The 63,815-nt window shown below is 42.6% G+C and overlaps 3 protein-coding genes across 5 annotated transcripts; 2 read left to right on the top strand and 1 right to left on the bottom strand.

Moving 5' to 3' along the window:
• The first annotated feature begins 4,021 nt into the window (after window positions 1-4,021).
• LOC103895129 (purpurin) lies at window positions 4,022-12,514 on the top strand. Of its 2 annotated transcripts, XM_009274645.2 has the most exons (6): window positions 4,022-4,542; window positions 5,457-5,574; window positions 7,057-7,193; window positions 8,776-8,888; window positions 9,973-10,185; window positions 12,017-12,514. In XM_009274645.2, the coding sequence occupies exons 2-6, from the start codon at window positions 5,458-5,460 to the stop codon at window positions 12,025-12,027; spliced, it is 591 nt and encodes a 196-aa protein (XP_009272920.1). In that variant the 5' UTR covers window positions 4,022-4,542; window position 5,457; the 3' UTR covers window positions 12,028-12,514. The 2 variants fall into 2 exon arrangements, with proteins under 2 accessions (XP_009272920.1, XP_009272919.1); XM_009274644.1 differs by lacking the exons at window positions 4,022-4,542; window positions 12,017-12,514 and having other exon boundaries at window positions 5,458-5,574; window positions 9,973-10,258.
• A 2,567-nt stretch (window positions 12,515-15,081) lies between these two features.
• On the bottom strand, window positions 15,082-60,567 carry IDUA (iduronidase, alpha-L-). Of its 2 annotated transcripts, XM_009274648.2 has the most exons (14): window positions 60,432-60,559; window positions 30,124-30,206; window positions 29,399-29,506; window positions 28,647-28,742; window positions 27,889-28,091; window positions 27,283-27,462; window positions 25,455-25,671; window positions 24,646-24,861; window positions 23,904-24,025; window positions 22,459-22,584; window positions 21,761-21,837; window positions 20,868-20,968; window positions 19,842-19,932; window positions 18,689-18,735 (listed from the first exon to the last, which is right to left on the bottom strand). In XM_009274648.2, the coding sequence occupies exons 1-13, from the start codon at window positions 60,515-60,517 to the stop codon at window positions 19,883-19,885; spliced, it is 1,665 nt and encodes a 554-aa protein (XP_009272923.1). In that variant the 5' UTR covers window positions 60,518-60,559; the 3' UTR covers window positions 18,689-18,735; window positions 19,842-19,882. The 2 variants fall into 2 exon arrangements, with proteins under 2 accessions (XP_009272922.1, XP_009272923.1); XM_009274647.1 differs by lacking the exon at window positions 19,842-19,932 and having other exon boundaries at window positions 15,082-18,735; window positions 60,432-60,567.
• SLC26A1 (solute carrier family 26 member 1) lies at window positions 50,306-53,809 on the top strand. The gene is made up of 2 exons (XM_009274646.2): window positions 50,306-50,941; window positions 52,289-53,809. The coding sequence occupies exons 1-2, from the start codon at window positions 50,321-50,323 to the stop codon at window positions 53,807-53,809; spliced, it is 2,142 nt and encodes a 713-aa protein (XP_009272921.1). The 5' UTR covers window positions 50,306-50,320.
• Window positions 60,568-63,815: the final 3,248 nt, after the last annotated feature.

Consider the following 63,815-nt stretch of genomic DNA (forward strand, 5'->3'; position numbering starts at 1 on the left):
CTCCCCTCATGTTTGCAGATGCTACCCTCCTTGCCCACTTTGAAAAGGCAGGCTCTCCAGTCTTCCTGTGCTGAAAGGGCTGATCTCTGCCCTCCAGGAGCTGGCGAGTTGGCATGAAAAGGCAAATATTGTATCTTTAAACAAATGTTGCAATTAAAAATGAATAAACCTGCCAATGTCTGCAAATGGACCAGTTCAGTAGTAGTAAATACTAGATATGTATATAGATATGTCAACAGTATGCCTAGTAGTAAATACTAGAAAACAACCACCAAAATGTCTGCCTCTTTATTTGGTGGTCAAGAAAGGTCTTTTTTTCATCAGGTTGCCTCAGGCCTGGATGGTCTTTTGGTACAGAGTAGCAACAGGCCATTAGGGAAACTGTCATGGCTTGGAGAGTGAAATCCAGCAGCCCACTGATCAAGCTGCAACCATCGTCCATACAGTTGTGCAGAAACCATGAGATGGCACAAAACCTGATCTGCCTCTTTGACCAGTGGATCCCTGTATGTTAAAATCCCACTTCAGGAGAGACTTTAGCCAGCTCTGCATTCACCCTGTGCTGCCAAGGCAGCAAGATGCTGAAGGGTTTGGGAGAGAGGCTGTAACTTAGTTTTGCTGTCAAGCCCTTGACAATGGCCCTGAGAAAACCATTCTCCTCAGGCTGGCTAGCCATCATGGCAGGGGAGCTGAGGCTCCTCGACTCCTCCATGCTTTGAGCAGCCTCCTGTTTTCGCTTGCAATCTGGAGGGACATGTGTGTCTGTCTGTGTCTGAGATGTGTTGTGTGCACGGTAGCCTGTGAGCCCCTGCTCTACCAATTGTCAGTCAGTATGTTTAGCAAGAACAACACTATCATACTTCAGAACGGAAAGGTGCCTTTCAGTTTATGTCATTTAAAGCTGTGAGGTATTTGAATGGCACCTTGAAAGTCATAAGGTGGTGATTTATGATGCTTTTTTATCTAATGATTTAACACACCCAAGAACCTTACCCTTGAACCACAGAGGAACAAACTTCAAATGATTTCCTCTTCATCTGTATTGCATCACTCTCTTCATTGGGAAAGATCAGCATTTCTGAGCAGAAGTCACAGAAACCGAGAACCTTTTAGCCAACGGCCTTCATGTGGTGTGCCACTATGGGAAAGCCTTATTTCTCCTGCCTCCCACCCTGCTGAGGGAGTACAGTGGACTATCGCTGTCCTCTCAGCCCTTGGCAGACCTGGGACTGGGACGTGGGTCCTCCAGCAATGCAGGCACATGTGTGTGACACCCTGGAAGGACACCCTGCATCCTCAGCAGCACAAATTAGACCTAAAGCTAGAGCAGGAGATCCTCCTGACTTACGGTGCAATAACCACTACAATAGCTGTCAAGGGCGACTCAAAATGCATCTACATGTAGCTGCTCTCCAGCACCCTGGTAAACAAGCCCACAACTTGATTGCCTGCTGGACAGCAGGGAACTTAATGCTTGATGCAGGAAGCTACTTAGAGATCTCATACTGTGCCATCGGCTGCTGAGCTAGCACATGTTGCTAAATCTGAGCCGGCGGTGCAATTGCAGTAATTCCCAGAGCAGTTTACCCAATGCTTATTCCAATAATAAGGCAGAAAGAGGGGGGCTGCTAGGGGTAGGAAATCCAAAACTGCTGCTGCTATATTTCATAGGATAGGGCAAAAGATAGGATTAATCATCTTGTCTGCATACCTGTTTTACTGCAGGCCATTAAAACTACCAGTTACTCTCGTGCTGAGTCCAGAACACTGAATATATGTTTTATTTGGTCAGGCCACCTCTTCTATTAAAAAACAGCCAGTTTTGATGAACATATTTGGAACAGGCCCTTGCATATCTTCTTTGACAACTAGACCCTGCAGTGCACCTTTGTTTTTATTTCATGTTACATCAAATTTAACAGGCCCAGGAATGTGCTTCAATGCTTTGATGCCTCCCTTTTTTTTCTATGTCCAGCACAAACTACCATAATACTGTGAAAATGAAGGTTAGTTTGATTTTGTTTTCTTCTTGCTCCAAACAGCAAATAATGCAGTGACAGATGTTATGGTCACCAACCAAAATCTTGTGCTGTGATTAGCTATTATTAGCATGTCTCTAATCCCCAGGGGATTAAGTGGTCACCTAAGTATGGCTTCGAGTGTCACCTATGTCTCACACGGATATAAACTAATCTGTTTTGTTGGAAACAGATAAAGTGGTAAGTGTTTCGAAGCCCTTCTAATTTACAGAAAACACTGCCATTCGTTCTCTCTCAAATCGCTGTGTCAGGGTGGAAAAGCACACTTCTGCACTCGGATTCAGTGTCAGGGGAAAGTCCTCCGAAAATCTAGTGGGCATCTAGCCCTCAAAAGCAGTTTAAGAAGTTACTTTTTATGTCATTCTTTAAGTGGCCAATCATTTTAAAGAAATTAAATGGGCTTTCTGTTGATTTTCCTTTCACTTCTAAATGAAGTAAATGCTGCTGGTGAAGAAGCAGCAAGTACAAGGAGCATGTGCCAGGGGAGCTGAAGGTAGGCAGCACAGTATGTGTGCAAGGCCATAGGTAAGGAGCGGTGCCTGAATCAACAGAGCTGGTTATCTTCACACTCGGTGCTGGAGGCCGCCAGCCCTGTGCAATCCTTTCAGGGTCCCTGCTCATCCCTGGAGCACGGTACATATGGTAAGCAGACAGCTGTAGCTGAAGGATTAGTTCAGCAAACGGCTGTTTGGCATCTTGCTAGAAAATCAGGCCAAGGGTCCAGGCAGGACGAGGTAGATCCACGTTGCCCAGGACACGAAGCAGCCAGTACCTCATCGCAGCAGCTGGGTGTGTGCCATCTTCCCACACCTCCAGGTCTTGGTGTCCCTGGATATACCCGGTCAAAATGCCCAGGAAGAAGAAGGGGCCGTTGTGCATAACACTGGCCAGCCCCAAAGTACTCCACCTGCCCCAAAGAAAGCCACTTATAAAGAGCCAAAAGCACAGGGTGCGATGGCGTGGCCCCACCATGGCTGGGGAGGGCATGGAGGCTGCACCCAGCCACTCCATCAGGCGGAGGGGGACATGCTGTGGCACTTGCTCCTGGTCACTCCTGGCCTGGGACAGGTGCTTTCACCTTCCTGTTCCAGTTACCAGCAGGTCACTCTCCTGTGAACTTGCCCAGGTTGCCTTTGAAGCCACACAGACGGCGTGAACAGGGTACACTCAGTCCCTCTGCCAGATCTGCGCATGCAGAGTGTCATTGCCTCCCTCTAAAGTGTAAATGAAAGCTGCACAGAGGCCAAATCAAAGTTTCCTCTGACAGCAAGCAAGGACTGTCTTTCCCAGATAATGGGCAACCCTAAACAAGCTGCCTGGAAAGCAGCACAGTTCACACCAGCTATGGGGTGAGGTTGCGTGCTTCTGTTCAGGAATTCCTGGGCAAGCGGCTGTAAGTGATCTCTGGAGCAAGTCTAACACATCCAGAAGGCTTTAGCCTTACTCTGAATGTCCAGATTGTTGGATCAGTACCAGGAGGTTCAGGACTCCCCGGGCTTACTCCGTAGGAACTATAGAGTCATCCCTATGTCCAAGGCTCCCCAGCACGCAGCAGCCCAGTGGGAGAAGTAACTGCTAGTGCTGGCAGCTCCTATACAAGTGTCTGAAGTCTTAAATCTCCCAGGTGAGCCTGGGTAGAAAGCGTACATAGGCAGCCTTTGCAGTGGGGGAAATTCTTTGGGCGCTTGGGGAAGTTGTAAGAATGGCAGGCACAGTTTGCTACCAGAAATGTTTTTCTAGCCATTTCTGCCTTCACATCTTTTTGTGCTTTATTGCATCCCCATGGAAGGCTTCCAGGAAGAACATCTTGGGAAGGAGAGAGCTATAGTATTTATGTAAGTGGAAATGTTGACAAGATGAGCTGGGAAGAATGTGTATAAAGATGTTTCAGTGCACAGGAGAACTGGGGAGTCCAAGATTCTCATGTGAACATGAAGGCAAAATCTTTATTTTTGCATGTTTATTTTTCCCCGGTAGATAATGCATAACATCTTTCTACTCTTGCCAGGATCGCCTTAATTTGACGATGCAGATATTGGAAGAGCTAATTATATATCTACCCCATGCAAGTTGTCAAATATGAACACGTGCCTATGCAGATGAGTATGTACAGTCCATGAGTTTCTCTGGTTAATGCTCTGTGCTTGTTCTCCTAACACGTGTTAGAAGCAGAAAGACTTCAATGAGACAAAGGTGTGGTACAATCACATCAGCAGACATTAGCTTTCTGGGCAGCTTTTTCCATTATGTAAAAGCTGTGTTTGTATTAGTATAGCAGTCAGACCCACCAGTGTGAGGATTACAGTTGGTTTTTACATAATGGATTATCCAAGATTAAGTGTTTTATTCAGGCACACGAGCGAAAATAACCAATTAGTGACTTTGCAGATTCATTATTTAAAGGCAGCTGGAGGGAAATTGACACAAAACTCTCCTGCTGACTGCAGCCCAAAGATTGAAGCAGAGTAGTCTCAGGGGACCTCCAACGTCTCTATCCCAACAGGTAGGTCTCTCTTCAGCAGAGGCGGGACAGATTAGCATCTCTTGCAGCAGGGAAGTGCAGCTTACATGGCAACAGCTGGGAACAGAGTAGCTGCTTGGGCGTTTGGAAGTCCTGGGTTGGTTGCTCAGCTTGGATGCTGCAGGCAAGTTTCAGGTAACTGTGTTTTATCTTGGCATCAGAACAGGTATTGAGGATCAAATACTCGGCAAGAATGTATATGCAGGTGCTCTCTTTCCAAAGTGTGAGAAACAAATATGCTGGGATATGGATGAGCTGGGATACCCGAGGAGACAAATAAAGCCATGGCCACCTGGGGGCTGTGCTGCAATGGCAGATCAAGCCTCTAGAAACTGAGTATTATTTGTCACATTTGTAGAGGGAATGGTCTGAGGGCAGACAATGACAAGATGTATTTTGCCATTACAGTAGGCAGCTAGGAAGAGCCTGTTTCGGTGATGAGAACTGGTCATAAAGAATACAGCTTTGCTGGCTTGAAAGCAAAGTGGACACTTACCATGAAATAATTAGAAATAACATCCTTACAACCTACAGTGCTTTACCAGAGCTCATCAGAATATTGTTCTTCTTATGAAAACAAAAATTCAAAAAATTTCAAATTTTTATCAATTCTTACCAGCCTTATCCAGAGTCTGGCTTGATTTAGAATGTAAAAATATCATGAACTTCAATACTACTACTGGCAAGCAAAATACTCTTGCAAAGTAATTGCCATTGATGCTCAGTTTTGGCTGGATTTAGGCACCACAGTGACCCAGTGGTTTCTCAGTGGAGGAGTTGGTAGTCTACTCAGAAGAAACTAGTTTTAAAATGAGGGGAATGTATCTGTAGGCACAGCACTAACTACCCACATCGACTGCATGAAATAAAACTCCACATTTGCTTTTGTCTTGCAGAATGAAATACACACAGTATGTTTTCCTGGCCTCGATCTTCTCCACTGTTGAATATAGCCTAGCTCAGACCTGTGCAGTAGATTCTTTCTCCGTGAAAGACAATTTTGATCCAAAAAGGGTAATTATGGTTACTTCAACAGTATATGTGAAGAAGCTTCATATATAAACTTTTTCCAGGTTATGGGTTGTGTTAACCTAAAGGGGTTCCTCACCAAGAAGTTAATGTCTTCTATATGCTGTCCCTCAGACACTGTTCCTGTAGTTTGCTTTTCTCACTACTGTTTAACCTTCTGAGCGCTATAGTAAAACCGGACGTGAAAGTCAGGGATGTTATTCTGTTAGATATCGTCTTCTGTTAGCTCAAAGCTCGGTACAGATCTCAGCTTTGAGTGGTCTCGTGAATGAAACAATTTAGATCCCTGTCAGAGAGAAAGCCCAAATACATGCCCTGGGGGACTTGCATCCACCACCAGCCGTTCTTGGGAGTCATAGCAAACTGAAAATTTACCTAGTTGGACATCCTGAACACAGACTGACTCTTATTTAAACACAGCATTTAATCTGCCTGCCTCTGAGGAGGAAATCAGGGCTAACTTGATGTTGGAAAGGTCCAGACGGGTGTGCCAGTACCTATTTTGACTGTCCCTCAGCAAACATCACTTCCAGCTGCAGCTGGGGTGGGGCCAGCACTTCCTCTATACAAGATTGGCTTTGCTGGAAACAAACCCATGTCTGGGGAGAGCTTTGGGAACATCCCAGTTTTAAAAAGTCGAAGTCTTTCTCAGGCTCCTTTATTTGGGAATTACAGACTCTGTTTCAGGCTTAAGCATGTAACTTGCCAAACAGATTGCATTAGCTTCACTGAAGAACCAAATTTAACACAGCTAAGTTCTGCTTTCCTTAATATTTCTACTAATAATGTTAACTTTTGAGGGCCTTCCTGTCTGTCAGTCACCTGTTTAGATCTTGTTTTTGTTTTACTAGATACTGCTTGTACATTTTCAGGGACCCATTTTTTCCTATAAATTTTCTTCCCCGTAATCTCATCTCATTTCATTTCCCCTTGCTGCTAGTCTCCCCAACACATCCTTTCCTCTTCATAGGGCACAGAGTCATCGCTTTCTGCTTCACTGGGTAGACCCTTTTCACCATCAGAGATCAACTGTGGCCCCCAGCAGCCACAAGAGTGTCTTCAGCCAGCTTGCTAAGGTCTTTGTGGCTGCAATTTTGTATCATTGATGACATCTTCCATGGAAAAGCAGGGGTCTGAACGGGAACAGGGAAGAACCAGCCTGACTCCCAGCAGGCATCTCGGGATGGGAGATGCTTTCAGTGTGGGGTCACTGTGACGGGAACGTCTCACATGACAATGAGTACATGCACACAGACGTGCAGAGCTGCTAGACCCACTCTTCCTGGCACAGAGGCAAGGGTTCATCAGACAGCGTAGCAGGACCTGTGTGCTACATACCCACCCAAACTCAGACTTTCTTCATAGGCCAGGCAATGGGTAGTTAGAAGGGCACTATGTTCACGAAAATGCTTTTGTGCTAATCTTGCCATGGCAATTAATCCAGATATTAATAGTCTTTCATGTTAGTATGCAGGGAAATGGTATGCCCTGGCCAAGAAGGATCCAGAAGGCCTTTTCCTTCAGGACAACATCTCTGCTGAGTACACTGTGGAGGAAGATGGCACAATGACAGCATCTTCCAAAGGCCGAGTGAAGCTTTTTGGGTGAGCTCCCTTGGCTTTCAGCTCTAGCTGTTGCCATGAGGTACTAGAGGAGGGGGACGTGGATGGTGATCTATCCTGAGCACACAACATGACTGGGTTTTTCTTCATCAAAAAGGGAAGCTCAGTCAGGGTAATATATTAGAAGCCCAAGGTTAGACACTTTTGAGTCCTGGGTTACTTCTCAGCCTGGCTCTGGTCTGGGTCCATCACAAAACTACTGCATAGAGCCAATTATAAAGTCAAATCTTGAATGATGGAGCAGTTAGGTAAATGAGTTGCAACCAAGTGAGAGGAGCTAGTGAAGCCTGTGGGGCTGCAAGGGCAGGACAGCTTTCATTTCACCGAGAGGTTCAGGGGAAGGAGACGAGTGTAAGTGAGCATTACTTTCACAGATCTTTCAACATAGTGTTGGATGGACTTCTGAGGAAAACACGTTAACTCTTGGATGCCATTGCGATGCCTGAATAGACAGATGGAAGGAAGCTTAAGAGTTTTGCCTGTTGGTCATGGTTACTACAAGGAATTATACCATGTAAAGGGATGAAATAGCTTTCTGGGTGCAGAAAAGAAAACTTGGGGCTTCCAGTAGGCTAGCACTAGTTCTGTTGTGCATTAACTACCCAAAACTGTCTAACTGCATGAATAATAGAGTAAGAGCAGGTGGCTATGAACATTGTAAGTCTTAACAGCACCGCACTCCACAATATTTTGGGATGGGGCAAATGAAGCTTTGCAGGCATGCCACGCAGTGTGGGTGTGAAGATTCCTGAAAGGACTCTTCAGAAACCAAGGGGGGTCTCAAGGCTGCCAGGAGTTTATTTCTGCAATGGCAGGGTAAAGGGGAAGTGCAGCCTGTGCAAGGAAGGGAATGAAGACCCTTCCACTGTTTCACAAATCCAGGTAACGCTTGACAAACTGTGCTAAGACGCAGGTGGTATTCAAAGCAAACAGATGCCAACTAGAGAAGGGCCTCAGAAGAAATGGACCATGAAGATAGGCTGTTCAGGCACCTACAGGGCTCCCACAGCCTGTGTGAAGGCCTTTAACTAGCTTGGACAGCAGAGTGGCTGTAATTATTTCCATGCTTGTAACAGAAGTCCCTGTGCCAATAGGAAGGGTTACAGAGAGGAGAGCCGACTCCCTGCCTCCGCCCGGGGACACAGCAAATGAGCCCAAATGAGCCCAAATGCAGGTCAGCTCACTCTGCAAACTGCCAGCAGGGAGCCAAGAGATGATGTCCACCATTTTGCTTCGTGGCTGTCTGCTTGTACAGAAATGGGTGGTAAAAAACCTGCTGAGCTGAAGGAGGGTCAGGGCACTCCCCCAGCCACAGCGTACTTGCACAGCGCACAGCAGAGGGGGGGACCAGACAGCAGCAATGCACTGTCAGTGATGGGGGGTGTCACAGATTTCCATTACTTAATGGCAAACAGTGACTTTGCATTAAGAAAGGCCATGCCCATGCCTGAGGCAGTTGTGCTGAACCATAGCCTGGTTCTTGCCTGAGTCCTGAGTGAGAGACATCCATTTGAAGCTCACGTGCCGCAGGGTTTTACCTTCAGTCTCATGGATCTCATTGCAGGTTCTGGGTGATCTGTGCTGACATGGCTGCTCAGTATACAGTACCTGACCCAACCACTCCAGCAAAAATGTACATGACGTACCAGGGTCTGGCCAGCTACCTTTCCAGCGGTGGTGAGTGAACTTCTCCAGCCCCCCAGTGCGGGTCGATAGCTTACAGCTGACCAGATTTATGTATTTCAGTATATGAGCAGGAAAAACAGTTGAGCTCAGATTGCTCCAAGTAGAGACAAAGCATCCTTTTAGGGGGGACACTTTATCCAAGCAGTGCTTTTTATCTCCACAGAAGGGCCAGGATCCAAAGACTCCCCAGAGACCCCACCTATACACCATATATAAACAGGGAGGATGCAGCTCAGAGGCAACGGGCCACATACACAGATTTTGTACAGCCAAGAGGGGTGCTGAACCTAGGGAAGTAATACTTCCTGAGCCCCGCACTGAGCATGATAAAGGTGCTGAGGGTCAGTCATCCTTGTACTCCTCATAGCTAATGGGAGGTGACACGTGGACCCACATCTGCACTCCAGCAGCAAGGCACAGTTCTCCTCAGACAGACACAGCTGGACTCAACAAAATGGAGCTGTTAACTGAAGTCCCCCTTGCAGAAGCTGCTTGTGCTGAACCTCAGTTATGCACCCTGCACACCCCTTACTTTGTGCCTCAGTCTCCCATAGCTGTGGGACTCCAGCTGTGGAAGCTGGGCAGGACTTGACCTGCTAATGCCTAAGAAAGAAGTATATTCACTTAGTACTGGCAGATAAGCCACACCAAAATGCACTTAGTTGAGCAAGGCTTGAAAACAGGAGGCATGTTTTGCTGAGGCTTCTTGTACAGGAAATGTATGGCCAAAATTTAATCTGTATGCCCTGCCCTCCCATGCTTGAGCGAGAAACATAAAGCAATTTTTTGTCATTGAAAACCTGGAAAGTCCTAGTCCTCCTAATACTTCTAGCCTAAGAAACCAAAGGTGAAAATGCACTGAGCATCATGGGGAACAATGTGGTCTCAAGATGCCCTGTGCTTGTCCCAGTTCTTCACTTCATGGTGTGGAGATAAGCTGGATGTGGGAGGTGGCTTTAGATCCTTTGGGAAGCTATCCCTGCCATGTGCTGAAGTGAGGCGTCTCCCTGTGGTATGACTAGGTCCACCTCTGCTCTGTTTTGCCCACTGTGACAAACACGTTTCGATGTTTCAGGGGACAACTACTGGGTGATTGACACCGACTATGATAACTATGCCATTACCTATGCCTGCCGCAGTCTAAAAGAGGACGGCTCCTGTGATGATGGCTACTCCCTGATCTTCTCACGCAACCCCCGTGGCCTCCCCCCAGCCATTCAGCGCATTGTGCGTCAGAAGCAGGAAGAAATCTGCATGTCTGGCCAATTCCAGCCTGTGCTTCAGTCAGGTACTTTGGGCTAATTACCAAACTCACTGAAATGGCTTCACTGGCAGCTTGTAGAGTAGGTGATCGCATTGGCTGTAAATGCGACAGAACCATAGCAAACTAAGTTGTCCTCTTTTAGCAACTTTTTTTTAATGTTATATCTAATAAGAAAATAGCTGCAAAGGGAAGTCCATGCAAGGGAGAGAGCCTGTTACAGGGTGGTTCCACAGCCTTAAGTTTGCCCTTATAGGAATCCTGTGTGCTGAAACTGACACACTACCAAAGGAAGATCAGCTTTGTTACTCGAATAGATAGGATAGGGACGGGTTAACAACCTGGTGTTTCTGCACTTGGAAATGCTTGTCTTGGCCACCTGGGTAACAGCATCTTACCTTAGGTCTGTGCAATGTCCTCCAGGAAAGGAGGAGAAACTGCCTCCAGGAAGGAGCACCCTCACTCTTCTTAGCTCCACCATGATTTATGTCCTGGGCGGTCTGAGTAGCAGAGACAAGGGGCTCTGAGCAGCGGTTCTGACTGTGTCTGCTGGCAGTGGGAGTCAGTAGTTGTGCCACATACATGCGAACAGGGCATGTCTAAAGCCCATTTTGAGAGAACTTTTTTTATGGAGGCATGGGAGCTGATCTTCTAGCTCATAAGCTGTCCATGAGATAAGCAGATAATTTTTTAGGGCTATGCTGGAGGCAGAAATTCCTCTTTGTTGGCAGCTGAGTGCCCACACCCTTCACACGCACACTGCCCTGCCTGGAGATTGGCCCTTTACTAAGCCAGGCCTAAGGACCTGGACTGGGAGATTGCCACAGTAACACACATACTCTGTACTGCTGGACAAGAAATAGCAGCTAAAACCTTCTGAATGGCACATCGTTGTGTGAGCCAGTCCTCCACTGCAGAGCAGGCGCTGGCATCATCCAAGGTTATGGGACTGGTATGGGCACCCCCTGCCCCACGCCCCTCCGTATTGCTTACTGTAGCAGAGGGAGCGTAATTGGTTTGTGGGCTCGTGCCTAGGTGCTCACGTATGCTGAAAATTCATGGCTAGCTGGGACTAGCAAAGGCTGTGCAAGTGCTGTGCCAACAGACACAGAGCAATGCAAACAACAATTTTTGCACTCCCCCATCCTAATCTTGTACTGTGATTCAGAAGTACCCTAGGAAGGTTGTAGCTACAGCTTCACTGGAGACTAAAAGGCCGTTAAAGCACTTTGAAAATTTACTTACAAGGACTAAAGTTTACTTTTCTTTCTTTCTTTCTTTCTTTCTTTCTTTCTTTCTTTCTTTCTTTCTTTCTTTCTTTCTTTCTTTCTTTCTTTCTTTCTTTCTTTCTTTCTTTCTTTCTTTCTTTCTTTCTTTCTTTCTTTCTTTCTTTCTTTCTTTCTTTCTTTCTTTCTTTCTTTCTTTCTTTCTTTCTTTCTTTCTTTCTTTCTTTCTTTCTTTCTTTCTTTCTTTCTTTCTTTCTTTCTTTCTTTCTTTCTTTCTTTCTTTCTTTCTTTCTTTCTTTCTTTCTTTCTTTCTTTCTTTCTTTCTTTCTTTCTTTCTTTCTTTCTTTCTTTCTTTCTTTCTTTCTTTCTTTCTTTCTTTCTTTCTTTCTTTCTTTCTTTCTTTCTTTCTTTCTTTCTTTCTTTCTTTCTTTCTTTCTTTCTTTCTTTCTTTCTTTCTTTCTTTCTTTCTTTCTTTCTTTCTTTCTTTCTTTCTTTCTTTCTTTCTTTCTTTCTTTCTTTCTTTCTTTCTTTCTTTCTTTCTTTCTTTCTTTCTTTCTTTCTTTCTTTCTTTCTTTCTTTCTTTCTTTCTTTCTTTCTTTCTTTCTTTCTTTCTTTTCTTTCTTTCTTTCCAGGGGCCTGCTAAAAGTACACTTCTGATCCTATCCTTAAGCACAGAAACCAGATCTCTTGGTCTTGGAAGTTGCCACTCAGCTAATAAAAAAAGAAAATCACAGTATGGACTAATGTGTTTTTCCTGGAACACACATGAAAATGTTGGGGTTTTTGTAAACTGTGTGCAATACAGTATTGATATTTCAATTTTCAAGGGAATACCTAATGTGGCATTTGTCAATAAATTTTTAAAAAAAAAACACTTCTGGAACTGCTTTTTGTTACCTGCTGTCCTGCCGGGGAGCAGGAAGAGCAGGGCTGCTCACTGAGGGGAGGTGAGACGGCATCCAAGGGTGGCCCCAGTACAGGCAGGGCAGTGTCCCTCCCTGGCACCAAGCAGGGGGAGCAGGGCAGGGGTGGTAACAGGGACAGGTCTCCTGACAGTGCTGATCGTCAGACAAATACATGCTGATAAGGCAGGTCTGGGGTTCACCTGGGAAGTCCAGCCAGCGAGCGAGGGCAGCAAGGCACAAGGCAGGGCACAGGCATGCCTGTGAGGTGGCTCCAGCCAGAAACAGGACTGGAGAGCGGGTCAGAGGCAGAGCTACTTGCAGCAAGGCTCCCAAGGGGGCAGGGGCCTAGGCTGAGCTGAAGAGGGTTTGTGGACCATGGGCAAGGGATATGCAGGTGGAGGTCCCAGGTGAGGCTGTGCACAGCAATGAAGGCTTGTGGGTGCCTGCAGGGCCCTGGCATACACAACGTACCTCTCCCACCAACATTTCTATTTAAATTCTGAAGCTAAGAAATCCTCTTGAACAACAACTCTGAGATGAGGCTCATAGTGTGATCCTTGCTGCCTAGTAATATCTTATGGTTATTTCTGGTACATCTGAATACTCAAAAGTCTGCACAGAGTATTTCTAACTAGCCCCTGAATCACAGATGCAATAAAGCAGATGTTCCTTTCAATAACACTGGGACATTGCTTTAAATAAGCAGTTACTTGCACTTCTAATGGCATAAGCAGTAATTTACTTCCCACTGCCTTCATAATCCAGCCTCCAGTATCTGAGAGGTATAGAACTGAAAGATACAGAACCGACAGGTTTTATGGCCAAGAATTTCATAGATAGAGGGAATCAAAAGAATAGTATCTAGACAACTCCATGTGGAGAAAGGGTAACCTCAGTCAGCATTTTTGACATATATTTCCCACTGCTCTTAGTAAAATCACATTCACTTTGAATGTTTCCTATGAATAAAACTACCAGTCCAGAACACCCCCAGCACCCTGCTGAACCCTGCAGTTTGTCAGCAACACAAATTTTTACAAGTCATGATTACCAAGCATAGAGGGAAGACCAAGCTGAACAGCCCCCGCTCCTGAGGCTTTCAAAAGGTATGTGGCACAAGGTTGATACTGAGTGAAGACCTTCAGAGCACTACACTATAAAACAGCTTCTGCAAGATGCTTGCACAATCTTATCTACAGTATCCAGTGATTATCTATCATCTACTGCATCTGTTGGAAGGAGCATAAAAACCACTGACTAAAGACTCTTCTCCAAGGCCAGAGACATTATCCCAGGGATGCAGGGAAGTCTCTCAAGCTTGCATTTCTCAGGATTTCCAGGCGGGACTCCTAAGGCTCTCAGTCAGCACTGAATAAAGGTGTTCATTGCTCTTCTGGTCTAGGGAAAGCTACCCTGATGGGGAAGAAGATGGTGAACTACCATCTAAAGCTAAGGACAGAAACAGAAGAGCAGCACCAGGCAATGCAAACAAAAACGCACATAGATAGAGACTATTGAGTGTTGAAAAAATATCAGCCTTTTGTGCTGGACTAAGTGCAAGGTCAGTGCATTGATTGAATGTTCACCGATTGCCCCCCTCTCCCATGAGGAAGTATTGGGGTGGAGATCTGTGAACTTAGGACTTGTATCACAAGTGATTAGACAACACTAACCCTTAGCTGAAGGAGCCTGGCCTTTGACCAGGACATTCAGACCAATACTACCAGTCCAAAAGAAGTGGGATTTTTAATGTCTACTGTTATAGTAACTGTATGACCAGAGCAGATGGGAGTTCTACCAAGAAGGATCTAATGCAGGACCAAGTGCATCCTTATTGTGCTTGGTATAGTCTGTCCAGAGGAGCTAGGCAGTGAAATCCCTCCTCAGCCACAGAAGGTCGTGCCTCCAGGTTCATAGGAGGATAGTGGTGATGCTGGGAGAATACACCATGGAGTTACACATGCCCCAGGAATCTGCCTTGTTCTTGGAGGAACTCAGGGAACACGTTCCCAGCAGGACCACATGCAGGCCCTTATTGTGATCTGGTGAGTAAATAAACAGATGGGAGTTAGCTCATATCCATTTCTCTCCACTGACTGAAGGAAATGTGAAAGACGAGGTAGGGTAGGGCAGGCAGCTATGAGTGTATTCTGACCTGATTTACACTCCTCTTGTTATTCCATTGAGTTCAACATAAAACATCTAGGGTATGTCTAGAGGCAGACACACTTCTGTCTGCTGTTTGAGCTGGCTGATGAGAACCAGTCTATTATTCCTGGTTTTAAGTGCATGTATAGGTCCCAAGTCATAATTTCTGTCCTGCACAAACTTTCCACTAACAAGAGAAAAGAAAAAGCTGTTTACGAATGAAAAGGACTGTTATTTTGTCCTCAGAAGGTCCTTTAGTGCTGGCAGAAAGGCTACGACTGTGCAACAGCAGGAGGAACCCTGCAAGGATATTGTCCTTCACATGCCAGTGAACCTCCTCCCAGCAAGGACACTGCAAGTCCTGAGATCTGACACTACGATATTATGTTAAGTTAGACCAGTTTTCCCTGGGCTGTGGTAAATGAGGCAATCTATGCATTTAAGTTCCTACTTCAGCCTTAGAATTTCTTACGGTCACACTCCCTTCACACTTCATTTTTATGTAATGTTGGAACTTGCACCAATCAAGCTATCTTTTATACCTTGAGAACAGGCTTTACTTCCCAAGATTAAGTTGTTGATACAAGAGTTTTGAGGACTTTCTAGAACGTGATGATCAGATCCTATTTTACCGGGTTCATGTGAAAGATTAAAACCTGGTCTTATTGGGTAGCACAAAAGATGGTAACAAGTGCACTATATACACAATTAGACAATATAAAACACTCCTTTGAAAGGTTTTTCCCTAGCATTCATTTTAACAAACAGTTGCAAAACTGTTACATAGCCTCAGAAGCTTTTGCTTGAAGAGCAGGGAAACAATCTCATCTTGCAGTTGCAGTTAGATTTTCCTATCTGGCTATATGGCCAGGAAGAGACATACCTGATTGCTCTGCAGTCTTGCTTTGGTTCCGAAGCTACAGAACTACTAAGCACCTGCTACTCCCACTTAGCGCTCTGCACATCTGGCACTTCTGAAAACTGAAACTGTGAGGTGGGCTGATCACTGCCCAGTAACGGAGGAGATGGTAGAGTTAAACATCCAATTTTGGAAGCCCTATCAGACAGAGTCAGTGACAGATGGTTACAGAAAACTCAAGTTTCAAGTATTAAATAGCATTTTTCTGTAGACATTGAATTATAAAAAAGACAAGGGCAGCCTAAAACTTCTATACTTTGTCAGAAACAAATTCAAGCCTGGAAATAACAAATTCTCTTCTCTGCTGCAATAGTTTACACTTGCTCATTGCTTAAAAGAATAATTTTATACCAAAGCAGCAAAGAAGAAGAAGAAAAAAAAATCTTGCTGAATATTCAAAACTTGTTTCGGAACAGAGTGCACCATTTTTGGTCAGCTCTGCTTTCCATGTGTATTTGCCACTGCCAGGAAAATACCTGAAAAAGCACTGTGCCTCCCACACTTTGGATGATGTTTAAGGTAAAAGCCCTAAAAGAGGGACCTATTGACAGATTTTCAAAGTGGCTGGATTTGACCCTAAGAAACTGGATTTTATTTGCATCTACAACATGTTAAGCTCTACCCTTGGAAATAAAATCTCTGCTTTTTTGTGGCTTCAATAAACAATACAGTAATGTATGAAATTTTACCTTGAAACTTTAGCGAAAACAGCACTCTTAATTTGCTTTTTAACAGGACAAAAAAAGCAAGCATGAGAATTACAAACCACTTCAAAGAGGCAGCTGCAAGCCTCATGTCTGTCACTGCTGAGAAGCAGAAATCCTGGGCCAGCAGAACTCCCAGCCTAAAATCTTCTAAAAGATGGTAACTTGCCATAAAGGAAATCACTTGCCATAGGGACAGACTTCAATACCGTGAAAGAGTAAGTGAATCGCCATTCTCTGTTCTGCACCTTTGCAAAAGCCAAACATTCCACCACGACTCACCACTGCCTGCTGGGCAGTGATTTCTGATTTTTTATTTTTTCATGATTTGCACACCTACACATTTTCTACTACATCCCTGCATAGCAAAATCAATACTCTTCATGACAGCTATGCTCCATTTTTTTTCAAACACCTGTAACTAGTGCATGGTCCTTGGTTTCATAAAGACTGCTATATTCTGATTGCCAGTGTGGGAAAATTTTAAAGCCGAATGCTACTCAAATAGGCCATCCTAAAAGGGTAAACTGTCCTCTCAAGTTCCTGTATCTTCCCCTGCTTCAGATGCACTGAAATCTCTGAAGGACCTATACTTGAATATTTCTAAAAGTAATTTTTATTGTGGCTCCATTTCATACTGGCAAAACACTATGTCTTAACTGCTAGATTTTATTTAACTGTGTATTCTGATTCTTCACTTAGGGACAGTTATAACAACTTTGAAATGTATTTTTACTATCTATCTCCATCCAAGTAGAACTTCTCACTAACTTTTCTGAAACTGAGAAAGTCATCAATTAAGTAGGCTCCAATGGCCCTTTTCGGTTCTGCACAAGCCTTTATGGGAGAGGAATTGGCAAATTAGGATGTGACAAGCACTCCTTATTCAAACTTCAGTGAGGCAAGAAATATTTCATCTGAATTCTGTGACAAAATGAATCTTTTAAGGCTAACTTGCAGCATAAGTACATGAACAAGTAACCAGAAGGTAAGGAGATACAAGGGCCCATCTCATATATACTGACCTTTTGTATATGTTTCTTTTCTGTGCTGTAAAAGTGAGGCCATTTGAGGTAGTTCAGCTCGCTCCTACTGCGTAAACTTGTTTTTTTTGTCTGAGACCTGAATGTTTCATCAAATACGTAGTCTTTGTTGTTATGTTGGTGAGGTGGCTGATGTCAGCAAAGAGAGCAGTAGGGGATTTGTTTGTGCGACAAAGTTGCTCCTCTTACGGAAAACACGCCAGCTGTTTTCACTGGCATTATCCCTCCCTCTACAAGCACTTTAAAGGCACAGTTCAAACTGTGTCAGTTGTGAAAAGGGGAGAGTAAAAAAACACCCCTGCAATTTCAGGGAACTTTGCTGTTACATAAAGTGTTTGGCAGCCACAAGGACAGCCAGAGGTGTTCTGTAGCCCATGATCTGGGGCTATCACACACTTGTGCACACGCTTTGCAAAGCACAGAAGCTCAAACTGTTCTTGGTTAATTTCCTAACTGGTTGTCAGTAGTAGCCCTGTTACATTCAAGAGTGTGCTCTCCTGTAATATGAAAACACAAAAGGCTCTAACTAGCATTTCAGCTTTCTCCTGGCCACTCAAAGCCAAGCCTCAGGTCACTTACAGTCTGAGAGGGGAGGCATGCTGGGGAGAGATGTTAGCTGTAAGGGCTGTAGAAGGCCCGGCTAGGTGACAGCAACGGAGAGAAAGAGGGGCTTTCAGGGTTAGAGCCTCTACCACAAAGAGGCAGCGGTTGATGGCCACAGTGCAAACAGGTGACTTGGGCAAAAGCAGAAAGCAGAAAAGGCAGAAAGTCTGGAGGCTAGAGCTTCCTGCGCCTTCTTCCCCTTTGAGGATGAGCTGCTACCCCTTCCTCTGCCTGTGTGAAGGGAATAGCTCTGGCATCCAAATAACAGCCACAAATGCAGAGAGAGTTGGGTGGAAACCCCTCTGTGAGAGGGTGGAGAACCTCATACATCTGAAGACATGGCAAGTGCTCTGAAATAACCCACTGGAGCATGTGTGACTAACCAGCGGGGAAGCAGGTTAGTCTTCACGACTTCATAACCTTCACTTCATGCTCTGGACACATCTGGTTGCTGTGGGCTTTTCCATCAAACCATTATGGCAGCTGAGGCAGGCAGTTCACTCTCAGACAGGTCCTCCTTGTGCCTTTGCCACCATCCTCACTCATACAGTGAAGTGATGGTTCTGTTTCTGCTGCAGTTTGTGACCTCTATAAATCTTTAGTTGTCCTGGCCATTGGCTCAGTGTAAAATAGGGAACAATAAATACTTATACCCATAATTCCTAGTTACCAAGCTGAATCCCCGTCCTGCGGCAGCCTCTTACAATTGTACCTGTTGGGTTGTCAGTTGCGGCTGTTTGATAACACTGTCTTTTGAGCTCTGAAGAGTTAATAGGGGCAGTTGCTTCTAACTTGCATTCCTAACTTGCTTCATCAGGACCTTTCGATACTCCCTCCTCAGCTTGGGAGGAGTTTATTTTTCTGGGGAGTTGTCATTTGCAGGGAGCATACACCACTCAGTCACCAAGCCAGGCACCACTCTTCAGAGTCACTTGAAAGCTTCAACGTACTCCACAGGAAGAGAGGACAGGCCTGCCTTGCCCCAGTAGTCAATGGCACGCACTCTGTAAAAGCCGGAGACTGAGCTTCCTGCAAATGAAAAGGTTAGAAATGGTCACTGTGAAAGGCTGACGCCTGTGGTGCTTGGAGGATGTGGAGCAGGCACTACTCCTATAAAATGTAGGTTTGTGGAACGGGTTGGGGAAGTGCTGAAATCAGTTCTGCACCCTATGTAAGTGTGCCTGTGCCTGCCTAACTAAAAATGATTATAAATTCCTCATGGCCAAGTACTGGCTCTTTTTCTCTGTTGCACCAAGAACCTCCTCTCTCCTCATTAGGATTTGCAAGTACAGAAGAAGGCTACCTTATCTTCTGCAACCCACAACAAGTAATTTCATTTTTTCTGACTTACTTTTCTGCCTGAATTGTGCCTTTGGTACAGGTTATGTGGGGACAGGATCAACAAAGAAGCAGAACAAGAAGCATGCAGGCTGACTGAAAACCCTCTGCTCAACTCAGGAAGCAGCACCACTTGCTCCAAAGGTATGTGAATTGATGTTCTGTGGCTCTGCTGGTTTTCATCCTTGATCCAGTTCGAAGAACACAGCTTTCACTAGCAGACTCTTTAACCTCACAAGCAATATAAATGTTTTTTCTCATCTATTTACTTGATTTTTATGTGTGCTTTAGTATTTAAATTTTTTTCTAAAAGAAAAAGAATGCTAGAAATAATGAGTGAGAAGGAACTACCTAGCAATAAAGGCTGCTGCGATTTGAGATTTTTTCAAGCAGTCTTTTCTTTTTTATTTTTGAAACAAACAATTAAATCTGGTAGGTTCTCCAGATGTGCAGCAGTAGATGATAATGAATCCTAATTTCAGAGATTTGCCTTAGCCATGATTCACAGTCTTTGCTTACCTGTGTAGCCTTTACATTGCAAAGCTCTGAACTTTATTATGCACCCACTGCTGATGCTTAACCTTTCTCAGGCTAAGATGAGTTTGTGTTTCTGGAAAAAACCTCTCTGAATTTCTCTTTATTAGTATCACTTTGAGGCAAGGTCTGTCTGTGTTTCACACAGCTCTGATCAGTGCTTATTAGTAATACTTGTTGGACAGTCAAATTGTGGATTAGACCACATCTGGTTAAAAAAGCCCAAAAACCAACAAAAAAATACCCAAAGAAAACATCACTACCTTCTTTCAGCGTTTTTCATCTGGGTAGGCTTCTATTGCATCTAGGCTGTACTTGAGCAGAAATGACCACAGGCTCTGGGAGAAGCTTTGCCTGTTGACAAAGATTAAACTCGCTGCCCACTAATGTGAAACATCTAAAACTTAGGCAGCTAGTCAGGGCTAAAGAGAAGGCTCTAGGAAACAGCAAAGAGAGGGGTGTCTCCTTGGCTAGGTGTTCAGATAGCCAGTACAAACTGTCCTACAGGAGGACCTCTTCTGTTCTTACAAGGAAGCACCTCAATAGCTTAAGATTGCCAAGCCATAAAAGGGTATGGGAACAGGGACAGGTGACCACGACGAGAGCAGAATTGTGACGTTCCCCTGGAGCAGTTCAGAACATGATAGATGCAAGACAACCAACCCCTCCATGAAGGGTGGACATGACCTCCCACTTACTTGTGTGTTGATGCCATATCCTTAGGCAGTCTAAAACCTCAAGACTCAGTGGTATAAAAGAAGTGTAACCAAGGCAGTTTGCTCCTACTGCCCTACCCCAAGAGCATTGTACAAATTTAGGCAAAGGCATGGCCAATACCTGTGGGACTGAGCCCAAACCTCAGACTTGCCTTGCTGTGAGTCTACTACCAAGAGCACAACACCAAGCTCTGGTCACGTGGAACAATTTTTGTTCTCATTTTTGCATGCTTCTACACCAGCTACAAACAGAGACAAAAGTGCTGCTTTGCGTCTCAGGGAGCTTGCCAGGCCCACAGCTGGGTGACTTTGGTTTCTGTGACATGGAATTTACTCATGGCAGTACTCCTAATAATGTCCTCATGACTATTTGTCAATTAGTGCATTCCTAATTGAGAATAAGGCTTTCACTGAGAACGTGGTCCTAAAGGAAGGGACATGCTCTTATTTGTGATGGGAGTGTATGTCACTAGCAAGCTACGTACCTTCAGTAGTTACTGAATGATGTTTCACACACTCATGAGTGGCACTACTAACATGACAGATTACATAACACACGTATTCTTGCCTTACCTGGACTGTAGACCCAGAGAGTGAATATTGTGTCTTTGGCATTAACCCGCTGGTATGCTTTTCCATCTGGTGAGAACTCGACTTCAAATGTCTTTATACATCTAGAAAAGAAAATCAGACAGCTCAGTAAATACAACTGATAATGTGGTGAGGAACCAAATCCTAATCTCAGGGCCGTTTCAACAAAGGCGGCCAAAAATAGGAAATACTCAGTTGACTCATTCCTGCCAAACGTGGGATGGCATGAATTGTCAGTATTAGGAAGAACCACGGCTCCGACAGCCCACAGAAGAACACCCAGGCTGACTTGCTATATTGGGTACTTGCAGCACCACAAACTGTTAAGCATCTTTTACTCCCAAACCAGGGTTATCAAGGCTGAAGAGTCTAGGGAGACTGGCTTGAAAAGGAGCTAAGTCAGTGCTTCCTGAGGGAGTCCGGATGTACACTGGATTGCCTCTGACAGTTCACTTACAGAGGGTTTCCATTCTATTGCAGCTTGCTGGAGCAAGGAACTGGAGGTTTTCTCTTCCAGCTCGCATCCCTTACAGGGATGTGCAAGATCCCACCTAGGCACCTGCTGCTAATATAACTTTTATCATGGATCTTCCTGTCTGCTATGCTGAAGGCAAGTCCCTCAAAAATGCCATTGGATGCTGGTAAGCAACAGGCAGATTCCCTTGCTCAGATCGCAAATTAGTCAGGGTTGCTCTCCATAGTTACTGCATGTAGGTCCTACAGTTCATTTTGTCAGACAAATGCACTGTAGCATCTCTCAAGGAGCAAATAGTCATTAATTTGTGAACTCGTTTCACTTTGTAGGACTTATGGCAACCTAGAGAGTAATGTGCTGGTAACTCGATTATATCAATTTTATTTTAAAAGCTACTTACTTTGAATTTACACAGCCATCGTCCCACAACACAATGACCTGCCCCTTTGTGAGAGGGATCAAACGAACAGCAGTCACCTGTGCAAAGACACATGCCCATGTAAGAAAACTGTACAAACCAATCAGCCAGGTCAGATTCCTGTGTTCATCCTTCCTTACTAATTATTTCCTTTGATTCTTTCCACTGAGACAGGGGGAAAAAACAAAATTCCTGGCTCTGTGGCTTTGTAGCCTGTCTCCAACCTGTCAACCTTGCAGAGGACCTTCACAGGCACCACTATGAAACATGGGTGGGACTGAATGAGCAGATACAGTTGTCTAATCTACAACAGCCATGATTCTGTTTTATTTTTAGCTATCAATTATTAACTCGAGAGCTGTTGTCAAGCCTGGTAGCACATGATGTGATTTTAAAAAAGATACTGCACTTTCCAGTACTGCATTATTATTTTCCCACCATGGATAAACTTGCATTTATCTCAGTGATGGCTCCTATCACTTGCTGTGGAATGCTTTATCTTGAATTATGCCTTGGAGAGCCTTCTCATCAAAGGATAGAATAATAGTTTATTTACTGAGTCTTACGCGGTACTTTTAACAAATAATAGGCCCGAATGCTAGTCCAGCTCTTCTTAGTGAGACTTAAAGCAGGAAGCAGTTTCTAATTTGGCGAGTTTGACAATAGAATACAACACATACTTGATCAGGAGCCAATCTAGGTCTTGCACAGATGTGGATAAGAAAGACTGAGGGAACGGGAAAGTCTTGCTTCAGTGTCAGGATGCCACCTTCAGGAAATGGGAATGGGCCTGTTGCCACTGGGTCCTGTGGAGCCAAAGAGAAGTGTTGTGAATAATCTTTCATTACATCACCTAAAGGCCAACTGTTACATCAGTGTAAAGTGACTGTATTTACTTTGAGACTTAAATTTCCAACAGTGTTGGTGCCGATCAGTGGCTTACAGCCATCAAAGTTCTTCAAGCTGAGAGACTTTTCTCTCTCATCTGTTTTCCAGCTCTTCAGGAAAGAGGGTTTGTCCATCTCACAAACTGGGTTGATCACAAATGCTCTTTAGGGGCAATCTGTCACTTTTAGTAACCTCCCATGGATGCCTTTCAGGCTAGTGGTCTTTACAAACCACACCCCTGTTTCTTAGCTATGGATTCCCAGTGTGCAGTGAAAGCTATTGCTAGCTACAACAGCCACTCAGCTGGTCTTTGAGGATGAGGTTTCACCAGATGACCAAGAGTGTCTAAAACCTTGCTGCTGCCCTGTTGAAGGAAGATCTGATGGCTCCTACCATATCACACAGGCCTTAGCAATAGCGGGTTATGGTGACTGGGAAGAGAAGACATAGTACTGTGCACCAAAGTCAGAAGGCAGTTACTGTCTATGGGCCCCAAAGGGGACAAAGGTGGCCTCCTTTATTTTAACCCGTGGGTCTGAATGCATAGGGAAACTATGGGAGAGGGAGCTAAAGTGACAGGCTGCTCACATATTCTCACATACAGTAAGTAATCCACGCATGGCTTTTCATATTAGGGAGGAGAGGAGCCCTCAGAGAGGACTTACTCCTCAGTCCCCTCTGGAGTGCATTCAGAATTGGCGAGGATGAGGGGAAACTGCAGGCCTCCCTGTGAGCCCCTGAGAGATGCCAAGTGTCTTCTGAACTTGCACTGCGTAGTTTCCACCTCAGGGAGCTGTTTGTTTTCTGATATTGAGGGGGGTTCATTTCAACTCTCTAATGCAGCAATTTGGCCCTTCTGTAATATACACAGGGCCATGTGACTTATTTGGGGAAATAGAACAGAAAGGGTCTCAAAGCTCACTGATGTTTCAGAGAGAAGGTGGAACTTGCTCTGGAGCAACTCTGCCTCCTTAGTTAAGGGTAGGCTAGTAGCAAAGAAGTTGGTCATCTACATTTAGTCTCTTGTATAACATAAATGCAAAGGTATCAGTTGTGTATCATCAGCTACATTTCTCTGCGTGACTGCAAGTGCATTATCATATGTCTGTGAGATGCGCATGACTGTGGGCTAAGGAAATTTTGACTACCTGAGCTGGTTTCTTGTCTCTTTAGCTGTAGTTAACCAATTCACAAGCACTTTACCCATACAACACTTCAAGCAAACACACGGTCATACCTCAGCATCCCTTATTTGCTGGAACTGTTCTGGGGAAGGAAAGTCAGGGCTTCCTAGCTTTTTCCACTTCAGGTAGGGATTGGTTTGGTTGTTATCCAGGTAATATGTCACATACACCAGCTCTTTAGGAACACAAACGAAAGAGAGTAAACTCTTTACTTGGATTTAAAGATTAACAAGAATAAATTTAGCAGAAGGTGTTTAAGTCTGCCTTCTCAAAAGTGATTTCAGCACTTTGGAGCCTGGCTTCCACTGGAAAGTCACGAGGCTAGCGCTCTTACAAGGCTCTACAATTTATATTTGCCAAGTTTAAATTTCAAGCTATTACTTCCATAACCAGAATTGAAGCCCTCTTATTTTTTGCACAGGTGCTGCACACATTTGTTGCACAACTGCATCAACTGTGCAATCATGTGGTCATGTTGGCTGTCTTGGAGTCATCCCAGTAAGGGAGTTGTTGCCTGGCAATATCCAGCCAAGGACACTGAGATTAATAGCTTTCCAAAAAGGTAGCATTTGCAGCTGCCATTAAAGGCAGGGTCAAGGTGCAGGCATTAGGAAAGAACATTTCCTAGAAGAGCACCATCATATCTCAGAAAATCTGGGAGTGCCCAAAAGATGAGAGAGAAAGTTAGCAAATGAAACTCACTCTTGCAACGAAAGGCAACTCAGCAGAAGTGTTTCAGCAGATGTTCTATCCTAAAGATCAATTATGTGAGCTGCCTACATTATGTTTGTTTACCTCTAAGTTTGGGGAAGCGGGTGGTGTTCACCGTGACGGTGCTGATGTTGGATGAAGTCCTGTTATCCTCACTTGAATACATCAGTAGAGTAGCTTGCCAGCTGTCTGAGAGTTGCATCTCACTTGGGGTGTGCACAGATGCCAGGACACCAATTGTGCTGTTTTGAGTGCTTTTGCCTTCACTGCTGCTCACTTCTGCAAAAATCTGCTTTTCTCCTTTAAAAAATGTGACAACTCTGTAAGCATCACTGCTAGTCAGTCCTGTATCAGTTTCTGATACAGGAAGGGTCAAAACATGGGAATCTATAGGTTGAGCTATGTTCTAGCTTATTTTACCAGGTAGAGCATTCAGTCAGGCTTATTTTACAACAGCAGAGCATGCACGTACTACAGCAATTCTTATGCTTAGCAGTTCAGCTAGCAACATCTAAGCATGTAACAGTGAATTTGGATCTTCCTTTAGTATGCTGCATGGGTCTTCCAGCTGTGGGGATTTCTTAAAGACATTTGCAGCCTGATGTGATGACACAAAAGGGAAGTAGCAGTCAACAAAAAAGCAGTGGTCGGCATACAGAGGGTATAAGCAAAGCAGGAAATTACATCAAATGGATAACAGACTGTCAGGAACATCTGAGCTATTAATTTATCAGAGGAAATGGAGTTTCATTTTCTTAACACAGCTGGTAAACAGAGGGTAGGAGAAATCTTGTTTTTATCAATGGTGAGATGGCTGGAATAATCTCCCTTGGGCAGGAAGCTTCCAGGTAGAAGAGGTTATTCATGCACTCTTTAATCAGTGGTTACTATACCTAGCAGTGCCAGCAAGCCCATGACAGTCAGTACTGGTTTCCGCACCATCTGGACATGAGGTGGCTTTGTATTGTTCATCTGAAAACGTGCTGTCAGAGTCCGCTGTGTGAAGTAATGGGGGTAGTAGCTCAAGAAGGCATTGTCATTACTCAGCAGTGTGTAGTTGATGGTGTTGTTGGCTTTCGAAATGAGCAGGTTTTGATGCTGGATGATTACCTGCAAAGTCATAAAGAAGATGGAACTTCACCCTGGAGAAAATTCAATAAAAACATGATGTCTGTATTTTTTTTTAATTTTTAGAGCATATTGAAAAGAGCTACCACTGCCATTTAGAAAAGTTTGAAGAACTGAACTGTGCCTCACAACTCTTGGACGAACTGTTCTTTAGGTGATACATTAATCACTGGAAAATTTGAAGTATCCACATAGTTTTGCCAGTAAAAAGTCTCTGAAATAACTATTACTAGTACTCTGCATAAATTATGAATATATTTCCTTGGCTACTGCACTACAAATGATGCTCCTCTGTCTTGAATATTAGATTAGTAATCTGGATTTACCATCTGAATTAAATCTAAATAGTTCTCCAATTCTGGAGTTACTTTGTACCCTTTACACGAGTGTCTCGGAGCTGGTCCTGGATTCTGTTCCTCAGTGAGTCATTTTACCCACTTGGTGCTATCATGGAATTAGTTCTCCTGGTATTTCAGTGGTTGCTGTGCTGCTTTCCTGCAAAATGTTAGAGCTACCACGCTCTCTGTTTAACGCGTTGTGCCTAAGTATCAGAATCAAACAGAACTTCAGAAGGCTGACAACTGAAAAGGTCTCATAATTTTGTCCCTGAAGGAACACAGGGCTCCAGCTCCTATCTACCCAAGTGTTAATTTTCCACTGGATGTGTCTTTTTTTCTCCCTTCACATCACCATGTCATTACAAACATTGTTGTTTGCTCTCACAAACTCCCTGCAATGCAGTCAGTGACTTGTTGCTTTGGAGAAGACTGCTTCTGTATGCAGCCTAAAAGAGCTGGGAGCCTTTGTCTCCACAGGAGCAGCTGATAAGACGTATCTTGTTTCCAGGCGACATACATGCTCCCAGGTTTGGGAATTACGACTTTGCACAGGAGCGCTTGGACTCTGGATGCTGTATAAGGTAGTGGCTCACAAAGCAACAGGCCTGCAGTGGGAACTATTGTTATGCAGAGGCAAGAGCTGAGCTTGCTCTGGGGCCAGGCTACAATTCCTGCAGGGGCAGGAATGCTAAGCATTCTCTTCTCCTTCCCCTTTTCTGATCAGCAGCAGTAATTACTAGCAGTAATTAATAAGACCACGTGTACAGTCATTATCCAAAACAAAAGAATGGGCTTATGCTGAGAGCTCAAGGGACTTCTTAATTATACTTGATGTCTCTTGATGAGATAAACTTATGAAGGAGCTAGGAAATAATGTCTCACATAAGTGAGGTGATAGCTAGCAGTAGTGAGATGATAGCAGTATTATTACATGGAGAGAGGATGTGTATAGCCTTATCAGGTGGATCTAACTGGGGGACTGTATACAATATCTGACACATTCTTCAACACATGGAAGGCCAGTTCTCAGTTGTTCTTTTTTAAAGGGAAGATGAAGAAAACTAATACAAACTAAATAAAGCTGCTAAAACCAGACTATTCAGGGAAACCCCAGCTGTATCAACAGGGAGCTCTCCTTTTGTTGGATCTATTATTCTGAGTAGCTGCTTAAAAATTGACTGTAAGTCTACTTTTGCAACTGCATTAACGCATCAGGAGACCCTACTGTGACAAGACTGTCAATTAACTGAGTTACCTTTACAACCATAGCTGCGTAGGTCACATCAGCTCGCCACAGTTGTGGAATGGACCATCCAACCATTGGATCTGCTTCATCGTTGTATATGGCAACAGAAGCAAAATTTGGAAACAACTTCTGAATTTGTTCAACTGCTTCTACTTCTTGTTGCAAGATGTAGAGAGAACTCCCACCTCCCTGCAACAATATTTCATATCTGCTTAGTGAAAGTTAGCAAACAGTAGTAAACACACAGACGTAACATACAGACATAAACATATTCTGAAAACATGTTCCTGGAGTCCCTGAGGAGCTGTGGGCCAGACAGTATTAGTATTTTTACCTAATCCATTACAGCATGTGCTGTTTGCATGAGCTCCTCCTATAATATAAAATGGAGAAGAGGTAGAGGAGGTGTTTCCCCCTGGGAATTGGGCAAAGGCAAGTCTGCTTTGAGCTGAAGTCTTGCAACTGAACATCTTCAAAGTTTCGTTAGAATAGGTAGCCATGCTTCCTGCTATAGGCTGGACTCTCATTTGGGAATCAACTTCATAATTCAGAATAAAATGTAACTTGGATTGAACTGATTAAAAAAATAGCCTTAAACTGAAATCTTGGACTAACCTTCTTATGGAGAGAGATGTAGTCCAGCCTTACACCAGTCTCCCCTGTGAAGAAGTTGGTTCCATTGTAGCAATGACACAGAAGACTCCAGCATATGGGTGACTTGGGTAAGGGGTGGAAGGAATCCCCAGGCCCTCCAAATTTTAGTAGAGGACTGGCTGCTCTTAATCCTTCTGAGCAAGCATCATAATAGTTGAGAAACCCTGAAGTCCAAGCAGATGCATATGTCAAAGATGATAACTCAAAATAGAATCTCGATCTAAAACTACAGGGAGATGTTGTAACTCTATTATTGCATTTATTGGCAGGACCTCACAAACTGGGGCTACTCTATGCACTGACAAGAGAAGACATCAAAACCTCAGCTGCATTCACAAGGTTCTTCCAAAGGTCTTGTGAGGACAGGTTTCCAAAGCATGCATCTGTCAATGAACAGTTTTCCTCTTACTCCACCCTTCACCCCCTTACCCCAGTAACCTTACTTTATATCCAAATAATGAGCTGTGTCTTCCTAGTGTAACTCCTGTTCTGTTTTCCCTGTTCTACTATCCCTGTACTTATACTGATGTCCAAACAGGGAACAAAGTGTAGTCAGTAACAGTTACCAAAACAGACTAGGTATACCTTTCGCATTCCTTATCTCTCCTATCCACGTTATTTCTTTGCCAGCATCTCTCCTTTCTCGCTGTCACCCCTCCACCCACCCCACACACCTGTCTCACTCTACTACACTAGTAAGTGCTCCAAAACATGCTTACCTTTCACTGTCATAGACACATTGTCAAAGTCATGGTGGTCTGGTTCATTCCACGTTTCAAAATTCCATTTAGCAACATGCTCCAATCCGTACCTATCTGTAGGAGAGGCCTCATTTACCAGTGAGCTGCATATTCAGACAATCCTATCAATTAGTCACTGATCCAGACAATCCTATCAATTAGGGCTGCAGGTGAGATTCAGCACGCAGAGCTACAACAGGGTATAAATATTACTTACTTTTAATAATGAGGGAAATGTGATTTTGGTAGTTTCAAAATGACCTCTCACTTTTGATGAAATGCAGCAATATTTGAAAAAGATGAAAGGTCAGAGGGAGGAGATGTGAATTACAGCTTGTGGTTAGGGCGTTCACCTAGCCTTAATTCAGGCTGAGGCTTCTGTCTCATTAGAGATATTTGAAGCTGGCATGTGGGAAGCATTCAGGTTATCATGTCCTAGTGTAAGCTGGTGGTTTACAACCACAACAACATAACTAAGTTAAAAGGCAGTCCTCAGAGGCAGGCCAAATGCGCTACCCAGAATACACTACTCATTCAGGATGTTGGTCATGGATCAGCAAAAAATGGGCTATTATCCCATTGTCTGTTCTGGCATGGTTTTTTTCCTGTTGTGTGCTGAAATCCAGGGTCTCGAAATAGATCACAATACACAGAACTTTTTGAGGTAGTTAGGAGGGATTACAACAGAATAAATGAGGGCTTTTTTCTTCCTTTTTTTTTTTGGAACTTACCTATGTATCTGCTGGCTAGAAGTGTAATTAAGTTTCTCCATCTTACTACCTGTTCTTTATCTTCAAAATCTAAAAAATAACCTGATGGATTCCCCATGAATTCAAATCCTAAAAAAGACACAAAAGATTGGTCTCCTTTTTTTATGAATGCTATCTCCTTTTGATTAACGAAGGGGTTATTGCATTATCTGAAACAAACTTGTTAATGAAGAAGCATCATTAAATGGGCTTTGTTTCCTGTTTCTACATGTCCCCACCAGGAACATTTCTGATTTGAGGTTGCTCACACTTGTTATTTGTCAATGACTATAGTAATCAATACTAATACTTACCATCATAAATTCAGGGCTCAGAGGGAACTTTAAACAGTGGTTGTTTGCAGAAATTCAAGGGAAGCTATACCTTGAGTATCTGCTGCTCTGGCCCTTTTAGGTACATGTTAATGGGTACAAAGCTTTCTCCTCTTCAGGAGATCTCATTTCCCATTTCATACATCTCAAACTGTTGTTGAAAAGCAATGTAAAACCATTTATGTTGTCTTAATTGCCCTAACAGTGTTTTGCTCACACTGTTTACATTTACATGGACATGAAGGAAAGGCAAGTAGGAAAAAAATGAATTTTTATCAGAATCAGTTTTCGCAAAGCTCTCAAAGAATTTTCTGATGATTGTACAACATGGGCAAACAGGTGTAGAAAGTTGTGGAGGTAAGGAGCTGCCCTTACCTGGAATTAGCTTATTTTCCCACAGGCGATCCATAAGGTTATCCAAGGCAGTAAAATTGTAGTGAAGTTCCCCATTCATCACCCTGAAGAATACAGGTCATAAAAAGTACAAATGTAAATATTACAGCAAAGGTGGCAGTTGGTTGCAGACAATGGGTCAGGTGCCTGCCTTCTTTTGGCTCTCAAAATTTACATGTAACTAGGGTTCTTGGAATTGTACACAAACTTCCTTCCTCTAAAGTAACGGGTGTTCACCATAAGCAAGTCATGTTTCTTGTCCAATCCATGCCCTTTTCCTATTCCAGCAGCAGCAATAGAAGCAATATAATGAACTTGCTTGCTGGATTTTGAGGTTTTAAAAGGATATTAAGATTTCTAACTCTTTGCTGAAGTGAATTTACCTAGACTTTTTTTGGCTAAGCTGTTTTTTCAGTTTCCATTTGATTACCTACTGCTAGGCCAGCTGGTTTCCACCTTGTCTCATATGCAGTCTTTCTTAATGTTCTCTTAATTTGCAATATATAATATAGCTTTCTTAGTAGCACTTCTTATGGATTTAGATCCAGCTGAGAAATAACTTTGTATCTTTCAAAGAATACTGAATTTATGCACACAATGTCTGTAATTTTTACTTCATTGTTAGCATTTGCTTACTATTTCTCCTGCACTCCCAGGATCTCAGGCTGCAATCCTTTTACCCAGCTTCGAATACATGTGTTCAAAGACTTAGGAGTAGCCCATGATGCATCCCTCTGTGTCAGTGAATCTTGCAGGAGCACAGGTAGTAAAATTTGGGCGTGCACCTGCATGGCAACACTGGAGTTCTTTTACCCAGGGGATGAAAACTGGCATTTGCAATTTATCTATAATACATTTGAAGATATGCTTTAAATTCCTGAAACGCATTTGTTCCCTGGTATCCAGTGAAAACAAATATAATGTAATATCTGGGTTGGTGTATGATTTCACGTAACTTCTGAATTTGTGGCCTGATTTAACTGAAATCTGACAGGGCGGGAGAAGTTTTGCCAGTATGAAGTGCCAAATAGGAATTAAAAATGAACTTCTGTCAACAATATTCTGGCAGTGTGACTAACTGCCATTTGGCCCAAGCCACAGCCTTGGCCTGGTGCCCAAATTCCAACCTCAGTATGCCCTGAGCAAAAGGCTTTGTAAGCACCCTTGAGATAAGTCTATCCCTGGTCATATAGGAGGGCTGATCAGGGTCTTGCTAGCGCTCTCAAAGCTCATTTCTCCAGCCTTGCCAGAGCACCACACCTAATTTCTCTGGTACAGTGCAGCCTGAGCTCTGCCTCTGCTGTCTTTCCTACTCTTTCATAGGCACCTTGCCTCTGCTTGGGTGGAAAGCTGTATGAGGGAACTACAGATGCAATGTCCTGGGTATGATGGAAGGGGGAGAGACAATCACTTACAGCTCCTGTAACTGATCAGTGCTAGCAAGGCATGCTGGGCACAGAGGATGAAAAGTGAGAATGGGGCAATCAGCAGATCTCTTAAATCAATGCTGGGCTCTGTGCTGAGATTCACAACTTGTTTCTTTCTGTGCCTTCCCATGTGTTTCCGAGCCTCTTAGATTGAGGCTCTTCCTCTGTGCTTTCTTGCCAAGGGAAGGTTTCAGTGAAGAACCTGTAATAGCAATCCTGAAGTTCTCAGAGAAGAAAGGCTGACAGAATTGCCTAGTGAATAAAGAAGGAAACTGTACAACCTGAAGAGGACAAAGTGCCATCAGCACCTCTGACTATGATCTAGAAGAGGAAAACAGGACAGGCAAAACAAATGTAACGTAAGCCATATCCACTGTACCAGCTCCACCTGTGATATAACCAAGCACACAATCTTAGCCCCGGCATGGTCACACTCTTTTACCAAAGACCTGAAGCTGGCTTTTCTCTTTTAAAGTGTGTCCCCCCACCACAACAGAAGTTGTCATGTCTGCAGCCACTGATGGGCTTGCAGTTCCTGCCAGAGTCAAATGGTGCAGCTGTGAAAGAAGCAAATAGCAGAAAGATATTTATTTACTTTAGTATACATAAGAGCATTTTCAAAGTTACTGTTGAACTAAAGAATGGCCATTTGGAACTAGGGGTTTTTTTTTGCTTAGACAGAGGTTAAAAAAAAGTCTGACAGTCATATTCCAAAGTTCAAAGACAAATATTTTGTTGCAAAAGGTAGCTCTGCTCCCTCAGATCCATTAACTATTTCCAGTTGTACCCTGTGTTCCATTGAAATATTTGCTTACATGCACACTTACAGTCAGTGAGCATAAGAATGATTAACTCTACTGTCTTGTAAAAACATAATAATGCCATTTAGATAATAGCAAAGGAACTAGTGTCTTCCCAACTCTAGTCTAAGGTCTACACAGCACTATGTGAAAACATATGGGTAAATAAAGCCTTCTATCTGATGCATGTACACTTAAGATCCCAGCACATCTACATTTTTCCGCCTGTATCAATTAAGTAAAACACAATGCCATTGCTAGCCTTGACTGAAGTGACAGTACATGAGATCCTGTGTTACGTGTGTAGTAGGTGTAGAGGCACTTCTTACATCCTTTGGCTGATCTGTGACTTTATGAGAATCTTTTCTGCAAATGGATTAGGCAGTATGCTCCTATTAATAAAACAATTACTTGACCGATAGGATTGCCGCTTTCTCAGATCTTGATCTTATCCTTACCCATACTACTTTTCTGATGTGAAATGGATGCTTTTTTTTATAATGTATACAGGATCACTAGAGTTTGGGTTGCATGGTTGCATGCCATGCAGTGTCTGGAAGCCATGCTGACTGCCACGCGTGAGGCACAGCAGGAATCTCACAAGCTGGTATTATTTACAAACATTCTGCATGGTGAAGATTGGCTCAACTGTCAGGCTGTTACCACGAGTGCTATAAATATAATTCTAGGACACTGAAGACCAGATCAAAACTGTTACAGGCATGTGACAAGGTAAATCCCTGACCCAGGATAAATTCACTTGACATTGTCAAAGTTGTTCAAAACAGCTTTGCACATCTGACCTAGGACCTGCTGGTGCAGCATCGCATACCTGTGATTGGGACCTTGGTAGCAAGCTCACAGACTTTTACAGTTTTCTACCTTTTTTTGCCTGCTCCTCTTCTGATCTCTCTGCCCTTAAGTCATGGTTTCTAGACACCACTGGCTTCATTTATGAACACGCAGAAGGCTATGTCCTTGTCATTTCATTTGAGTGCTTGCCAGACTGAGATTATTCATCATTTGCTGTTGGGTATTTCTGATGTGGAGCGGCAATCACTGTCCTGTCTGTGCCTGGCTTTCAAATGTTTCTCAACTGGGCTTTTTCTGGGAGACTTGCCAGATAAGGCCTTCCTCATCTTCAGTCATAACAAACAAGTACACTAAAGTGTGTTTACTGGCATCCTGGCACCAATGCCCTTATAAGCCCCAGGCCTGAGGCTGCTATACTCCAGAGACTGCTGCCTGCTGGTGAGGTGTCTTTCCAGCCTCTGTCATGGTCTCAGTTCCAGACCTGTTTGTATGTGCTGCCTCTTGAGAACAACCATGCTGTGAACATGAAGAGCAAAAAAGTCACAAAACATTGTTGCTCTGTTCCTTGGAAAGACTTGCTTTGTGGGCCATCCTTTGCTGAGTCAAAGGTTACAGGCCCATGTTAACAGCTTTCCACTGACTCCCTTTACTGGAGGGAAAATCTTTTCAGGTGCATAGGCAGCTACTGGATAGCTTGCCAAAGTACTGTAAGATAATCATGTTGTGCTTCTCATCCATGCCACTTTCAGTCTCCTCCTATTCATGAACTTAATCTCTTGGGAGTGCAGGGGTAAGCTAGCTTTGGCTGTCAGCACCCTGCATCGCAGCCAGATCTGCTCCAGTTAGCACAGCTGTGGATACTGCTCCTTAGCCTACAGCTACAGCTTCCCTCCTGTGCCCAGCATCTGCTGCTTCTCTTCTGCCCTGGGTTGATCCTGTCCAAGAATATAGTTGCACGCCCTGGAAAGCAAGTGCACACACAGACATTGGACCAAGTATCTTATCTACAGAGAAGAGAGGAAGAAAAACACAGGCAGGGAGTGTTTCCATTCCAGGTAATCTTCAGTCAAGTATTGAATATTTGATAACACGTCAAGCTAACTTTATCAAACTTTACTGTAATGTACTAAACAAAATTTCCTGGGATAGGAAGCCTTGTGGCTGACCCCTGTCAGTAGGTCACAGCCCATTTAGGAACTCAAAGGTAACATGTAGGGTAACCACCACCAAGAGCTATTCTGCTGAAGAGAGCTTTGTCTGGCCTAGGAGTGGTATGATTGGGAAATATCTATATACTGGAGTAGTGCCTTTTTCATCCTGACATTCTCACTCAGCTGGTGTGTCTTCCCTTTGCATTTCTAGTGGATACAGTTACCACGCACATCAGAAGCTAACATAATCTGGCTTGCTTTCACCAATGTCTGAGAACAGCCTCTATTCTGGTAGATTTGCCATAGCAGCTGGCTAACACCACTCCCACAGCAGCAGAGCCTGCTTACATCCTCACTGAGAGCTTCTGCTGGGAAAGGTGGCTCGCCTAGTGCCAAATGCAGCCAAGAAATAGGGACAGAAAACTGGCACAAGGTGTTGGCAGAAGAGAGCTGCAAATGACGCCTTAACAGTAAACAAAATTTTTCAGCAGGATATTGGCCAACCTCAGACTTCCCTCCATGAGGGAGCCATCTAAAAAAGACCCTGCTCCATGGGAGATTTTCTGTGTTACAGTCTTAGAGAGAAGTGAAAGTGCAGTCTAAGATACTACCCTGCTATGGTGTCTGCTGAGATAATGATCATATTACATACCACTATTCATTTGATAGAGATGCTTAGCTGTGTGTCAGACCATCTTTGTTCGGCCTTGTAAGCCAGCTCCTGCAACATACACTCCCTTGGCCAAGGTTCCAGGATGTGGACCAATGGTAACACAGTCACTGTTGTTCTGATGAGTGTAAATATGCATGATAATTAAATTCCTCCTCTCAAGAGTAAATCAAGAGTAAACAGTGGTTGCAGTAGGTGACTACTACCAGGAGCTTCCTTAGATACAGTGTCCCAAGGAATTGCTTACCGCCTTTCTAGAGTCCGTGATGTCATTTTAAGGATCATAAAACTCCAGAACAGACACAAGTGCCCGTCTAACCTGGAGAGGAGCTCAATGTCCAAAGCCAAGATGTTCACTGGAAAGATGTAGGAACAAACACAGATAAACTATTCCAGTTCAAACTCTTGCTGCTACCAGATCCTCCAGAAGTAACTGTCTTCAGAAGTAACTGTCTTATTTCTTTAGCCAGGAGAGCAGGCTGATGAAGTGACAGTGAAGCACAAAAGCTGTGAGCACAGCACCTTCAAAATGAAGGTCAAAAGCTCTGGGTAGGAAATGTCAGCAAGTTTATCTTTTCCAAGAGCACAACTTGTTGCCCTCCAAGTCCCTCTTACAACACAAAAGGATCGTGCCTCCTTGTTTTTTACTTACTTTTGCAGCTATGAGGAATGAAATGAAGCCAGTTTAAAGTTCAGGCTGTTACAAAGACTTTGTTTGCTCCAAAACCACCAATTGTCTACATAAGCCTCTTGTTCTGCTGAGTACTTTAAAAACCTCTGGACCTTAAAAGTAGGTCCTAAGGGACCGTGAGCACTATGGAAACGATACCTCAGAGTATATGAATGGCAGAATAGCCCTCATTAGCATTCACCTTTCCAGAGGCTGCCTTCTCAGCAGTTATTGCTCCAGGTTTCCTCAATGTCAACCAAAAAACCCCTACTAGATTGGTACTTCATGTTTAAGCACAAGATCATTAATGAGTAACTATGAAATCAGCAGACTCCTGGGTTATTAATAAACAACACTTCCCCCTTCTAAATTCAGTGGAAGCTGACAATATACTACTCATTCACACCAGAGCTGCTTCTACCATGTTCTTGCTCCACTCATTCTCGCTTCCTATGATCATTACAGGTATGGTAAATCGGCTCCCTTCCATGAAATCCCCATATCCCAAAATAACCACAATCACTTGACCTTCTGCATGTTCATGAACACTGATTCTTTCTTCCCAGAAGTCCCCAGGCAAAACACAGCCTGTGCTTTTCATACATGCTTTGCAGACCAAAAACCTCATTCAGAGGCTTTTGCAAAGTTGCAAGGCCAAAGACTACTGCACCCATGCTAAAGAACTGGCATATTTCATCACTTCCAGGTTTATTTATTAGCATTAATACTTCTCTGCATTTGCTTCTCAGCTACATCATTTGTGTAAGCGAGGACTGAAAATCTGCTTGCTTTACAATTATGGCACAGCTTCTGCACAGAGACACAGTGCTGAAGACTTCAGTCCATGCTGGGCCCATACTACACATAATTCACTCACCCTATAGCGTGAATGAGTCAGCCCAGCAATAATGGGAGGATGCATTACAAAACCACTCAGCCAGGCAGCATCCAGCCCTTGCTGATGTCACAGCTTGTCACAGTTAATCCATCCACACAACCAACCAGCATGATACATGCGCAAAAAGAAGGACGGGTATGAATCTTTGTGGTTTAGGAACAAACGGGCTTCAAAAATGCAAAATACAACATCTGTTATTTATTGGAAATCACTGCCTCTTCGACAAGCCAGCCAGGAGGCTGTGCATTCAGCTGAATCTTTTTTTTTTTTTAAACACATAAAAATAGAATTGACTTTGATTTATACAGCACCTTAATTAGCTTATTTCCTCTTTGAAATCAGTGTTATTTGACCTTTACCTTGCAAAGCAACTCACAAAATCCTTGTTGTGATCTGGCTAAAACTCACAAGTGCAAGCAAACAATGAATGCTTTCAAGCTGATGCTAATCACGGCCTATGATTTTCCATTTCTTACTCAGCCTGCTTTTGTGAGCACAGTCTCAGTCCTTCTTTCAGCAATGAGCGTGCTGTGTGTGGGGGGAAGAGAGAGAGAGGCAGACAAAGCATCAACAGCTTCCTGTGCCGAGGTGAGTTAGCTTGCTAGGAAAATATTGTTAGACTGTTGTGTCTCTTCCCCGCCCCTCCCCTCCCCCCTGCCACTTCCCCCCTTTTAAAACAAATGCAAGATGTAAAAGGGAAACAGGCAATGAAAGCATAGCAATTTAGGCAAAGGCATAAGGTATTTTAATATCTGGCCTCTCCAGACATGCAAACATATCCAATCAGATCATCTAGGCATGGATAATTTAGACTGTTGTGAGATCTTGTTGTGATCCCTTGTTGAGATCTGTTGTGTCTACATTCATTTATGAAGGGAAGTAATCAAATAATCATGAGGCGAATCCAGTAGCAGGAAATGCTTTTTGACTGATTCTTCACTACAAATTTAAACGCTCAGTCAGTGACTGAAAGGTAGGCTCAGTCACTATATGTGAGCTGGGCTGCTAGAGGACACCTTTCTTTCTGATTGAGTTTGATGTGTGGAAGTGATTTCCTCCTGCATAACACAGGGCTACAAGTAAAATGTTCATTGCAGTTTTATGCTGTCCTTGATGATGGAACTCCAAATAGTGTCACCTATAAGCAAAAGTTTTGGAAAGAGGGGATAGGGAGACTAAATCCATAATGAAGATTTAAAGGGTGACTTTTCAGATGCACAAGGAAAAGGAATGATGACCAAGTGCTAAAACTAGCTTGCTTCAAGCATGTAACTCCTTTTGGCACTGCCTGGGAAAGCTGTCACTGAGCTTTTCTTTCCAAGCAGCAGCAGAACTGCTCTCTGTATGCATCCAGCATTCTAATTCAAGCACCCAGCCTAATACTGCACCTTCAGTAACGAGTCTCCATGGTACATATTTGACTTACTGGTTTCATTTCACAGTAACATTACTGTCACTCCTTCATTTTCACATCTTTATTTTCTGTTTATGCTCTTTCTATTCTTTTACCTGTTAGCTGTATGTGGAAAGATAGTCCAAAAGTATGTGAATCCAACTATAGCACAGGACATAGCTTATTTACTGTTGTGTAATATCACACCAAGGAGTTGGAATGATTGCCCTCCCTACTGCCAAATGTGCAACAAGAACCAAATTCAACAATGCTCTACTTAGTCTGCTCTGTACATCTTGCAAGCACTCAGGTTGCTCATAGGTTCCATTCACATGCTGTAACTGGACCTGAAATTTTGCATTAATGCACAGTGTGCTACTTTTATCAGGTGTTTAATTTTTTCCATCTTATGGTTCTCAAAACTTGTTTCCACTTGGTGAGATCTGTATTGAGGAGCATGTAATGGGACAACTAACAAACAGTCTAAGAAAAGAAAAACATGGAGCTAAATACTGAAGGTGTGAAGATTTGTAGCTAGATTTCTCAGCTGAGGTACTTCTCTAACGTCTAAGGTACAGGTAGCACATGGTGTCTGATGAAGTCCAGCTGCTCCTGGATCTATTTGCATGGCAGATGTACTTTCAGGTGTGTCCTTCTATATCAATCCTTTCCTCCCCACAGGCAACTGTATGTCTAACTTGAATATATCACTTATTTACAAAACAAAAAATAGAAGAGGTCTTCATGAAATGATTCTGAGTTTGTTTCCTAATTTACTGATGTTTAATAACTTATGATAGTGAAAAGGCACAATGAATATGTCTTGCTCTTAGTCTTACAGAATTTTTGTGATGAGTGGTTTCTGAATACTTCAGAACTGACAAATAAGCACTATAACCCAATCTGGAAAGAGCAGCTCTTCAAATGGCATCCCAGTGTCTGCTCTTGGCTCGTGAATGTAAAATATAGCAAAACCTTTTACAATTAAGGAGGTAAAACTAACTAACTGCATTTATAGACAGTTTTCAATGAGATGCAAACCTACACATCTCTCCAAACTGAGAGCTAATAATTCTATTCTGAACCTGGTTTTGGCATTACAATTTAGGCTAGTGATGTATTATTAAATATGGCAGTGATAGCTCTTCCACTCCATGGTCTTCATGTATAACCCTTTTTTATTCTTTCTTCCCCCATCCCAAACAACTTCCACTAATATGAAAAATACCTCCTTTTTCAGTATAAAAGTGCATTATATTCTGCGTTTATGAAACATGAACATTTACCTCACAATGCAGTAAGAAATCCTCTGTTTTCTTTGCACACAGAAATAAGTTTTGAATATCCAATTAAGATTACACACGAATGCAAGGAATGGGTGAAGAAGCTTCAGTATTCCTGAGAGACTATCCTTGCTGCAGTAAATTTGCCTCTAAGATTTACAAATATCAGAGTAATGTTCATCCTAAACCAATCAATAAGCAGGCTTTGGTTCCACAGTTCTGGCTGTTTAGGGGTGAAACAACAGGCAGTTTTGTTTATGAGGCAGACAAGCTCAGACATTTTACACTCAGTGGCAGCTGAAGGTATGTGAAGTCTTCCTAGACATAAGATTTATTAGCTAAGTCCCCTCCATGATGTTTTTTAATAAAAATCCTTTTTCAAAGGACACAACTCCATCAATGACCATGGACAGCTCAACGCTGTGCATAAGGACAGTTCCACACACTGCCTATCCTAATCCCATTTAACACCTTAGAGTATTTTTTTGTCTAATTGAAGTAAGTATACAAAACTCCTGAAACTGTTAAAGCTAAGTCAGGACTGCATTTCTATTTGGTCTCCACGTAGTGCAACTGGCTCTATTAAAACAGAATAGCAGGAATGAGTTAGGAGGCAGAGATTACCAGCCCCTGTAATGTAATGATTTTAAGCTTATCTTCTACCTGTGATTACACTCTACAGGACAAAGATTTTTTCCAGTGCTACTATTTATTTATGTTATCTCACTGTAAACACCACTGGAGTACTACCATTGGACAGACCCAAACTATATCACGACAGAATTTCTAATCTACTTTTGTAGAAAGCTGTGCTCCTGAAGAACTGTGCTACTGTGTGCTGATAAGAAATCTGTTGTGGAACTACTGCAGCTACTTTGTGCCTTTGGTAAGTGCTCATCAATTGGTTCTGTTTGTAGTGGGAAACAGAAGGAGAGATGCATAGTAAAGGACGGTCTTACTCAGTTTTGAATATATACATCTGCACTGAGCTTTGCAGATCTCAGAGTTTCTCCTGCAGCAGGGACTACAGAAGATTATTTTCTTTAAAAAAGCTAATCAATAACATGTCTCTCCCCTCCCATACACACATCATTTTCAGCTGCACCAGACACTTGCCACAGCTAGAGAAGGAATGTTAGGCGTAGCACATAGGGGCTTTTAAAAGAGTGGATGCTTATTTTTAGTGCTCCCATCTTTCCTATTAAATAGCAACAAAATGTGTGCTTTTTAGGCACATCACCTGGTCACTATGGTATAAAGGTTAATTGTAGACTAATTGAGGCTTGAGGGCATTTTAAATAATGCAGACATTAGGCTTAAGTGTTTTTTATAATTCACTGAATTTATGAACTTCAAACACTTGCACAGAAGGAAGAAAAAGGCTATTACATTTGCACTATGTACTTCTGAAGGTTTGATGTTATTGATTGTAGCACAGTAAACAAATACTTTTAACCTTCCCTGTATGACTAATTTAGTATTATTTTTTTAAGTATATAATTAGATTACCAGGTATGAATTGTACGTAGTAATGCTGTGAATTGTTCTGAAATCTTCTGAAATCCTTGAGTAAATGTGTCAACAAAGCCAGATATCTTTTATCTCTTTACAGCATTTATTTCATAAATACCCTCAGGTAGATTTTTAAACTTTTGCAGTTCTTGATCCAGTTAATATTAGGCATCTGTTCATAAGGATAAATAGTAAGTCACACAAAGGAAAATCATCTGTAAACTCTCAATTACTGGTCAATGGTCTTTTTTTTTTTTAATGTAGTTTCTATTCTTAGAGATAAGTGTTTCATTGTAGCATGTCTTTTGGTTATTTTGGCCAATTACCATTGTTTCTTAAATACACACTTGAGCATTTGACATGGAAAGGCAGTCCTTTTAGAACTTAGTCCTGCTTTGGTAGTGTCAGTGGAACTCAACCAGGATGCCAGGAGCTGCCCATTCAGAAATTATTGTTGGACTGAAGCCTTGATGAATGGCTTCATGCTATGGATGAAAGGACAAATTTGAGAGACTGAGTTTAAGTCATTTTATCTTCAAGAAAGAAATACCACAGGCCTGAAAAGAAATTAACAGAAGCAATAAAGTCATTTTCTATTCTGTGGTGCACAAGACCAAAGAGACACACTATCTTTGCCACCAGTGTGCAAAATTCATTATGCAGATTAAGTGCACTACTGCTTCCCTTTCATTTTGAGAGCTACCTTGGGAACGGCAAAGGGACAGGAATGCTTGACAAGACTTTCTACAGGAAAGGGGCAAGAAAGAGGATTTTTCTAAGACTTAAATGACCTTCTTTAGCTTTTGGGATTAGAGTATCACAACTACTGTCACCAAGTTTGAGTCCTTGGTAACAGGCAGCAGTTTTAAGAATCCATGACTAGTTTAGCATCACAGAGGTGAGATGTGCTTCCTTTTCTGTTCCACCCTCATGTTGGTGTTTTGACTTTTCATTTCCATAATTTTCATGTTTTCTTTTTAAAGAGCAGCAAACAACTTTTTGCACTGGGATAAAAGACGATGTTGGAACCTGGCCCTCTGTAGACATGCTTGCGCACTGCACTCCCCTGCAAGCACTCCTGGTGGCAGGGAAGGAGGAACCATCTTTGTCTATCCAGCAACACAGGCTTTTTCAGGCCTCGCACCTCCCATCTCAGATTCTTATAGCATGCATGTTCACGTTCTTCCTTGGCTGAGAAACATACACATCTCCTCATCCCTTAGCTTGTAGGCCAACTGAATACAGTTCCTATGAGTCCTGGCCTTGTGCCCAATCTGTTAATCTACACTGCTTAGTAACCATTAAACATTACCTATCACCTTTGTTGAGAGGAGGAGATGGATGATTATTTGTCATTTGGATAGGTCTGAACCTATCCAAAGAGCTAAGGTAACAGCGAGGGGACGTGGTCATTTATATACCTCACAGAGAATGAACAGAAAGTCAGTCTTTGTCCTGCTGATCTGCCTACATTTTACAGTCTTCGATTTACACAGAAGCAACAGAGATCTTGTGATCTGAATGTACTGACGTGTAGGAATGGAACTCTGACCTCCAGCAGTCCCATCCTATGCGCTGAGCAGAACAGTACTTACTCCAGCCTGCAAAATGCACAAATCTCAGGCAAGACCGCAGTTCTGTTCTTACACCTTGAATATGTAAAATCAAAAGCTAATGCTATATGAGGATGCATAAACCAGATCAAATCCCAGATGAGAACCAGCTTCAAAGGTCAGAGATGTGCTACTCTGAACTCAGCATAATTTTTGGATCAGCATTAGTTAATTAATAATCGTATGCATTATTTAAACTCGAATCCTCAGCGAGTGCTGTATATATATCCAAGTTTTCAGAGCGGTACAAGTGACAACATACTATCACGCAGCAAGCTCAAGACTCCATAACTACCCATTCTTCCCTTGAGGAATATTTAGCTAATAATTATCCTTTATGCAAATAGAGCAATGCCTGACTGAAGACTTTCATTCATTCCAACGTGCAAAAACAGAGCTGAACATTCCTGTCAAAAAGCTATCCAGGTAAGAGATTTGCCTCCCCTCCTACACTTCTGAACTCAGGTTTTATTTGTTCCTTGCCTGTTTTCAAAGATGCAAAACTGCCTCTTTTCAGTTATTTTGCACACCGGTGTTGCTTTTTAAGTTTTGTCATTACTCTGTTCGTCATAAATATTGCTTATAAGGTAGATACTGGGCAAAGGTTTGTAAAACATGCAGTCAGCTGCTATTGGTATGGAAGTAATCTTTCCTGCAAACCCTGGTCTAAGAGTTCAAGACCAGCCATTTGGCTAGTTCTTATTTGTACTTAAGAAAAGTGGCCTATATGAAGCTTATCTGGTTCTCAAAGTATTATATTATTATTAAAACTGAGCATTTTCCTAGTGATTAAATATGAAAGAGTGTTTCCAAAATATTGTCCTTATTGTGTTTAGTAAACCCAGGATACCAGGGAAGACAACAGGAAAAAACATGAGAATGGGATATCAATTCGTTTCTCTCTGCAACAGCTTAATGTGACTAAATAAAGTGCAGCAAAATCACAGGGCAGAAAACAGAGCTTAGTGTTTAGCTTTGTGACTGATGACTAAGGTCTTGGAAAGCTGTCTTGAAAGATTTTTTTAAAAAACAGACTTTCACTTTGGACCAGCTACCTTTCCAGAAGCAAGAAGTCTGATCTTTAGGAATGTTCTTTGACCCCACAGAAAATGTCTTTTTAGTGGTCAGGCCCTAGGACTCTCCAGAAGGATAACGCTGTCTTGCCTTCGAGTGCATGCCAATATTTTGACCAGCACGTTCTGGAACCCCTGAACAAAACCAGACCCTGGAGAACCAGTGAAACTACTTGATTATTTATTTCCAAGTTCTGATCATTCCCAAGGATGATCTGATGGGCCAGCCTCAACAACAGCTGCTGGCTGACTGTGTGAGTTCTATTGCAGTCTGCTCATTACCTCTGGGATTGTTACATGTCAGTGGCTGTCACCTTACTCTCTGGGACACTGGACTGAGAATCCTTGGGAAAATATGAATTGAATCACAGCTGCTGGTGAACGCAGGCATTTGAAAAACAACCTAACCTGCCTTGGAAATCCTAGATCAATTTATAGCTGGAAGTAGAAGTTGTGAATTGGAGGTTTTAATTAGACATACACAAATCTAAAACATTGCTTGACTCTCAGAATAACTCCTTAGTATAGCAGTGTTAATTTGTAGAGAACTTAGACTAATGTTCTGGCTTTCCTGACTCTTAGAGACCAATAAACTGTAGTATTTTTTCCTCTTTCACTTTTGGATTAGCATAACGTCGAAACTCAGCAGAAAAATGCTTTGAAGCCACAATATTTTGCCCAGATATAGTAAAAAACTGAGCCCATCAAGTTTCACATGATTTTCCTAAAAAGCACTGTGATGTTCTTTGCATATAGCCTGAAAGCTTGCTAGGTCAGTGTTTAAATAAATGGTTTTGGTTGCTGGCACTTTGCTTAAGTCTGCTTCCAAGCACATCTAGGTCCTGCTGCTCTAAAGCTGAAAATACAATAGCTTATGCAAGACAGAGAGAAACATTCATTTCACTTGTTCTGTTTTGTCACTTGATCCTTTCTAAAACTCATAGGTTATGTTGACATTTCTAAGTAATTATGCACAACAAAAGCAGATTAATAAATCAAAGCAGTAGGTACTGAAGCAGTATTGTATTATATTATATGCATTTAAAGGATTTTATTTCAGACTAGTCAGGTCCCACAGACTAAATGTCCTCACCACATCTGCTCAAATTTGTCCAAAGAACCAATTGCTGGCTCGGGTTTTGATGCCACCATAAAGGGTCAGAGTGCAGTGGGGCAGAGCTTCTGGGTACTTTCCTCTGAAAGAAGTCTGGTTTGCAAGCATGACACACCTCTGTACATTGAATCTACGCACCGTAAATGAGGCTAACCAGGGATTTTTTTCAAAACTGTGTTAATGCTCAAAACCAGAACAGTAATGTAGTCATAGCCATTAGAGACCAAGAGAGGTTTCTGGCAGGCAGAAAAGGTTGCTGATATGAAAGATGAGTAACATGAACAGTTTAACTCAACACCTACAAGTGTTTTAAATCAAATGCTTAGCTAAACTGATGTCTCTCATGTTTTTCTGTGATTTATGCAATAAAAATACAATGAAACGTCAGATGATAAATACAAAACCTGCTCTACCCACATTAGTTTTTAGCTGATTTTTCATAGTTCGAACAGAGAGAAAACTGCAAGCATCACTTGGCTCAACCTATATAAAGGGCTCTATCCTGTAATCACTATTTCAGCAAGAGGGAGCGATTCTAGTATAGAGTTGTGATACACTGCCTGACTTCTATCCCAAATACAGCATTTAAGAGATCTCCTTAGCATAAAGAGGCAGGCTCAACCTGCCTACTCCCTCTTTGGCTTTCTAGAGATACAGCTTCAGATTTTCTAGTGGACAATCAGGATGGGGAGACAAAAGGATGCATCAGAATAAAGATTTTTTGGGTTGTGCTGTTTCACAAGGAACAACTCATCCAGCCAGAATGGTTATATGTGCACCAGCAGAAACTGCTTGCCAAGGAATCTGCAAAGAGAAATCCCACTGAACACGTTGTGATGAATGTTTCCTCCCCTGCAGAGAGATTTTGTCAGGTCAGTGGCATGGTGAAAAGACAGGAAGAAAGGTGGGACTAAGGCCAGTTGGAAAGTCAGCAGTTTGTTTGGCTTGAATGGTTCTTTGCTTTGTTTCTCTTTTTCACAAAATAAACTGAGTCACTGCATTTAACCTGAAAGAACGAGCGATTCAGACAGCGGTTCTGCTCAAGCAGGGAAAAAAAAAAAGCTTTTTGCTTTTGCTCATATGGCCAAGGGCAACCTGAAAAAACTTAACTGTGAAGATTCCAAACATCAAAATACATTTAAAAATAACCAATAAAAAGACTACTTTTGATTGTAATGATATGGATGATACATATGTATATGAATGTGCATGCAAGTAACTTTCACTTGTATTAAACAGTTGAGAATGTTCTGATACCACAGCCAAATGCAATGGATAGACATATTCTATGCTATATGCTGCTTCATCTGCGCATCCTGCTAAGAACAGCTCTTTCAGCAAGTGGTGGGAAGCCTTCGTTTGAATAAAATGCAAACATTATCTTCTGTGAAGCTCTGGGGGGTGAGGGGGAGCCTGAAACAGGGGTTGTCCCTTTTCTTATAAACCACGTAGTATGGGCTGAGCTGAAAATGGGTCAGTTTGGCAAACCAGTAGAGGAGTCTATTTACTGACACCCCTAGGGCTCCCGAATATTGCTCGAGTATTACCACTGTGGAAGGATGGTGGTGTATCTCAGTGCCAGAATCAGAAGGCCGGAGTCTACTCATGTGCAGAGGAGCAGACAGATCTGATCTCCACCCTCTTGTCTTTGGAGATGGCAAGAGCATTGGAAGTTCCCAGCTCTCTGCTAGGCTGCTCAAATGTACAGGGGATAGCATGCAGCCATGGTGGAACCCCATTTTCTTCAGATAAAGCAACTAAGTTACTACTGAGCTACAGGCATCACAGACTGAGAATTCTTGGGTTACACAGCTGAAAAATGTGTTGTTGGTAACAATGTCCTTTCCATTATTTGGTGTGGCTTTACTATGTTCTAAAAGTAACAACTAAATTCTAAACATTAACAGTTTCTGGAAACCAATAACATCTCATTTTAGAGCTGAGTGTTTTACAGCTAGCATGTTCATTTGACATGGATCCTGAAAATATATCTAGCAGAATAAATGGTTATTTACAGGAAGGAAACCCTTATTTTCAGGAGAAAAAAGAATTGAAGAAAATGAGCTCCTGTCAGCATTTGGCTGTGGTTTAGCTTGAACGTATTTATTTCACCAGGAAGGTTCTTTCGACCTTTGTCTAAAATGCATCAAAACTGCTGAAAAGATACATGCTTTATCATACTAGCTTTTTTTTTTGTTGGCTTTTACAAAAAGCTGTTATTCTGATTATCCAGTAAGGCAGTACATCCGGGTCATATTACTAAATTATCATTCATACACAAGATCTCTTAACAGATTTCCAGAGAAATTATATTCCAATAATCCTATGTATTAAAAACTATTATCATCCTTCAGGAAGCTGCACAAACAGTGCATATGTGTGAATTTTAATGGGATTTTTTTGTAAATACAAATTTACTTGGAAGTAAATTGTGTGAGTTTAGAGAGAGGCAGACAGCAACTGTACAATTAAATATATGAGCCTAGTGTACAGAAGCCGATGCAATCTTTTTTATGTAGCCTATCAAAAGCACTCATTGGATATTGAACTGCCCACTAGCTTTTAAGTATGTACAACAAGGGCACTGTATTTATTTCTTGGCTGTCTGAATTCATTTGGCTGTAAGAAGTGGGTGGCATTCAAATAGGACTTGCTGTCCTCACACACAAGCCTCTCATTCTCCAACTAATTTAGGTAAGACAGGAAGTGTTGGTTTTTTGCATCTTAAAAATGAGTGTCTTTATTACAGTTGCTAGCATTCTGTATTATCTTTAATCATATGCTCTTAAGTATTTCTCTTGGTGTTGTAACTTCTTTTATCTTTTCTCTCACCTTTACATTCTAACAAAGAGCAGATCCAACCTATTTCCTGTCCAAGCAGATCCTGCCTAGCATAACCATGCAGTACATTAGAGTCTGAAGTAAATTTGGCATTACTGATAAAAAATAGCCATAAGTCTTTCTAAATAATTACATTAAATTGTAATTAGTTTTCCCTTATGATGGAAACAAACCTTACTTACAAACATAAAGAAACTTATACAGTGGGAGCTAAAAACTATTTAATGTAATTGGGATGGATCGAAATCCACTGTTTTTTTAAAATATATTTAGACTACTATGCAGGTCATTTTCAACTTGGACAATCAGTTCACACATCTCTCATAAGAATCTCTTTTCTGCCTTTTACCATATTATGAACTAAGTACCTGTAACACTTAAACATCCTGTTTCAAGTCGTGGTTAAACTTTGCATGGCCTTAGAAATCACGCTGTGTCATTTAAAATAATACCTGGGAACTTGTTTAAGACTTTGGCACTAGTTACAGATACATATGTTCTCATTGTTTTCAATCTGCTGGCAAAGGGTATTTGTTAAAATCTTGAAAAAAAATAACAAGCAGGATAGACAGAAGACTTTATAATAAGCCACTCTCTATTTGGAGTGCTACAGGTCGAAAGCTTACAGGCTGGGGGGGGGTTTTTTTTTTTTTAGCCATAAGTCTTTCTAAATAATTACATTAAATTGTAATTAGTTTTCCCTTATGATGGAAACAAACCTTACTTACAAACATAAAGAAACTTATACAGTGGGAGCTAAAAACTATTTAATGTAATTGGGATGGATCGAAATCCACTGTTTTTTTAAAATATATTTAGACTACTATGCAGGTCATTTTCAACTTGGACAATCAGTTCACACATCTCTCATAAGAATCTCTTTTCTGCCTTTTACCATATTATGAACTAAGTACCTGTAACACTTAAACATCCTGTTTCAAGTCGTGGTTAAACTTTGCATGGCCTTAGAAATCACGCTGTGTCATTTAAAATAATACCTGGGAACTTGTTTAAGACTTTGGCACTAGTTACAGATACATATGTTCTCATTGTTTTCAATTTGCTGGCAAAGGGTATTTGTTAAAATCTTGAAAAAAAATAACAAGCAGGATAGACAGAAGACTTTATAATAAGCCACTCTCTATTTGGAGTGCTACAGGTCGAAAGCTTACAGGCTGTTGGTAATCTATTCTTTTGCTGATCAAATTATGCTTCAGTTGGGCTCATAAGCCCTTTGTTTTTTCTCAGCTTGGAATTCTACACTTTAACTGGGTGTTAGCAAACATTAGCAAATCAAGATATTCTTCTCAACAAAAAAAAAAAGGTATGAAATTTACACAGAGTCTAAACTTACTATTAACTGTTAAAATCATTAAAATAGACCAACAGAATACTGTGCCAGTGAGTGTACTTCAAGTTTTAGGGAACTGATGGGTATGGCTTCTGTCTCTAGATACTGAAAGAGGAAAGAAACAGCTTTTACTTGTAAGTGAAGACAAGCTTTGACATTATATTGCAATGTCACACCTGGCACCAAAAAGCTTTGTTGCAGAGATCCTGGCTGTTTATGTCACTGGGAGAGGCTCGGCTTGAGAAGTTCTTCTTTCCTAGAGATTCTGCATACTGCTGTACTAGCACATGCTCATTTCTTCTAGGTCAATATGAGCCATTCCTTATCTCCCAGTACTTACATATGGGCATCCACTCTTGGAAGTCTCTTCTTTCTTTCCACTGCAAACCAGAAGACAAGATTTGCCACTTGGCATAGTCTGTTTGACATTTTCCACCTTCCTGCTCCTATTTTTGTTTTTAAACTGTTTAAGGTAGGGCACTTGCATGTTGTACTGTTTTGCCTCTCAGTCATGTCCCCACCTACCCCCAAATGATTTATGAATGCACTAAGCTAATTTCAACTTGATTTGACAATTGAGCAAAAATGCAGAGATTGAGTTTGGTGAAAACAGTTGTGTTCATAGAGGCAAGAGACAACAAAAGCATCTCCATCTAGAGAATACAAATTTTCCCAGTCTTTATGTATCAGAAAACTGACATGCAGGAGAACCATAGGAAACACTGCTGTGTTTGTTCTGCTGCCTACAGAATATATTGTTTTATCTTATTCCCTGGAGAGCAAAGCTAGGGTAACTATGGGTTTAGACCTGAAAATACTAACATGTAGCACTCTTCTGAGATGGTAACAGATTCTATCACGGTGCATGGTCCGTATGTTGCCAAAGTGGTATTTGTGAGGAGATGCTTATTAATTAATGGAAGCTGCACATCAACACAATCTACAATTCAACAGGTTCATGTTATGTAGCAGCTTCTAAGATTCCGTCAATAGTTCGTGTACAAATTTGTGCGTAAGACTAAATTGTTGCTCTCCAGAAAACTCTGCTTTACAGGTTCTACGAGCAAAATTGTTCTCCTGTGCATTGAGGACAGCTGCAGTGACAGATCACTATACCACGTGTGAGTTCCACATCAATGACTGCAAGATGTACTATTAGAAAGACCATAGCCTACCTCACTAGTATACGTTTATTTCACACCATCAAGTGCTGCCTCTGACCACAGAGACCTCTGTGACGGACCATTTGGAAGAGCTGATGGAAATATTTGTTGTACAAAGAAATGACTAATTTAACTCCATTTTTCCTTGTAAAACAAACTGGATTCAATCAAATGTACTCTTAAATGTCTGCAACAAAGGGCTCAATCTGCAGATTTACTTCTTAGTGTTGTGTGTCACTGGAGCCCTGTGGTGGTGTTCTTGTTGGGATGATGCTTCCTTAAAAGCACAATCAGGTGACAAACTTTAGGCATTAAGCACCTGTGCTAAAAAAAACTTCATGAACTGCAACCTAACAGCTGTTTTCTCCACATTGCAGGAACACATACATGAAGTAAACACTGGGACAATGGAAAGACCACTTGAGGCTACCAGGATGGAAAACAGCACCTCTTCCTGCTTTCTCATGGAAAGAAAGACTCGTGTCAAGATTAATAGGAAAGAAGTCATGCTAGCTAAGCTGAGGAAGAGCTGCTCCTGCACCCCAAAGAAGCTGAAGAACTTTGTCATGGACTTCCTTCCTGTTTTACGGTGGCTTCCCAAGTACCAGTGCAAAGAGTACATTTGGGGGGACGTTATGTCTGGGTTAGTGATTGGGATCATTTTGGTGCCCCAAGCAATTGCATACTCACTGCTGGCAGGTCTGAAGCCAATTTATAGTCTTTACACATCATTCTTTGCCAATATCATCTATTTCTTAATGGGCACATCCCGTCATGTCTCAGTTGGCATTTTCAGCTTGATAAGCTTAATGGTAGGACAAGTTGTAGACCGAGAACTTCTCTTGGCTGGGTTTGACTTGAATGATGATGCCCCACCAGCCTTGGGTGATGGCTCTCTGCAGAATGACAGTCAGTCCAACACAACTGCCTTCAACCTTACAATTGCAGGGATGAATGCTGAGTGTGGGAAAGAATGCTACGCTATTGGCATTGCTACAGCCTTGACATTTGTGGCTGGAGTGTATCAGGTAAGTGGTTGCTGACATCCAGAGGCACGGTATGAAGTTCCTTAAGCTTCTTTGCGTGACCTAAGCTTTGGTTTGACTCTCTTTCAATGAGAGATACAGCATCAGTTCACTTGAATGACCTTGGGCTGTTTTCTCCAGGAAGCCTAATTGTAGGCAACTCAGAGCAAGCATGAGGTAGGCAGTTTTCTTAGCTACTAGCAAACACAGGTAAAACAAGAGTCTTCTGCAAGACGGTTAACATTGTTTTGACGCTACTGCCTTTTGGCCTTGCTGCTTTCATGGGACCATGAATCCAATACAAATCTTACCATGAGGGAAATTCCCAGGTAGCTGTGTACTTCAACAATGAAGAAGTAATTCTGTTTCCCTAGATACTTTAATAAAGGTGCAGACCCACTCACCTACTTCTACACAGGTTCAAAATGTGCTGCTCGGTGTTTTGCTAGCGAGTACTATGTTCTACCAAACTGCTATCCAAAGATAATTCAGAAGCAGAAAGGACAAGAGGGGAAATAGATTGACTAACCTACTTTTCAGACAATGGCTGTGCTGGACTCTTTGAGACTTACCAATGTGCTGCCCATCACAAGGATATCAAAAGAACACAGAAGGAAGTATGATGAACATACTTACCTATTAATTGTATATATATATATATAAATTAAGAAAGAGCTAGCTACCTTCCTGTTTACTAAGAAATTTCAGCCACATTTATGAACAACAAAATGCCCTTGTGAAGCTGTATTTTCCAAAGCCATCAAAGGAAGGAGAAGCAACTAGTTAAGGACAGTATCCTGGGATCTGGGAAAGTTTGTGAGCTTTTCTGCCACTTCTGACCTCTGGCATGCCACAAAGGCTGTCTGTGCTCCACTCTCCCTTCTGTTCACAGGGCTGTTTAATGTAACAGTGCCACTAAAGTAGGGATCTTAGCTGTTGTCATTCGAATTCTGTTTACAAAGCAACGGACATAAGTTTTAAATTATTCACTTTAAGACAGGAAAAAAGAAAATTGGCTTTGGTATAACAGAAGCATTTTTGCATCCACTGTTCTTTTCCATGGGAAATAAAATTCAGACAAGTCACTTCAGTGGAGTCACTTCAGACCACTGTTCGATTGACCCTGTCTCAAACTCCTCATTCACCTCTTGGGTTTGTAGTATCCCACAACAGTAAAAGGAATCATGTTTTAAAAGCAGACTGGAAACATCAAAGGATAATTCCTGTTCTAAGATTCAAATAGCCAAATGCTCTCTGCCTCCAGCTAGTTCTCTCCCATCTGTACTTAATTATTTGCAGCACCATTTAAGGCTCATCTTTTTTTTTCTTTTTTTTTCTGTGTCTCCTCAGGTTCTAATGGGAATCTTTCGTCTGGGTTTTGTATCTATGTACCTATCTGAGTCTGTACTAGATGGCTTTGCAACTGGTGCTTCCTTAACCATTTTAACAGCTCAAGTGAAGTATCTGATTGGAATAAAAATCCCACGTAGCCAAGGGCATGGGATGCTTCTTATTACCTGGATTAACATCCTCCGGAACATTTCTCAGGCTAACCTTTGTGATGTCATCACAAGTGCCATTTGTATCGTGGTGCTGGTCACTGCTAAGGAACTGGGAGATCGGTATAAGCATAAGCTGAAATTTCCTCTTCCCACAGAGCTGGTAGTTATTGTTGTGGCAACACTGGTGTCACACTATGGAAAGTTAAATGAAGTGTATGCATCCAGTGTTTCTGGAGCTATTCCAACAGGATTTATTCCCCCCAAGGTACCACATTTCAACTTAATGCTCCGAGTTGCTGTAGATGCTTTGCCTCTTGCCATAGTCAGCTTTGTCTTCACTGTATCCCTTTCTGAAATGTGTGCAAAGAAATATGCTTATACCATCCGAGCCAATCAGGAAATGTTTGCTGTGGGGTTCTGCAACATCATTCCTTCCTTTTTCCACTCTTTTGCAACCAGTGCAGCTCTTGCAAAAACTCTCGTCAAAACATCTACAGGCTGCCAGACTCAAGTCTCTGGAGTAATTAGTGCAATGGTGGTTTTGCTGGTGCTGCTCTTCTTGGCACCTCTCTTCTACTCCTTGCAGAAGTGTGTCCTGGCTTGTATCATCATTGTCAGCCTCCGAGGAGCCCTGAGGAAGTTCCGAGATGTGCCAGCACGGTACCATGTGAATAAGGTGGACACACTTGTTTGGGTCGTTACCATGACTGCTTCTGCCTTGGTCAGCACAGAAATAGGGCTGTTGGTTGGCATTGTTTTCTCCATGTTATGCATCATTGTTCGGACACAGCGGCCACGGACAGCCCTGCTTGGTCAGATCCAAGACACCAGCTTTTATGAGGATGACTTAGAATATGAAAATCTCTCCTCTGTTCCAAAGGTCAAAATATTCCGTTTTGAGGCCCCGCTTTACTATGCAAATAGAAACTACTTCCTAAAGTCTCTGTACAGATTGACTAACTTAGATCCTAACCTAGAAGCTGCTAGAAGGAAGAAATATGAGAAGAAGGAAAAGCAGCATCTGAAAAAGGGAGATCACACAACTGCTAATGGACTGGGCATCGGAGAAACCACTCTGCAACTAGTTCCTAAGCAAATTGATTTCCAAGCCCTTGTTGTAGATTGCTCTTCCATCTCATTTTTGGACACCACTGGAGTTAACACTCTAAAGGAAATCCTGAAAGACTACAAGGACTTAAACATTTCTGTTCTCCTGGCTTGTTGCAATCCCTCAGTGATAGACTCTCTGCAAAGAGGAGGTTACTTTGGGAAAGATTTTGGAAGTATGCAGGAAATGCTCTTCTACAGTATACATAATGCTGTGCAGTTTGCAAAAGACCAAAAGCTTCCAGCAGATTGCTCAGTTTAATCCTGTGTCTTCCTTGACAATTCACTACAGAAGTGACAGATGGGGAGGGACAGTTTGCAATAATTAAACTATCAGACACACTGTTGGCTGTGTACAGCAATGGGCCTACAAGCCATTCTCCCCTGAGGAGCTCTGCTGTTTGTCAGATGCCACACAGAACAGCCACTGGGGATGCAGTCCAGGACAAGGATGGAACAGGTTGGATTATTACCTGCACCTTCACTTTAAAATGCAGGTGATGTGCAATAGGGCAGTTTGGGATTGACTTCCCCCTTGTGCCATGATCGTGTGTGACGCAACATATACATCATCAGACTGTGCTGGCAAGTCTGCCCAGTGTCAGCTGACTATCCCAGTGGTTCAATGGTTTGTGTTTGTGTTAAGGGGGCTAAGCCGTCTCCATGAAAATGCAATCAATCTAGCAGCTTGGACACATAATGGTTTAAATTCTGGCTTGCAAGGCCCTGCCCCTTCCATCATTCTAGGTGTGCTCCTAAACAACTCCCACTATTTGCATAGAAATAAAATGTATAAAATATTGTGGAATGTAGCATGTCTCTCCACCTTGATTACATAGGCTTAATGACACAACCTGAAGAAACCATGATCCATCACAGGTTCCTTTCAAAACCATCATTTCCAAAAATTACTGCTGGAGTCACCTGTGTTAGTGGCTTCAATCTGTGGTAATTAGTTACTGAAGGTTGCGATACCCTTAATGACGCTGGAAGAAATATGACTCTGATGCACAATTTTTTAACTAGTAAGAAGATAAACAGGATTAAGAAAAAATAATGGCTTTAACTGGCAGTCACACAGTTACCCAGGTAGTTGTACCATCCTGTAAAAATAGGTTGCCTCTGGTGGGCAGATGCAACTCCAATTCAGGGACACATAATGACCATCAAACGTAAAACCTCAGAATTGTGATGCAGCACAGCATGTTCTTCCTACAACTGCCTGCCTGGGTGTAAAGAGAAACAGGAGAAAAGAGGGTAGAGTGGGAAGGTAAATCTGTGATCTGCCTAGAAGGGGAGTGATGGATCAGTCAGAACTGCCTGGCTGGTCTTCTGTGATGCAATGCTAATGAAGCTTTACGGTAGCGTACCAGGGCCAAGTAAAGGGAGCAACACTTTGTGAGCTGTGTATCCCCATATGCTGGAAATATTCCACCACTGTTTGTACATACTACAGAAATTTTGGGGTTTTTTTTCCTCCTATCTTATTATTCTTTGATTTGAGGTCCACTAAACCATGTTTTCCAGGTCTGGGTTACTTTCTATAACAATTTGCAATAAGTGCTGTTCATTCTGCTTTGTGTCAAATGATAACCCCAGAGTCAGTTGTGGTGTTACATACACATGTTCTCTCTTTACAAGTAAGCATAGATTTAGATTTTGATTGTAACACAGTTAGTACAAAGTGTTCTGGCCCATGGCATTGGCAGAATATCCTCTCTCATACTCAAGCTTATAATTACCTGCACAAAAGGTAGGACAGCTGCCCTATCTTTCTTTCCTTATTCATGGCTGGCTCACACACAGCACCAAGCATGGAAGGAAATTCTATGACAGCTGTGCCTCTTACAGTTAGCAGGTTCTAGAAATAGGTTCCATGTATGCAGAAGCCATTTCTCTGCTGTGCCATTTAAAAAAAAAAGTCAAGTCAACACATCACATGAGTTGTGTATTTCAACTTTTCAGGTCACTGAATGGAAGAACACTCAAACTGAGGTTCTCCAAGTGGCCCAGAGCCTGTCTGGCTCTCATGAACAAATATTTTGTTAAAGGAAAAACAGTGCATTCCCAAAAGACAAAATAAAAAATGTCTTCACAGGGATTGAGAATAGCACAATATTAGGTAAGTGATTCAATGCTGACATTTTCATGCACTCATTATAAAAAAGCCTATCAGCTGCACACTGCTGGTACTGCCAGGGCAGTAAAACCTGACCAAAATGTCTGTCAAGAGATTAAAGGATTGACCATTGGAGCGTTTTCCTGTCATAAAACAATTTAATTACATTACTCTTTAAATTGCTGACTTGGTATGACCAGTTTCTTTCTGTCAGAAAAACAAATGGGCAGAGCCCAAGGACAAAGTATTGCTTTGTGTCTGCTTTTGTTTGTAACCATTCTTTGATCAGGGAATATCTATTTTAAGGTACTGCCAGGGCCTAGCATGAGGAAGTGGGTTTACAGGAGTTACTGCCAGACAGTATCAATATAGACACTCTTAGGCTGTTGTGCCAAAGCAAGCTGTCACTGGAAGTCAAATAAAATTGTTTCAGGATAAAAGAATATACATCCTAGCAATCTAGACTTCTTTTATCTTTATGGGCCAAGCTACCAGCCTAGAACATAAAAAAAAAAATGCAATAATACCCTTAACTCTAGATGAATCTCATTTTAAAAGAGAAAAAAAAAGAAAGAGAGATTCCAATGGAAGGTGTATCCTCACAACAGCCTCTGGAGAAAAATGAAGAGAGGTTGCCATTCTCTTATCCAGGCTGAAAAATAAAGAGTTAGAAGTCTCTTTTTCATCATATTTATTGTAAGAATGGTACCAAAGGATACCTAAGCAAAGAAACTTGGCTATGCATAAGAGAGGGGGGGTAAGCTTTAAGACTTTTACTAGGAAGAAACTATTGACCAGAAGAAACCATAAGAACAATTTTCTGTTTCAGTTTCATTGGCAGAGCGGGCTCACAATCAAGTTGGTGTTGGACAATGTCAAACAAAGCAGGGAAACAGCTTTCTGTGCTGTGATGTAGGGATGCTGGGAGGCTGTAAATTATTTCTAAGGAGTATGTAAAAGGTAACTAAAAAAGCAAGCCTTTTTCTGGCATGTTTATGTTTGCTATACTGTGTTATACCAAGATTAAGGGTATGAAGATTGAAAATTGTTAAAACCTGCTGATTCTTTTCTCTCCTATTCTACCAGGAATTAGGTACTGTGACTTGGAGGGGAGCTGGGGATGGGCTTGTAATTCCAACTAGGTTAATACTAATGTTGAAATAAAATCATTATATGCCTTTTAGGAAATGTTATATCCATCATGTAGATGATTGACTATATTTTTCTTCACTGTGGTGCCTTGTATAAATCACGTATCCAACAAACTTTAGTACTGCTACATAAGAATAGGAAAGGGTTCTTAACTTGCGGACTGCGTGGGTCCCATGGAGCTGGGCAAAGAGTTGGGAATCTTCACCTCAAACTCTCCTGTTGGCTAATGCAGCATGGCCAGAATGTGTGGTCTAGGTGTCAAAATGGCTGTATTTATTGGCACTGGTAACTAACAAACAGGCAACTGTTCAGTCCATGAAATACACCTTGGGTTCCCCCGTAACCATGAATATTCCTGTGTCACATGACCTAGAGACAAATGTGTGCTTTTGGTTGGAAAATAAAACTAGCAGTTCTCTGAAAACAGTTTGCCTCGTGGTATCCTTTCACGGGTGGTGAAATAACAGGATAACTTGGAATAAAGAAAAAGATAAGAGGTGGGTTTGCTGTCCTAGAAAAGGGTTAAAATACAGGGATGCACTCGGCATTGGGGGATTAGAAGACATAATGAGAAAGACCATTATAGAAGTGAGAAGGGGAAGGTGGCAGTCTTTTATTTGAGCACATCTGCTTCTTGGGAGGAACATTTATGGCACCTTTTTACAGATGGCACAACGGTGAGGAAAAGCAATGCCTGTATCTGTTGGCCTTCCACAGTGGTGGAAACTCCTAGTCCTCTGTTTTCTCTAAATGCTCTTCTTCAGTCAAGCACCTACCATCATCTTCCAAGAAGTCTTCTCTACTCACCAACCCCATGACACAACACAGTTTTGCTGTTACAGGGTTCTCACTAAAAACCTCTCTACGTCCTTCTGGAAATCACTCATTCAGGAAGAGAATTGTACATGCACAGAATTCAGCATCAGCACTGAACTCCTTCTGTTCAGACTTGTATTCTTGCCCTTGTTGCTTCTTTCAATCCCAGTGTTTGTCTGCAGCCTCCATGTTCTCTCCCTTTCCAAACCATTGCTGCCACTCAGTCCACTGGTTGTCCTTCCACAACTTAAACGTCTTCTTGTCCTTGACAAATGCACATTTTTGCAAAACAAACAGTTTTAGCTTGGTTCTAAACAGTAGCGAAGTTTCTAATTTCTATGTGTCAAAGCTGAGCTAAATATTGAGGCTAGTGGGTTAGAATCCTACCCTTGAGGCACTACAGCTTTTCTGGGGCTTCTTGCTTGACTGCTAAGTTTCCATGCTCCTAGAATTTTGATTGTGTCAAGGATTGTGTCCCACTTTGAAGGAGTCAGTGCCTCACTCCCTACAAAGGCTGAGCAGAATCCATGACAGACGCATTCCTTTACCTCAATCATTTGGAAAGCCCAATCCAACATGTGGCACAGCTGAGACAGGCTGCCAGAAGGGATTTTGGCCTCTGAGTGTAGTCGTGGCTATTTCCTTTTCAGAGGCACTCACTCATTTTTCTGTAAGTCAGCTGATTACAGAAACCTGAAAGACCCAAGCCACCTCTCAGGAGAAACCTCTGAGATCTAGGACAGGGACTCCTGCAGTGGTAAGCAGTGACAGCTGTCCTTGCCCCTGCTGAAGCTGGGTCACTGCAAGAGTGAGTACAAAACCCATAGCTCAGTAAGAGAGGGAGACACAGCACAGGAAAGGGTGTTTACTGGGAAACTTCCACACGGAAAGATGGGAGGGAAGAGCTGTGTTACCTGCTATATTCACAGATGGACTAACATACAGAGGCAGCTCTGGGGTACAAATGCAATACTCAACTGTGTGCAGGACCTCCGAACACCTTCCCAAACAAACCTACATACACAAGCACACCCTAATACCTAGGAAGAAAACTTTTCCTGTTCCTAATGTACACTCTGAAACCCACTACTCCTCTGCTCACATCCCATTTCCAGAGTCTGAGCACTCCTTCCCCTTGTTGCTTCCCCAAACTTACAACTGGTAAATTCCCATCCTCCTGTGTCTGAGAGATGCAGTAATGATGTGGATTGTAAATATGCTCAGCTCAGCAACAGCCTTAGCCAGGCAGAACTTTAAGAACTATTGCAACTTTTGATGGGGTTTTTATGGGTTGTCTTTCCTCACAGACCAATCACTTCTGTTCTAGGCATCTGTATTTGGTTGTTTCCACTGCATGTTGGTATGAGTGTGTTTAAGCTGAGTTAAATGGGACTTGAAAGGCAAGGAATTCCAGCATTGTCCTCCTAAAGTCTAACATGTATTTCCCTAGAACTAGAAATGCTATTATGTATATGAATCCTTTTGGAAGACGCTATTAACTGGTATTAACTAAAGTCACCCTGTTTTCATTGTGACTACTTGTCACTTGATGCAGTGCACAAATGGATTCAGGATGCAAAAAGAAACTCCCAAGTGGAAGGAAGACAGAAGTAGTAATAAAATAGTGGCAGCTTTCATTTGGATCTCTCAATAAGTCAGGCTTGTTTTAATCTTCGTGGGACTTTTTTTGCTGTATCATGTCTCCTAAATTAAAGGACAGAAAAGTAAGCCATCTTTCTAGTCCCTCAGCACTATTCTTAGAATGGCTAATGGTTAGCAAAGCACATAACAGGATGGGTGAGAAGTCTTGTTTGGGACAGTATTGCTACCTGAAATGCTTTGGTGAGGAATGGACTGAATTTATGCTTATCACCCTATTCCATCCCATTCCTAGCTTTCGCCAAAGACTCATCCAACCTGGAAAGGGAGTCACGTAACACTGTGACCTGAATACTAAAACCAGACCTACAGCCAGGGGGAGCTCTAGGTACACATGTGGACAGCCGGGATGTGGACAGGAACTGAACTCTCGAAGTCTGGCTTCTCCCAGCAGTTCTTCTCAGTAGCAAGTGGTTGCTAGTGTTACTGTACTGAGACCAAACTCTGCTGGACTTGAAGTAACAGCAGTGATAACACCCAGTATGACTCTTGAAAACAGTTGGCATGACTGTTGCCTGGAATCCAGCAGAGAGCCCTCTCCATAACACTGAGTAGATGCCCTGACTGCAAAGCAGAACTCTTCCTTGCTTAAGGAACCATTGGAGACTCCTCTAAAGCTCTATATTCAAGGTTGTGCCAAGCAGTATTTTAGAAAGGATGCACCCAGTTAAAAAAAGCAGCACTAGATCCTTGTACATGCAATGGTCCATGAAACCCATCTCTGCAGCCTGAGGCCTCTCTGGAGGTCATGGTACAACTGGGAATCCAGATGCTGAGGCCTGGACATGGCAGCAGGAGAGACGTGGAATGAATATAGCATATGACCCGAGATGGTCTTGGTAAAACTTGACCAGTACACCCACAAGACTCTTCAGATGAAAGGAGACCTTAAACTGCTCCTTAACCTGTTAGAATGTAATGCATGCAGGTTAGCCCCATCTTTCTCAATACAAGCTCTCTCTTTCTTAATCTCATACACCCCCAAATTGATTCCCCTCCACTGACACTCACCTGACTTCCAAGGAAGCAAAGACATGACCAGCTTGCAATTATACTAAGATAAATATCAAAGTGAGCACCTGTTGGACACTTTAATGTGTCACATTTTTCCAAATTTTGACTTGAGGTGTTTGCTTACCTGAGAGCAACTAATTCCAGTAACCAGTGAATTCGAACTTGTTCAATGCCGCCATGTGGAACAGAAGAAATGTAGGCAAGGTTCATCTCTTGGTCTTTGCTCAGGTCAAATAGGTCAGCACGGCTGTGAGGCAAAGGAGGGCTTCAGGAAAGGAGGGACAGAAAAGAAACAACACATTGCAACATTAACTAGCAGCTCCACTGGGTGTCCAAAGATCCCTATGCTAAGTTCCTATACCACCTGCAATATCCTCCCTGGCATCAGGACCACTGTCTAACATGAGATGAAAGCAAAATGGAGTTGCAGGTTATGTGGGGCTAACTGACTACAGATGTAGTTTGGCAAACTGGAACACAACTCGGGTGCATCTCATTGCCATGCTCAAAGGAAAGTATTACAGGCAGTCATTGCTGCATAGATAGCAACCTCAGGCAGCAGTGGCCTGATGAAGCCATACAATGGCACTCATCTTGTCTCTGAATAACTAATGATAAGGGAGCCCAGTGTCTTTTAGGCTTTGGAGTGGAAGTCAGACTTGCTGAGTTCTGTAGTAAGACAAATATGGGCTTGATCTTCCTGCTGAAGTCCATGCAACGACATCAACTCCTGCTCTGCTGTGGAAGCTACACTTGTTAGAGGCAGAATTAGACCCTCAGAGCCTCCACATTCTTCGGCCATGTTCAACTCACCCCTAAACATAAGGAAGCACAGGAATATGTGGCTTGAGGTTTCTATGCTTGATGCTGCAAGCAGTTTGACCTGCTCACGGCTATACAGCGATGATCATGTTAACACGACTTTGGTGTCTACTTATTCCACCGAAATTAACAGAACACTGGGGCAAACTTCTGCTGCCTCTATCAATAGCTGCAAGATGGAGGAAGATCTCACCCCCAAGCTCCACAGGTCAGAAACTTAGAATGCTGCCCAGTTCACTGGGTTTGAGTATCCTTAGAGACTCTCATTAAGCCTTTTGGTAATGTGCAAATTCTGAGGGTTAAAGCATTTGTATTACAAGAAAGATAAAACAACATTGTCCCCAAGGTTTGGTAAAATACTTCCATGTGTCTTCATATTGCAAAGAGAGATGACTTGTGCTCTAACTACAGACTGTATATTAACTGTATAAGTGAAAAACTAATATAGTTTATGCTTTGCCTACTGTGATCTGTCTCCTCTGATGGGTGGATCAGCTCTGTGCTGACTGCAACTATGCTGGGAAGAATCATACTGTCATCCTCTCCTCCTCTGTCCCCCTCCACATATTCATCCCACCTCCAAGGACCCCACTGAATGAACCTGCTACTGTATCTGTAGGTATCTGCGCACAAAGGGGGAAAAGCCTGACCCCACCTGGACAAGAACTTGACGCAACTTTTGTCCTAGCTAAGACACTGCCTATCTGTTACCCCACCTCCTGCATCCCTACCTGAAAGTGCAAGTCTTGACACAGATTACACCCTTGTAGTGCTTCAAACAAATCAGCCAGCGCATGTGAGCCCCTCTGTGCAACTTCATCAGCATACAAGGCACTTAAAAATCATCTCCCTGAGATTGCTTCAAGACACACAAGTGAGACTGAGAAGTTACCAATTCCACTCTTACTAAAAATGTATCAGCCATTTGGGTCTTTTTAATTGTTCCAGTGGATAAGGACAACGTTAACTGTTGGTTTTTGAAGGAGTGCTTTACTACTACTTTGAGATTCAAACCTGCTTCAGTTCAAGCAGTGGCAAAAATGGAAGTCAAGGCATAAAGCATTCACATAGTTTTGCTTAGTCCCCGCTGAATAAACACTCTGAAATTCACACTCTGCTAGAGAGAAATCTACCAGAAATAATGAGATACAAAAGAAAGCTGGCAGAACAGTGGGTTTTGTTAGTGACAGTATCAGTATCTGTCCTTTCCTGTTCTGAGTGGAAAGTGCCCATCCAAGAGAACATCAAGCCTTGCAGTCTCCCAGGCTTTATCAAACTGCTGATCCACAGCTGTGCATTTGCCAAACTGTCTGACACTGTGATGTAAAAAAGACACTTTAACAACTGGAACCCAGTTCTGTCACAGTGTGAGCTTTCGAGGGAGCTGGGATCCTACAACTTGAGAAATACCAGTGTTGGCCAGGTGTTAAAACTGAATAGCTGCTGACCCACAGACAGCCTCTGCCTCTGCTGCCGCTCCTCTGCCTTCCCCCCACATGCTTTTCATGTTTGCAGCTTTCCAAAGTTTCTTTCACACAACTAAAATCATGGGTGTTTCTTGGGCTGCAGTTTAAATGGGCAAAACATACTATTTTTTAAGGCAGTTTTTCATTACTGTTTCCTAACATTGCAAGCAAAAATTAAAACAAAAAGTGAAACAGCAAAAGAAAAAAAATCCAGAAACCCCAAACATTTATCTTCATCAGAATGTATTTTAGGTCCTGTTCTGTTTTCCCACCAACATGGAAAACCAACGGTAAATTTTTCAAGTTTTGTCTTAGACTACCTTTATGCATTATTAATAAAAAGCGCACAAATTCCTTTTTGTCGAAAGCACATGCTACTTATTCCATCCCTGTTGCAAATCTCTTTCCTACAACTGTTATTTAATCCACTGTATGCCTAAATGAAGGAGGTCGTAATCAGTTTAGAGTAAGATATGAATATGGCTGAAGGAATATACTGTCTCTTGCTTTTGAGCCTGCTAGAAGCCTTCACATATCTCACAAAACTTGAAGGCTGTTCAACCCCAGTTAGCTCAGCAAGACTGGGCTTTCTCCGAGAAGTAAAGCACTACCAGGATATGAAGCAGTGGAGCTGGGATTTATGCATGCTCCCACCCATCCCCCTGACTTAGAACAACTGGACTCACTGGCCACATCAGGAAGATGGTGCATGTTGAAAGTGTCTTGCAAGAAGAACAAACTCCTAGAACTAACAGGCAAGGAGGCTTTGCCTGGGCCTACGTAGGGACCGTGACAACGGAAACACGGAAAAGGAAAGGGAATGAGTTCCAAGTATCAACATATGTGCTGTGCTGGGGAAGAGGAAGGACTTCACATGTTCGAGGGCCCTGGAGGCAAGGGAGCAAGTCAGAGGGGTGATGTCGACTGGCCCTATCTTGTGATCCGCTTTGTTTACATTAACTGGCCACGTCCCACGACCAGCTCCACGCAGGTAACACGCAACAGGCTAAGCAGCAAAGGGCAGCAAGGTGCCGGGCCCTCTGATCCCACAGCAGCAGGCCCGGAAAAGCCCGGGTTCCTCCAGAAAGGCCGCGTCCTCACACCCGGCGGATCCTCTGCTTGGGGAGGGCTCGAGGCAGCCGGCTCTCACCCCGGCTGCTTCTCGCCAGCGGTGCGTGGCCTACCGCCGGGCGCCGGACCCCACGCTGGCGCGCGCGTCC

Source organism: Aptenodytes forsteri, unplaced genomic scaffold (assembly GCF_000699145.1).
Source record: "Aptenodytes forsteri isolate BGI_AS27 unplaced genomic scaffold, ASM69914v1 Scaffold224, whole genome shotgun sequence".
Classification (NCBI taxonomy): Eukaryota; Metazoa; Chordata; class Aves; order Sphenisciformes; family Spheniscidae; genus Aptenodytes; species Aptenodytes forsteri.

Coding starts and splice junctions, on each gene's coding strand:
- LOC103895129 (XM_009274644.1), top strand. CDS start 5,458: ATGAAATACACACAGTATGTTTTCCTGGCCTCGATCTTCTCCACTGTT. Junction 7,194..8,775: donor GGCCGAGTGAAGCTTTTTGG/GTGAGCTCCCTT, acceptor ATCTCATTGCAG/GTTCTGGGTGATCTGTGCTG. Junction 8,889..9,972: donor CAGCTACCTTTCCAGCGGTG/GTGAGTGAACTT, acceptor TCGATGTTTCAG/GGGACAACTACTGGGTGATT.
- SLC26A1 (XM_009274646.2), top strand. CDS start 50,321: ATGGAAAGACCACTTGAGGCTACCAGGATGGAAAACAGCACCTCTTCC. Junction 50,942..52,288: donor TTGTGGCTGGAGTGTATCAG/GTAAGTGGTTGC, acceptor GTGTCTCCTCAG/GTTCTAATGGGAATCTTTCG.
- IDUA (XM_009274647.1), bottom strand. CDS start 60,517: ATGAACCTTGCCTACATTTCTTCTGTTCCACATGGCGGCATTGAACAA. Junction 28,743..29,398: donor TCTAGCCAGCAGATACATAG/GTAAGTTCCAAA, acceptor CCTCTCCTACAG/ATAGGTACGGATTGGAGCAT. Junction 18,736..20,867: donor TCTCTGGGTCTACAGTCCAG/GTAAGGCAAGAA, acceptor TTTCATTTGCAG/GAAGCTCAGTCTCCGGCTTT.